We start from the raw sequence: 66,036 nt of genomic DNA on the forward strand, positions 1-66,036 counted from the left end.
AAGACTCTATACATGGACATTGGCAGACGGTCAACACTGAAATCAGATTGATTATATTCTTTGCAGCCAAAGATGGAGAAGCTCTATACAGTCAGCAAAAACAAGACTGGGAGCTGACTGTGGCTCAGATCATGAACTCCTTATTGCCAAATTCAGACTTAAATTGAAGAAAGTGGAGAAAACCATTAGACCATTCAGGTATGACCTAAATCAAATCCGTTATGATTATACAGTGGAAGTGAGAAATAGATTTAAGGGACTAGATCTGATTGATAGATAGAGTGCCTGATGAACTATGGATGGAGGTTCGTGACATTGTACAGGAGACAGGGATCAAGACCATCCCCAAGAAAAAGAAATGCAAAAAAGCAAAATGGCTGTCTGAGGAGGCCTTACAAATAGCTGTGAAAAGAAGAGAAGCAAAAAGCAAGCAGAAAAGGAAAGATATACCCATTTGAATGCAGAGTTCCAAAGAATAGCAAGGAGAGATCAGAAAGACTTCCTCAGCGATCAATGCAAAGAAATAGAGGAAAACAATAGAATGGGAAAGACTAGAGATCTCCTCAAGAAAATTAGAGATACCAAGGGAACATTTTATTCAAAGATGGGCTCAATAAAGGAAAGAAATGGTATGGACCTAACAGAACCAGAAGATATTAAGAAGAGGTGGCAAGAATACATAGAAGAACTGTACAAAAAAGATCTTCATGACCCAGATTATCACGATGATGTGATCACTCATCTAGAGCCAGACATCCTGGAATGTGAAGTCAAGTGGGCCTTAGAAAGCATCACTATGAACAAAGCTAGTGGAGGTGATGGAATTCCACTTGAGCTGTTTCAAATCCTGAAAGATGATGCTGTGAAAGTGCTGCACTCAGTAGGCCAGCAAATTTAGAAAACTCAGCAGTGGCCACAGGACTGGAAAAGGTCAGTTTTCCTTCCATTCTCAAAGAAAGGCAATGCCAAAGAATGCTCAAACTACCGCACAATTGCACTCATCTCACATGCTAGTAAAGTAATGCTTAAAATTCTCCAAGCCAGGCTTCAGCAACACGTGAACCGTGAACTTCCAGATGTTCAAGATGGTTTTAGAAAAGGCAGAGGAACCAGAGATCAAATTGCCAACATCCACTGGATCATGGAAAAAGCAAGAGAGTTCCAGAAAAAACATCTACTTCTGTTTTATTGACTATGCCAAAGCCTTTGACTGTGTGGATCACAATAACCTGTGGAAAATTCTGAAAGAGATGGGAATAGCAGACCACCTGACCTGCCTCTTGAGAAATCTGTATGCAGGTCAGGAAGCAACAGTTAGAACTGGACATGGAACAACAGACTGGTTCCAAATAGGAAAAGGAGTACATCAAGGCTGTATACTGTCACCTTACTTATTTAACTTATATGCAGAGTACATCATGAGAAATGCTGGACTGAAAGAAGCACAAGCTGGAATCAAGATTTCCGGGAGAAATATCAATAACCTCAGATAGGCAGATGACTTTGGCAGAAAGTGAAGAACTAAAGAGTCTCTTGATGAAAGTGAAAGAGGAGAGTGAAAAAGTTGGCTTAAAGCTCAATATTCAGAAAACGAAGATCATGGCATCTGGTCCCATCACTTCATGGCAAATAGATGGGGAAACAGTGGAAACAGTGGCTGACTTTATTTCTCTGGGCTCCAAAATCACTGCAGATGATGATTGCAGCCATGAAATTAAAAGATGCTTACTTCTTGAAAGGAAAGTTATGATCAACCTAGACAGCATATTAAAAAGCAGAGACATTACTTTGCCAACAAAGGTCTGTGTAGTCAAGGCTATGGTTTTTCCAGTGGTCATGTATGGATGTGAGAATTGTACTATAAAGAAAGCTGAGCACCAAAGAATTGATGCTTTTGAACTGTGGTGTTGGAGAAGACTCTTGAGAGTCCCTTGGACTGCAAGGAGATCCAACCAGTCCATCCTAAAGGAAATCAGTCCTGGGTGTTGATTGGAAGGACTGATGTTTAAGCTGAAACTCCAATATTTTGTCCACCTGATGCAAAGAGCTGACTCATTTGAAAAGACCCTGATTTTGGGAAAGATTAAAGGCAGGAGGAGAAGGGGACAACAGAGGATGAGATGGTTAGATGATATCACCAACTTAATGGACATGGGTTTGTGTGAACTCCGGCAGTTGGTAATGGACAGGGAGGCCTGGCATGCTGAGGTTCATGGGGTCGTAAAGAGTCATACATGACTGAGTGACTGAACTGAACTGAACTGAACTGATGGGCCCAGATACCATGATCTTCATGTTTTGAATGTTGAGTTTTAAGCCAGGTTTTTTACTCTCCTCTTTCACTTTCATCAAGAGGCTCTTTAGTTCCTTTTTGCTTTCTGTCATAAGAGTGGTATTATCTGCATATCTGAGGTTATTGATATTTCTCCTGGCAATCTTGATTCCAGCCTGTGCTTCATCCAGCCCGGCCAATCGTGTGATGTACTCTGCATATAAATTAAAAGATGCTTACTCCTTGGAAGGAAAGTCATGACCAACCTAGACAGCATAAAAAGCAGAGACATTACTTTGTCAACAAAGGTCTTTGTCAACTCCGGGAGTTGGTGATGGACAGGGAGGCCTGGCGTGCTGCATTTTATGGGGTTGCAAAGAGTTGGACACAACTGAGCGCCTGAACTGAAGTCTGCATATGAGTTAAATAAGCAGGGTGACAATATACAGCCTTGACATACTCCTTTCCCAATTTGGAACCAGTGTGTTGTTCCATGTCCGGTTCTAACTGTTGCTTCCTGATCTGCATACAGGTTTCACAGGAGGCAGGTAAGGTGGTCTAGTATTCCTACCTCTTTAAGAGTTTTCCACAGTTTATTGTGATCCACACAGTCAAAGGCTTTAGCATATCAATGAAGCAGAAGTAGATGTTCTTCTGGAATTCTCTTGCTTTTTTCTATGATCCAGTCGATGTTGGCAATTTGATCTTTGGTTCCTCTGCTTTTTCTAAATCCAGCTTCAGTTCAGTTCAGTCGTTCAGTCATGTCCGACTCTTTGCGACCCCATGGAGTGCAGCACGCCAGGCCTCCCTGTCCATCACCAACTCCCAGAGCTTTCTCTAAGTCATGTCCATTGAGTCGGTGATGCCATCCAAACATCTCATCCTCTGTTGGCCCCTTCTCCTCCTGCCTTAAATTGTTCCTAGCATCAGGGTCTTTTACAATGTGTCAGTTCTTCACAACAGGTGGCCAAAGTATTGGAGCTTCAGCATCAGTCCTTCCCATGAATATTCAGGACTCATTTCCTTTAGGATTGACTGGTTTGATCTCCTTGCAGTCCAAGGGACTCTCTAGAGGCTTCTCTAACACCACAATTCTAAAGCATCAATTCTTTGGTGCTTAGCTTTCTTTATAGTCCAACTGTCGAACATCTGGAAATTCTTGGTTCACGTACTATTAAGTGTAGCTTGGGGAATTTTGAACATTACTTTGCTGGCATGTCAAATGAGTGCAGTTGTGCGGTAGTTTGAACACTTTTTGGCATTGCCCTTCTTTGGGATTGGAATTAAAAGTGATCTTTTCCAGTCCTGTGGCCACTGCTTAGTTTTCCAAATTTTCTGGTATATTGAGTGCAGCACTTTCACAGCATCATCTTTTAGGATTTGAAATGGCTCAGCTGGAATTCCATCACCTCCACTCGCTTTGTTAGTAGTGATGTTTCCTAAGGTCCCCTTGACTTCACTCTCCAAGCTGTCTGGCTGTAGGTGAGTGTTCACATCATCGTGGTTATTGGATAATGCAGATTTTTCGTATAGTTCTCCTGTGTATTCTTGACACCTCTTCCTAATATCTTCTGCTTCTGTTAGGTCCATACCATTTCTGTCCTCTATTCTGCCCAATAATATTAACTATTTTTATTAAGCATTTTGGGGTCCCTGGTCACTCAGATGGTAAAGAATCTGCCTCCAGTGTGGGAGACCTGGGTTCAATCCCTGGGTCAGGGAAGATGCCCTGGAGAAGGGAATGGCTACCTACTCTAATATTCTTGCTTGCAGAATTCCATAAAGAGAGGAGCCTGGCAGGCTATAGTTCATGGGGTCACAAAGAGTTGGACATGACTGAGCAAGTAACTAACACACAGTAAGTATTTCAGTAAAAACTCAAGCATTTTCTGATTGCGTGCATAGAAAAATCCATTCTATACTCATCAAACTTGGCTTATGTGCTACAATATCCATTCTACCATATTTTCTCAACCTTACAACTTTGACAAAGTTTCTGACAGAGATTTCTCATATTTGTAAATTTTGTATAGGATAAGTATAAAAGTTACACTATTTAATCAGCAAATAGAAAATGACCATTAGAGGTAAAATAAAGCCTGGACAAATAGAGGGACATGAATCTTAAATCTCTTCATCTGGGTTTTTTAAATAATGACACGAAAAAATGTTAAATATTGACAAGAAATTCTAAAGTTCATTTAGAAGAATAAATGATTGATTTTATTTATTTATTCATTCAGGTAAGAAGTGGATTTATTGAGAGAGAAACACATTCCACAGACAAAGTGTGGACCATCTCAAAAGGAGAAGCGATAAATGAGTCATTTTAGCTAAGAAAGTTTTGGAGAGAAAAAGGAAATCTGTGTATAAGGGGAGTAGTTACACTAAAAATATTAAAACGTTTTGTCATAAAAATACAAACATAAAATTGAATTTGGGGAGGGGTGGTGTGATCTCTCTAAATATAAGGCAGAAACCATAGAAGCCTTTTACTTTAAAAGGAGTGCCCCCCACCCCCAAACAAAGTGAAATAAAACCAATTTCCCAACTGTTTTTTTTTTTTTTGAGGTATTGATTTACAATATCATATTAGTTTCAGGTATACAGCATGGTGATTCAAAATTTTTATAATTTATACTCTATTTATAGTTATTGTAAAATATTTGCTATATTCCCTGTGATCTTATAGGAAATAAAAGAAATAAATAAAAGGATACAATTTATCCTTGTAGCTTATTTATATCTCTGTAGTATACCTACCCTTATCTTGCTCCTCCCTCCTTCCCTCTCCTTATTGGTAGCCACAAGTTTGTTCTCTGTATGTGTGAGTCAGTTTCTTTTTTGTTATATTCAGTAGGTTGTTTTTTCTTATGTTTTAGATTTAACTTATAAGTGATAACATAACAGTATTTGGTTTTCTCTGTTTGATTTATTTCACTAAGCATAATATCCTCCATGTCCATCCACATTGTGGCAAAGGGTAACATTTCATTCTTTTAAGGCTGAGTAGTATTCCATTGTTTATGTACACCACAACTTCTTTATCTTTTTTGTCTGTTGGAGAACACAGGATGCTTCCCTATCGTAGCTATTGTAAATAATGCTGCTATCAACATTGAGATGCATGTATCTTTTTGAATTATCTTCAGACATATACCCAGGAGTCAATTTCCCAACTTTTTAAAATGAACAAACAGAAAAGTGGGCAAAGGGACATAAGCAAATTCACAAAAGAGAAAATACAGTTAATATATAACTACATGAAAAACAAGCCAGTTAACTAGTAATTTAAGAAGCAACATTCAAAACAATGAGAAAGAACAACTTTAAATTTGAAAAAACAGCCTGTATTTTCAAGGATATGGAAAAGGGGGGATTTCTCATAATGAAACCAATAAATTTTTCTCAAAGATAGTTTAGAAAACGTTTGGAAAATATACTTTGCCTTTGACCTGCCAGTTCCCCACTTCTAGAATTTTTAAATCAGCCATCTGCAATAAAATATGAATCCATGATACAGAAAAGTAGAAAATGTATGTGCAGTTATGTTGCAATTAAGAATCTTGTTATAAAAGAATATTTAATAGGATGGAAGAAAATTCACAACATTGTTAAGCGAGAAAGGCAGAATACATCTTTGTAAGGCATCACCCCAACCTCAAACAGCATAGATAAGCCTAGAAAAAATGCCTGATGATACGTTATGTTGTTGTTCAGTCGCTAAGTCCTGTCCTACTCTTGCATGCCAGGCTTCTCTGTCTTCCACTATTTCCTGGAGTTTGCTCAAATTCATATCCAAAAGGATTCCTGATGGTGATACATACCAAGGCATTAAATGTAACTGACATTTTACATTACATTTAATGTAAATGTATGAGGTAAGTATGAGAAATCTGCATATTTTATTTCCTGTTAATGCAACAGACTTTGTGTTTTAAACAATAATTGTACAGGAGAACGGATACATGTATGCGTACGGCTCTTTGCTGTCCACCTGAAACTGTCACACCTTGTTAATCAGCTACACTCCCCAATACAAAATAAAGTTTTTTAAAAAATGTACAATTATAAAGTTGCCTGTGTTGAAAAGCATAAGAATACGTGAGACTGTCCAAGTCTAGAAAACCCATTAAGTGTTTCGTTGGGAAAGCCAAGGCCACCTGCTAGACGGTGAGTCAGGGACGCAGACTCGCACCTGCCTCCGCACTCGCCTTTGGGATGCGGTGCGTTTCCAAGCGCAGCGCCCTAGGTGCCAGGACCGCCCGCGCCCCGGGGTCCCCCAGGCACGCAAGCCGGGGCGCCTGCGCTCGGCTGATTTCTGGAAGCGAGGGCAGCCCGTTTTCAAAGTTCACCCCATCGGGCCTTTCCTTTTCTCCAGCTCTGAACTACCCAGAAGCCGACTTTCTCGGGTCAGCCGTGCTCCCAGCCCGGGCTCAGCCGCTGCGCTATTCACGTTCTGCGGCGCGGCCAAAGGTCCAGGTGGCCGGAGAAGCGGAGGGGGACGGCCGGGTGGGTGGGGGTCGAGGAGCGCCCTCGCCAAGGCTCGGGCCAGCGAGGTCGGGTCTCGCCGAGTGACCGCGGTCCGGCCATGCGGTCGCCCAGGGACCTGCGCTCGCCGGGAGGGACAAAGGGTCGGGGAAACCTGAGCCGGGCCAGTCCGGGAAAAATCCGGCCGGTGGTAGCCATAGCAACGGAGTCGGGCCCCCGCGCGGCCCGCGAGGGGGCGCTGGGGGCGGGAGAGGGGCCCCGCGCGGCCGGCCCCGCGGCCCGCCCCGCCCTCCGGCCTCGGCCGCCGGCCCGAGCCCGCGACTGACCCTCGGCAGCTCCTGTAGTCACGTGGCGCTGGGAACCGGCGGGGCGGGCGGGGGTGGGGGGGCTGGGCACGGGCCTGGCGGTGGTGAACCCGAACCTGCTGCTGTCGCCGCGGCGGGGTGGCGAGCGCGGCCGGCGCCGGCTCTCGGGCCTCATGGACGCGCGACGCGCCTCCGCGTTCCCCGGTGGAGAGGTTCGTCCCGGGCAGGGCGCGGGGTTCCACGCGGGCCCGTGGTGGTGGTGGTGGTGGTTCGAGGGGGGGGGGCCCTACCTGCGGGGCGCGTGACCGGGTGCGCGCTGTGTTGGGGGGGTGCACTGCTGGACCGAGTCGGGGGGCGAGTCCGCGCACCTGCGCGCAGGATCCGCGAGCCGCGCTCTGCGTGGGGACCGGAGAGGGGGGGCCCCTTCGGGGAGCGCGGAACCGTGTGTCCGCGAACGTGGACGGGGGGGGAGGGGGGCAAAGCACACGCTCGAATACAAAAAGGGGGGGTGTGGGGGTCTGCACGGCCCTCTGCCACCTGGGACGCGGCAGGGGACTCTGCCCGAGTCCTCGTCACAGGAGCGCGCCTGGCAGCCCCCCTGGGAACCCGGCCTGGAATTCCTGTCGGGAGGAGGGTGGGGGAAGGGGAGCCAGCGGGGATTTCAGAGTTCCTGCCCTCGGCCCGGGGGCCTTTGGCCATCAGCATGGACAGTTCGTGCTGTGACCTTACCAGGGGAGGAAGTGAGCCTCCAACGCAGCCCCGGGCTTCCTTGGTGTAGGGGGGACGTTCAGTTATTAATCCGATGGCCACTGAGGTCACTCTGCCCCGCGGGGTGCTGGGGTGGGGGAGGGGGCCGTGGCTGCCGAGGACACAAAGATGACTTCCCTCGGGGAGCGCTGAGCCTCACGCACGCGTCTTCTCCCCTCCCCGCAGGTAAGGCTGGCCTCTCTGCTACCGGAGGTCTGAGCTCTGCCATGGGGGTAGGGGTGTCTTTACTGCTGCAGTTTTCGCTGACATCCGGGGGCTACCCGAGTGTGAGCCGAAGCAGGCGCTCCAGCCGCAGAAGTATCCCCGGGAACAGCCCCAGGAGGAGCTGGGCCAAGCCTCATCTCCAGCTCCACAGCCTCCAGGGTAGAGTGTGGCCTTCTTTGTTGGATTCTTGCACCATTTCGTGGCCCCAGTGCCCCACTACGGCGGGGGTGGGGGGGTGGGCTGGAGGGAGGAGGGGGGAAGTTTCACGTTCATCACATCCTGGGAGTCTTCCCAGGGCTCAGTCTGGCCGCTGGGAATGAGTCATGTCTGTGCTCCTGGAGAGGACTACAGGTTTGGGGGAACTTCGGGGGAACTTGTGAGCAGGCAGTGAAGGTCCCTTAGGAGTCTCATCACCACCCCATCTGGCAGTGGGTGTAGGAGACTCCCCTGCAGGAGTCTGGGTTCTCCCCTCTCTGGAAGAGCTGCCCATGGGGCAGCCCCTGGCGGGGCTGGGGCAGGCCGGGACAAGGGACAGAGATTACAATCTCCTTCCCTTTCCTTGCCCCAGTAATCCCACTCCCCCGAGGGAAGACAGCGAGGCAGGCTCACAACCGAGGGCAGCAAGCTGTGGGCGTTCTTTGGATTCAAGAGCGCTCTCCTTCCTGCAATGTCCTGATCACGTGCGGGGGCGGAGGAGGGCAGGCGGGCAGAATGCGGGCACAGTCTGGGCAGGCAGTGGCCTGGCATCGCGCTGGGCTGGCAGTAGCATCCGGAGCTCTCTCCTGCTCCCGAGAAGGGGCCGTTCTCACTGGCTTTCCTGGCCGTGGGAGGCTGAGGCTCGGGAGGTCAAAGTGCCTTCCCTAAGACGGGGTTAGATTGGAGCCCTCGTCCGGGTTCTGCTGTAGGTTTACTCTGTGGCCCCTGGGGCAAGTCCCGTCACCCTGTCGTTCCTGACAGTGGCTTCATCCATCAGACCGGGAGTTCGTATCTCTTGCCCAGCCTCACTGAGTTGCTGCGGAGCTCGGATGTGACAAGAGCAAATAGAAACAAGGAGAGGGAAGCACTCGGGAAAGCATATAAAGCGCTGAAGGGGGAGGTGACTGCGTGTTTTGGTGAGTCCCAAGGCAGCAATCTTTGTGCAGCCAGCCCTGGCGTGTTTACTCCATGCCGGAGGGGGATTCCAAGAAGGGTCAGGGTTCTTCCTTCTAGTCGTTTCCAGGGCCAATAAAGACTTAACAGATCCAAATGCTTTCTAGAAACCCAAGATGGAAATAAGGTAATAGGAGGAAGCAGAAGAGTAGTCTAGTGGTCCTAATTCCAGGGCTGGAGGAGTGGAGGGGGCAGGTTCCTCTTGGGTCCGCTGGGAGGGGCTGAGGGGGGGTGCAGGTTGCGTGGTTCTCCAGCGTGATTGTGCCTTTCCACCCTTAGCAGAGGAAGAACCGATGCTGGAACGTCGCTGCAGGGGCCCCGTGGCCATGGGCCCGGTCCAGCCCCGACTCCTTTCCGGGCCCTCCCAGGAGTCGCCCCAGACCCTGGAGAAGGAGCCCCAAGGGCTGAGGTCGCGAAGCACCGCCGTGGCCCAGTCGGGCGGCCAGCCCCTAGGTCGGGCTCATCGCTGTGCCCACTGTCGGAGGCACTTCCCCGGCTGGGTGGCCCTCTGGCTTCATGCCCGGCGCTGCCAGGCCCGCCTGCCCCGGCCCTGTCCCGAGTGCGGCCGCCGCTTCCGCCACGCCCCTTTCTTGGCATTGCACTGCCAGGTCCATGCCGCCGCCACCCCAGACCTGGGCTTTGCCTGCCACCTGTGCGGGCACAGCTTCCGAGGCTGGGTGGCCCTGGTTCTGCACCTGCGGGCCCACTCGGCGGCGAAGCGGCCCATCGCCTGTCCCGCCTGTGAGAGACGCTTCTGGCGGAGAAAGCAGCTGCGGGCCCATTTGCGGCGCTGCCACCCCCCGGCCCCCGAGGCCCGGCCCTTCATCTGCGGCAACTGTGGCCGCAGCTTCGCCCAGTGGGACCAGCTGGTGACGCACAAGCGGGTCCACGTGGCCGAGGCGCTGGAGGAGACGGCGGCCAAGGCCCTGGGGCCGCGGCCCCGGGGGCGCCCGGCAGTGACCGCGCCCCGGCCGGGCGGGGACGCCGTCGACCGCCCGTTCCAGTGTGCCTGCTGCGGCAAGCGCTTCCGCCACAAGCCCAACCTGATCGCCCACCGCCGCGTGCACACGGGCGAGCGCCCGCACCAGTGCCCCGAGTGCGGGAAGCGCTTCACCAATAAGCCCTACCTGACCTCGCACCGGCGCATCCACACGGGCGAGAAGCCGTACCCGTGCACCGAGTGTGGCCGCCGCTTCCGCCACAAGCCCAACCTGCTGTCGCACAGCAAGATCCACAAGCGCTCCGAGGGGTCCGCGCAGGGCGGGCCCCAGCCGCCCGCCAGCGCCCCGGAGCGCGCCCCGGAGCCCCCTCCGGAGCCGGCCCAAGAGCCCGCCGAGGTCCCGGCTGGGCCCGGGCTGCCAGGCGCCGCGGCAGAGGCCCCGCCCTCCCTCCACACCTGTGCCGACTGTGGGCGGGGCTTCCGGCTGGAGCGCTTCCTGCGCGCGCACCAGCGGCAGCACGGCGGCGAGCGCCCTTTCGCATGCGCCGAGTGCGGCAAGCACTTCGGCAAGAAGACGCACCTAGTGGCCCACTCCCGGGTGCACTCGGGCGAGCGGCCCTTCGCGTGCGAGGAGTGCGGGCGCCGCTTCTCCCAGGGGAGCCACCTGGCCGCCCACCGGCGCGACCACGCGCCGGAGAGGCCCTTCGTGTGCCCGGACTGCGGAAAGGCCTTCCGCCACAAGCCCTATCTGGCCGCGCACCGGCGCATCCACACCGGCGAGAAGCCGTACGTCTGCCCCGAGTGCGGCAAGGCGTTCAGCCAGAAGTCCAACCTGGTGTCCCACCGGCGCATCCACACGGGCGAGCGCCCCTACGCCTGCCCCGACTGCGACCGCAGCTTTAGCCAGAAGTCCAACCTCATCACCCACCGCAAGAGCCACATCCGGGACGGCGCCTTCTGCTGCGCCATCTGTGGCCAGACCTTTGACGACGAGGGGAAGCTCCTGGCCCACCAGAAGAAGCACGACGTCTGAGCGGGCCGGGGCGGCAGAGGCCGAGGGAGGGCGGGCCGGGGCGTCGTTCACACTGTGCCCTCTGCTGCTGCTGTCGGCGCAGGGGGTGGCGAGGTGGGGTGAGCCGGCCCCGTTAGGGAGGGAGGTCCCCCGCAGTAATCAGGGAGTCCACTTGCAGAGCAGGGACCCCGGCCTCCCGCTCGTGTTTGCTAAGGTTCGTCCGACTATCCTCTGCCCTGGAAAAGTAGCAATAGCAGCTCCACCCACCCCTTAGAGCCCTCCGGCCGGAGGGGCCACCAGTGGACAGGAGGACCCCTCTCCTCTGGTGTTAACGCCTTAACGTCCCGTCTCTTAATTATGAGTTCCTTCGGCTCGGTTTTTTTTTTTTCTTTTTTTTTGGCAAGTAGGTGTGGTTCAGCCTTTAGTGAATGAATGCCCGGGAAGATCAGTGGACCAGCTGGGCACACCTGGGAGAACCTGCCGGCCTTGTTGGGCAGCACCTGGGCCTTTTCCAGTCCTGGGAGGCAAAGCCGAGCTCCTCCATCCTGCCCCAGCCCGGCCCCTCGCTCCTGCCCCTGCACAGGCACCCAGATTTGGAGAGACCCGTCTACTGTTAGTGCCCTGGCTCCCCTTCCTCTACCGAAAGATCAGTTCCGCCCCCCCCCCCCGCCCCCCCAAGAGCATCTTCCCACGCTGCGACTGCCTTCATCCAACCACCTTCCCAGCACTTAGAGCAATCCCATGGCTGTCCACCGCCCTGTGTCAGGGCTTTTGTCCGAACACCCCAGCCTGCCTTCACTCCCTTCAGAGCTCAGCATATTGTGGGGAGGACTGCTCCATTGCTAACAGAAGGCCAGCTGATGGGAAGTGGGAGTGAGTTTCCCTTCCAGCATTCTAGCGTGTGGATCCCCAACCTCTGCTTGAACACTTCGGTGACAGGGAATCTCCTGAGGCCCTGGTTCTGTTGTAGAATAATTCTAATTGTTAGAAATTCTTCCTTATAATGAATGAAGTCTGCTTCCCTGTAATTTCTACTGTTGGGCCTTGTTCTCTGGAACTAAACACAACCACTTAACCCTCCTTTTCCAACTAGAGAATAAAGATCTGGTTTTAGAGCTGGTGGCTGTAAGTGTTCCTTTGTCCTGGGGAGGGAGGGGTGGCTGTTCCACACCACTGGGGGCTGGGAAGGGTGAAGGCTGGATTCAAGCTTCTCTACTACCCCTGGCTGTAACCCCCGCCCCAATTTAGGGTCAGGCAAGCAAGTGAGGTTTCTTCTCTAGGGGTCCAGTCTTGTGTGGGGTCAGGTCAGCCCCGTTCAGTGTCAGTCATTTGGGAGAGAAGGTCTGACTTGCTGCTGTCCTGCTGGGCCTCCCTGGCTCGCCTGCTGCAGTGCTCATGTCTGTTACAGTGTATGCTTTGCTGCACTGATTGTTTCACATGCATTTGAGTGCCTGTTTTTGACAGGCTCTTCTGACTGTCTTACTAGTTTCTATATAGATTTCCAGCACCTCACACAGGGTCTGGTGCAACCACCATTTGTCTATATGACTGGCACCTTGCAAAGAAGTTTACCTAAATGATCTAACAACTTAGGAGTTCAATAGGTACTTGTTTTGTCTTTTTTTTTTTTTTTCTTTCCAGATGAAAACATTTGCTCAAGGTCATATAACCGTTAATCACCAGAAGCAGTTCAAACCCGGGTCTGTTCAACCCGAAAACCATGCTGTTGACCACCACTGCATGTTTATTAGACAAATGCAGCACTGCTGCTTTTGGTGTAGACAAGTGTTAAATGTCTATGGTGTGCTTGATGCAGTGGAAACTGGGAGTTTACAAAAATAAGACCCAATCTTACCCCCTAAGAGGCCTAAGTCTGGGAGGACCTATTCCTATCCCCAGATTGTGAATAGAGAGAGATGGATGTGGGGTGGGGTGGGTTCTAAATGTGTAGGATGGAAGCAGACAGCTTCAAAGTTTTTTAGAGGTTTATGGGGTGATGGGGCCACTTCAAAACCTGTGTCATTGAGGGCAAATGATCTCTCGGAGCCTAGGAACATGGTCTCAAGAAAGCCCCACCTAAATATGTCTTTTTAAGGGAGGTCAGGGCTTCCTAGGGGGTACCAGAGGTAAAGAATCTACCTGCCAATGCAGAAGGTGCAAGAGATGCACATTCCATCCCCGAGTCAGGAAGATCCCCTGGAGAAGGAAATGGCAACCCACTCCAGTATTTCTTCCCTGGAGAATTCCATGGACAGAGGAGCCTGGTGGGCTACAGTCCCTGGGGTTTCAAAGAGCTGGGCTCGGCGGAGTGCTCTCGTGACTGAACAGGCACATGACTGAGAATGCACATGCCATGCCAGGGCAGTGCAGAGTTTCTAGGGAAGGGAGCTTTTTTTCAAGTGATCAGGAGAGTAGTTAGATGTCTGAGGATGATGGCAGGAAACAGTCTTCAGGCATCAAGGATTGGGAGGGGGTGACTGGGGAAAAGGATGAAGGAGAGGGAATGTGATCAGGGTTCCTGACTTCCTGAGAAGTCATTACTTGTATAGGAAATGCCTGGTGGTGGGTCCCCTAGAAACATGCCTGCCCACTGCTTTGGGGCAGAGGGTGAGCAGAGGACCAAAGTTCAGGGAAAGCCACGGAAGTGACCTTACGGGGGCAAGGACAGAGTGAACTTGCCCATGGCTCCTTCCTGAGTCCCTCAGGGGGCCTGGTGGGAGCTGAGTCCTTGCTCAGCAGGGCATGTGAGGGATGGCCCCACTGGAGGGGTCAACATGCTAAGAGGACCTCCCCTTCTAAAGAGTCCAGTTTTTTTTTTTTCCCCTCCTTCTACAATTACAAAGTATTAAATTATCAAATTTAACAATGAAGAGATATTTAGGTTTTTTAAGGTGAAAGTTATCCTTTACTTTCCCCCACTCCAGCCCCCCTCCCCTTTCCCCCCACTTTGTGGCTTTTCTCTCTGCATCCAGTAAAGAGTGTGGGGGTGGCCTTCCTGACATTTTCTCTGTGCCTTCACAAACACGCATGTGCAGCCTCCCTCTTGTTTTCCATCAAGGGAAATAGGATCCCAGATGTGCTTCATTGTTTTCCACCCTTGAAGCAGCCTTGGTCATGAAATGTCCATCTGGAGGAAGTCTTTCACTCTGTTGAAAGAGGGAGCAGGCCAGAGAGTAGAGATGACTTTCCCACTCACAGCCAGTGGAAGAGCAGAACTATAACCCAGGAATTCCATAAGTCTTAGTTGAACATCCCCCTAGGTACTCTAGAAAATAAGATGACGGAGACTCTTTAAAGGATTGATAACCTAGTGACGGATAGGGAGGCCTGGCATGCTGCAGTCCATGGGTTCTCAAAGAGTTGGTCATGACTGAGCGACTGAACTGAACTGAACCTAGGGATATCTGGCCACTGGGTAGGGTTTTACACTTTACAAATGCTTCTGTAGACCGTAGAACCAATTAGGGTCCTGCAAAAACCCAGGGTCTCTCAGGATCCTCAGGGGATTATTTCCAGGACTCCTCTGGATAGCAAAATCTTTGGATGCTGGAGTCCCTTCTTTAAATGGCATTGCATTTTCATATAACCTTACGCACTCATGTCCTCTTGTATACTTTAAATTATCTCTAGATTATTTATAATACTTAATGTAAATGCTATATACAGTTAGTTGCCTGCGCCCGGGAAAATTCAAATTTTGCTTTTTTTGGAACTTTTATTTCCGTCGCATATTTTTATTGGGCTATTGGTTGAATTCATGGATGTGGAATTGGCAGATGTGGAAAGCTGACTGTAACTAGGAAATTATTAACTCTTACAGATGAATAAGTCAAAGTCCAGGGACAGAAAATATCTTTTGTTAAAACAAAACAGAACAAAACTGCACTCTAAGACTGTGGCAAAAGATAGAATCTTGGGCTTCCGGTTCCTCTTGTGATATGAGGCTAAACAACAGCTGAGCCCCGGGGCAAACGCTTAGTAGACTGTTGCTGACTGATTAGAGTTAAGATCCAACGGCTTAACAGTAAGGTTTGTAGGAAGTCTCAGAGTGAGGCCGGTTTTTCTCCGTATCAACCTCATGTCCCAGAGGCAGTTTCTAAGCAGTTCCGGAGAGAGTGTGCCCGTGGGAGTTGCCTTAGGTGGCCGGCCCGCTTTGAGCTGGCAGTGAGGAATTTTATTGACTTTATGAAGGAGCATTGCCTTCCGATCAGGGTGGGTAGATGAGAAAATCCTCTCTTCTGAAGGACTAAGACCCTGCTTGGCCATCTGAACGCTCCCTCTAAATCAGCAGTCGCACTCCACCCAGGAACGTTAAGTCAGTGTTTCCTCAACTGCAGGGCGAGGGGTTGGATTTAATGAAGTCTAAGTCTCTCCTGGAAACCCCGGGGCCATTTATCACGCGCCTACGACGTGTCTAGGGCCGCGCGGGTGCGGAGGGCGATATCTCTCTGGTCACACGAGACGCGAACATCTCACTCTAACACCTGGTGTGCTGTCGTGCAAAGTGCCACCACCATGATACATGGACACTCGAGTGTGAGCGTCGGAGCAGGCTCCGTGTGTCTTTTTTTTTCCCTCCAGATCCCGGCACCTAGGGCGGTGCGGGAGCGCAGCTGGCGTCGGACCGAGAGTGGCCCAGCGACTGGATCGGTTTCAGAGCGCGCGTCTGCGGGGCAAGGACCTGGAGGGGAGAGCTCGGCGGATGGGAGGAGCGGGTGCTGCGACACCGTCAGGTCACCAGTCTCCCGGCGTCGCCCCCACCCCTCCTCCCCCACCGGGAGACCAGAGCCCCGCGCCCGCCCGGAGTCCCGCGCTTTAAAGTCCGGCTGGGCCGGAGCTGGTTTCACTGGAGGCGGGGTCAGCCGGCCCGCCCCAGCCATTGGCTCTGGAGAACAAAGGGGCCGCCCCGCAGGCTGCTCCGATAGGGCTAAACTGGTCATCTGAGAGGCTCAGCCAATCAGATGGCGGAGCAGTCCCGGAGAAGACCGGGCCCGCCAGCCAATCAGGGGCGCGGGCCCGCCCCACCCGCCCCGGGACTGGCGGGGCCCGGGGAGCGCAGTGCCCAAGTCGCCCCGGGGTGGCAGTTCCCGTTAACCTTAGCCACAAAGTCAAAGGTATTTATTCCCGTCCCCTCCCTCCGAGTCCCTCTGAATCCGGGCGGGGAGGGGCGTGCGGAGGGACGGGCCGTGTCGCGAGCCAGCGCCCGGCTCCCCCCGCGCCGTTTCCACTCAGCCTCGGGCTGGGGGCGGCCTCCGGAGTCCCCCGAGCCCCCCGCCCCTCGCGCTCTCAGTCCCTAACTTTCCCCACACCCACACAGCTCCCCGGGAAAAAGGGGCTCGGGTCGTGCGTGGGGAGGGGCTGCAGGCCGGGGCAGAGCTGGAAGGGGGAGCGTGAGAGCTGGAGAGGCGGGGAGGTGAGCTTGGGGTAGGGGGAACTGCCCCTCGGCCTCGCCCGCCCGGCTCTGGGCGCCCTCTGCCAGAGGGGCCCCGATGTTTGGGAGTGATGCCAGCCTCCCCCAGAGACCGAGTTCCTGCAGGGGCGGGAACCCCAGTGCTCGCCGCAGAGTGACACATAGTAGGTGCTTAATAAATGATTAAATGAGTGGGCCTGAGCTTGGGGGAGAGAACAATGAGAGGGAAGCACCACGGAAATCGAAGAGGTGTGTGTGTGTGTAGGGGTCTCCCCGAAACCTCCATTCCAGGAAGATGGGCACAAGAAGCCAAGATCTTAGGAGGGATGGGGGTCGGCGCTGGGGGTTTCTTCCCTCCTGAAGGTGGAGTATATGGAGATGCGGTCCCGCTCCAGCCCTTTGGGAGGATGGAGCCTGGTGCGTGCTTGGTCCTCCCGACCTGGGATGGGGTGTGGCCAAAGCCCCGAGGCCAGACTCCACTATTAGGTGTCCATTTTGGGTCCCAGGGTTCATCTGTAAAATGAAGAGGTGAGAGGGTATTAGTCTCCTTTCGGCTCTAAGGTTCCCTGATTCTGTGCTTCTAATCTGTTTTGGCCTTACGTTTCTTTTATTTAAATATTCCTTTGTTAACATTTTTATTAATGGTTTACAGCATGCTGGATCTTGTACTGGGTGTTGGGGAGAGAAAGGCTCCCTGTGTTAAGATGTTTACAGTCATGCTGTTGAGACAGATTATATTATTGTACTGTGTGGATGGTACTGGGTTGGGTGGGTGCACAGGTTAAATGGAGAAGGTCCTTGCTCTGAGCCTGGTGAATCCACACGGATATCCTGGTGAAAGTGATCCCTGGTTTGGTCTGGGCAGAGAAGAGTTGGGCAGGGGTATTCCAAGACTGATGACAGGTGTTCCAGACACAGCAAGGTCAGGGAGCTCCTTTTGGGGACAATGGGGTAGGTTGATGGTGCAGTGAGAGGTGCTCAGAGGCCAGATTTTAAATGGTCTTGCCAAAAAATTTGTAGAATAACCTGAAAGTACTGGGGACTCCCTGAAGTTTTTAAGCAAAGGAGTATCATGTTTAAATTGTAATTTTAGGAAATTTGCTATGAGTCTGGATGGCGGATGGATTGGAGAGCAAGGTGAGCTGTAATATGGGTGCTGCTTCCAGGTGAGCTGAAGCTTGTAGCCACTGCAGGTGTTGGAGGTATTAAAACAGCACTAGTACGATTTAGTGGCCTGTGAACTGTGAGGGCTGCACTCTGCAGTATTGAAAGGGGGTGAGAGTTTTGAGAGGCCTGCAGAGTCCCCACTGGAGGGGCAAGGGATGCCTAGAGCAAAGTGTAGAGCTGGTCTATGCACCCCTTGGTGCAAGCTTACCCGTTGGTGAGGGGTAAGCTGTGGAATCTCAGGTTTCCTGGGATGGGGGTGGCCTGCAGGGAAGTAGCAGACAAGCTGTGCAGAAGGAGACCTGAGCTCTAACTCATCCAAAAAGGGGGAAACTCTCCTTATCCTTGTCATGCTCCTGTAAATACAGTGAGGGATGGAAAAGTGTTTATGAATTAAAATGTGATAACTGTTCAGAGTGCTGTTAGCAGCTGGTTTTATCCCTTGTCTTCGGTCAGGTAACTGGGGTCCCCAAACCCTGGCAGGTGCTTGAGTCTTGGACTGGGGGCAGAAGAATATGGTGCTGCTCTGTCTTCTGAAGGGAGATGGGTGAGCAAAGACTGGCGATGTGGATGCCATGGGTGGGGGCAGGCCTGGGGCGGGGAGGCGGGGGGTGGGACAGTCCCAGCAAAGGTGTGCATGTTGGGCAGGGCCGGGGGGGCAGGAGTCCCGGAAGGTGGTCCCTTGGGGACTCGTGTGGGACCCGGGACCTCTGGGAAGTGGGCGGGCGTAATGGGATAGGGGAGCTGCCCTGGCCGGCCGTGGACCTGGTTCCCAGGGAATGTTGAGACTGAAGTCCCTAAATTGGACTGTTCCTGTCAGGGCAGCCATGGGGTACCATTCTGAGGTCCAGCTGAGGAGCAGGGAGGGGGTGATGGCCTTGCAGCGACTTGAAAAGAACTCCTCTTGCACCTCGTGAACCTTTCCAAGAGTCCTTTCACAATGTTTGCGGGCACTGCTTGGTGGAACCATTCTCCACAGAGGACCAAGCCTGATTTCCATTTGCAGGTGGAGACAGTGAGGCCCAGGGAAGGAGACTGGCTGGTCCAGGGCCACCTGGCTAAACAGAAGCAAGCCGGGTCCCCAGGTCTCAGGCCTCCCGGTCCTGGGCTCCTCCTTCCTACCGCCTGGTCTCTCTGGGGGGTGCTGGCCTGCCCCGCCCCCTTGCTGCCCACCTCCGTCCCCTCTCCTGGGACTGAGGACCACGGTGTCTGGGAGCCCGAGGCCTGAAGATGCTGGGGTAGGAGGAGGGGAAGGGGCGGCACTTAGAAGCCATAACAGTAGGCGTGCAGGGGGACACCTGATCCAGTGGTGAATAGACCCCAGGAACGAGGGTGGGACAGGGAGGGCGATGAGACAGAAAGATGGGGTGGGGGCCCTGGAGGGGCTTGGGAGGTGCTGTGGGACTGGTAGAAAGATGCTGGCACGTGGGATGGAGGCGGGCCTGCATGTCGGGGCGGAGGTGATGCTCACGTGGGCTGGCCTAGGACCTCGGCCTGCCTGTCTGTCCTCAGCACCGGGCCCTAGAAAGTGGGAACGGCAGTTGCCCTGCCTTTTAGATATCATTTAAAAGCCACTTGTTGGGGATTGGTTTGCGTGTTCTCCTTGGTCATAAACTCTGGAGGAGAGGGAGGTGTGAGGTCTGGTGGGTCCTGGGATGGCTGTTCAGAAAGGGTGCTGATTATCCAGGGGCTAGCCAGAGCCCACGCCCTGGGACCAGGCCTCCTGTGTGAGTGGCCTGCCTGGGATCGGCTTTGGAAGAGAGCCTGGGGGCTCTCTCCTGGGAGACAGAGGCTGGACAAGCCCCTTTCCCCCCAGTAAAATCGGGGTGTGAGGTCCTGGGGCTCGCCTGAGCTGAGCCGGCAGAGCGTCCAGGGCTCTTTAGTCCAGCCCCGTGGCTGGCGCTCAGGCCCTGCCCCAGTCAGGTGGGAGGAGACCATCCTCCGGCTCAGCCTCCATCTCCTGAGAGAGACGGGACCTGGAGCTGCTCTGTGGAGCCTGGCTCTGCAAGCAGTCTACGTTCTGCTCCCCTGGGAGGCCAGCTCCCGTTGCTGAGCAGAGCGTGGGGTTCCCGTGTGGGCTCCGGGGGCCTCTGGAGACTCCGAAGCCGCTTAAAGAGGGCCAGTTTAGAGTGAGCCGGTAGGGAGGGTGTCTGGGGAGAGGGCTCAGAACCTTTGGGCGTGGGTTGTTCTCAGGCCCCAGTGATGGGAGAGAAAAGATGGTTACAGGCTTTTAGGAAGTCGAATGTTTCCCTACCTGATGTTGGCAGCAAACCCCCAGAGCAGGCGTTTTCCGTCACCTTCACCACTGAGAACCCAGGCTGAGAGGAGCAGTCATTTGCCCAGGGCAGCGGGGCTAGAACTCAGGGCCCCTGATTCTGGGTCCCAGCGTGCGTGGGCCTGAGTAGGGGGCAGCTCTGGGAGCGGACTGCAAGCGGCAGAGTCGGAGGTTCAGCTTCCCAGGGGAGGGGGGCGCGGCCTGCTGTCGCCTCCTGGCCGGACCCCTCCAGCCTGGTCTTGAGTCTCGGGCTGCCCTGGCCTGCTGGGCACAGCCTCATCTTCTTTCTAGAGCTTTCTGCGCCCTTCCAGCTTCTCCCCGTGCTGACTCATGCCGCCCCTGCCCTCAGCTCACCCCACAGGTGATCCAGCAGGTGACTGTTGCCTATTGCTTCCCAGCTCCCTGTGGCCTCGGTGCCCCCCTAGTTCCGTTCCTTGGAGCAGTGGACCTGGAGGGCTGGTCGTAGGTCCCAAGGACACTTGTGTCAGCCGGGAGTCACATTGCTGGAAGGGCAGTGACTAGTGCTCATGTGGTTCACAGTGGCACACTTGTATCTCTGTGGATTTGTAGGGGTGTCCATGGGTTTCTTCCTATTTCAGTTTCTCTGTACTTTGCATGTGCAGTTTTGCAAGCGTTCTTGTACGTCTGAGTATCTTTGCATTTCTGTATCTTTAAACTTGTGTGCACTCAGCTGTGTTGGATGTGAGATAGTATTATGTCTGAATGTGTTTGTGTGCATTGAGTGTTCAGATCAGTTTCTTCTCATATGCCTGTGATTGTATTTTATCAATATCTTTTAAATTGAAGTATAGTTGACTCACAATGATGTAATTTCTGCTGGACAGCAAAGTGATTCAGTTATACATATATAAACATAATAAAGAAGAATGTATATATACATGCATATATATACATTCTTTTTTTTACTATTTCCCACTGTGGTTTATCACAGGTTATTGAATATAGTTTCCGGTGCTCTGTAGGAGGACCCTGTTGTTTATCCATCCTCTATATAATAGTTTGCCTCTGCTAATCCAAAACTCCCAATCCATCCCTCCCCCGATGCCCTCCCCCTTGGCAACCACCTGTGACTGTAAACCTTAAATGAAACATCCATTGATGTGAACTGAACTCCGTCTTCCAGGCAGAGGAGATTGTTAGCTCATCCTGAGGTGTCTGTCGTTTGTGATGAAGCCCTGGGGGCAGGGGACCCCCCTCGTCAGTCCTTCCATTTCATGCCCTCATTCAGTATAAACTGAGCGCCTTGTCCATCTCAGGCCCAGGCAGGCGGGACCCCCCCACCCCCACTCCCCGGAGCTTTATATCTCGAGCAGAACTTTATGAACTTGGAAATCTTTTCTTCCGCTGGATGTTATGGTAGCTCTAGCCACATGTGGGCGTTGAGCACTTGAAACATGGCCAGCATGATTGAGAAACTGAGTTTTTAACTTAATTTATAGACACTTAACCACATGTGAGTACAGGGGCCAGACTCCTGAACGAGGTCCTGGTAGCTTAAAGCTTGGTGCATCCCTCACCTTCTCTTAGAGACAGCGTGGTCCAGGAGAAGGCGCTCTGGCTGGGGGCCCACCCACCTGACCCGTCCCAGCTCGTTCAGTTCTGGCTGCAGCCTTCCTAGCTGTGTAACCTTGAGCAAATTGCTCAATGTCTCAGAGCTGGAGCTGTGTATCCTTAGGATGAAGCGGCCGATGCTTGCTGAGTGCTTGGTACACAGTCCGTCTTCCGCTCCCTGATGAGTCTTGGCTGGCCACCCCCTCTTCCTCCCAGAGCCAGCTCAGTACCGAGGTGTCCACTGAAGCACCCCCTGCCTGCCCCCCCCCACCCCCCCCACCAGTGAATGAGGTAAGGACAGACAGGTCTGTGTGTCCCCAGAGGACTCTGAGAGCACACTGTCAGGGTGGAGGCTGGCTGGAGCCCACGGGCCTTTGCCCATCCCCTGCTAAACGCTGGCCTGTGCTCCTCCCTGGGGGTCTTGACTGCTAGTGTGAGGGCAGAGGGGCAGTCAGCTTGATGGGGAGGGTACCTTGAGAAGACTGCCCCCTGTCCACAGTTTCCCATGGGGAGGGGTCTGGGCAAAGCCAGCAGTGGCTGAGGACGAAGACCTGGATGTGGCCCTGGAGAGGAGCCGGCCTGGGAGCTGGACTTTGGCTGGAGTTTGGGTTTGTGCCACCCTGGAAGCCTCAGTTCCCGGTGGAGGGCACGTGGCCAGTCCTGCTCCACTGATGACAAAGGTCACACGAGGTGCCATCTGCTTCTTCCTCACCTGGGGCCTGAGTCTGTGAGGAGAGCTGTCCTGGGCTGGTGGGAAAGATCCAGGGCCCTGAGATCAGGAGGGCGTGGCGGGGTGGCCTGGACGTGTCCCTGCACTGCCCCTTCCGGCCCATGGGCTTTGTCCAACCCCGGACACTGAGCACCTCCCCCTCCTCAAATTCCCACTGAGCCCAAAACTCCTCTGTTACCTCCCCTGCCCCCTCAGACTGCAGCCCCTGCCGTGGACCACAGTCCTGCATCATGTGGCCTGGGGGTTGTCATGGCAGCTGCCCGAGAGGCCTTCCCGTCCCGGGGCTCTCGTCCCCACGGGGGCCTGACCCGGAGCCAGGGCCGGGAAGGGGGAGGCGACAGGGCCCTGAACCTAGACCTGGCCCTGGTGGGTGTCCTGCCCCCCACGGGACCTGCCGGGCAGGGAGTCGAGTGGTAATCAGAGGCCAGAGTCGGGGTGCTGGTGGATGGGGACTGGTGCCCCCATGGCTGGGGTGTTCAGCTCGCTGGGTCCCTGGGCGTGTCTCCCTCCAGCCAGCGGAGCGATGTGGCTCGTGGGTGAGAAGGGGCAGCCAGTGCCATGTGGCAGGGCGGGCTGTGCCATTGCCTGGCCATCCTGGAAAGATACCGCTGCACACTGGGTCCTTCCGAGGTCTGGCCATCTCAAGGGTTTGCCTGTGGGACTCCTGTCGGCCTGGGTTCCAGACAAATCCCCCCAAGCACACAGGCGGAGGTGGGCCCCTAAGACACAGCCCCTGTCCCCGCTCCTGTCCCCTGTGCCTCTCCTCCTGTGCCCTGCCCTGTCCTTTCTCCCTTTCTCCCCTCGGCCAATGAGGGTCCCTTCCTTCCATTTCCACTTCTGGTCTTTGTTGGACCATGAGCCGCTTGGTGACTCCCCATGAACTGGTCACCAAGAATCGAAGCCCTTCTGCCATCTGAGACGATTTTGAGTTCCTGGATATCTCCTAAGACAGAACGGATCAACCAGGACAGATTTGATTTGGCTGGAGAGGCCTCAGTTATGTTGTGTAGGGGTTTCATGAATGAAGCCAAGACCCACCCACTGTCCTTGTCCTGAATTGTGGCCTGAGCCTCCACCCTCCATCTGAGATTCCCTGCGTTGAGGTGACCTCCCTGTTCACCAGCCCTCTGAGTCTCCTTGGGCAGACGTTGAATCTCCAGTTGGTGAGAAGCTGCTGTGGGATGTAGAGTAACCTGGAGGGAAGAGGTGATGCTAAGGCAGGTGCACCAGCATCCGTCAGGGGCCCTGAGGCCCTCTTTCTTCTGCACCTCAGGCAGGTTTCAGCATCTCTGAGAACCCACAGCAGGAGTACATAACAGACCCATGTGCGAGAAATAGAATTAAAAACAAAATCTCCTTCCTACCCTGGAAAGCTCTGCACCAAGATAGAAGAGAAAGAAATAGTCTTATTACTGGATAGGCATTAAGCCAGCAACATGCACATCACAGGCGACACACTAAAAGACTGCAAAGACAGAGAGAAATGTCATGATACCTTATAGCCCAGCAGATGCGACCCCACTACGCATGTGCTCTCGAGGGAAAGCATAACCGGTTCTGGGTGAAGGGACCTGATAGCACCATTTGTCACACAGAGTTCGCCCTACATTCACCTGGAGTTGGCGGCCACCCAGGAGAGCTAACTGCCTTCATGCAAAGGAAGGATCTCTGTGACGATGGGAGGAGGTTTGCATCTTGGAGCCAGGCCCTGCTGAGTTAGGCTCTCACCTTCCACGGGAGGGGACACTGGCTGCTGATCCCTTGATATTTGCGCTTCGAAGAGATGGCTCCCGAGTCCTTGAGAAAGGGTCCTGGCAAGAGACTGAGTGAACTTTTCAAAAGATTTACATTTACATTGAAGGGGGAGAGAAAGGGCTTCCAGTTAGAAGATTTCTAAAGAAAAGGAAAGAAAGGGGAGGGAGTCTCTTTCCGTTTTCTCAGCAGGGAGACAGACTTTTCTATCAGATTTGTATTTCCCTGACACCCTTGACCCCCCACTCAGATTCCCAGCCTGGGTCCCTGCCCCAGAGTGGCTGCTGAGAGGGGAGGGGACTTGGGAGAGGGAAGTGGGGAGGCTGTCTGGGGCCTGAGGTGCAGAGCAAGGCGGGGCTGGGCCCCTGTGCCTGAGTGGTGGGGGAGCCCAGGTATATGGGGCAGAGGCTGGGGCCCATTGGGAATGCAGGGGGACCAAGGGGGGTACTTGCATGGAAAACGAGATCCGTGTCCTCAGGAGGGGCTGCCCACAGCACCACGGGGCAGCTGCTGCACCTCTGAGTGCTCGCAGCTGGCAGCCTGTTGGTGCCACACACGACTCTCTGGTGCCAGCCCCCAGCATGGACATGTCGGGGATAAGCAGACAAGGAGACCCTGCTGGATGGCCGAAGTGTCAGGGAGGAATGGGAGGTGGAGTCAGGGTTGTGATTGTACACAGGGTCTCCAGGGAAGACCACTCAGAGCAGGTGACCTTCAGGCCTGGAAGGGGCAGTGGCCACACAGGGACCTGGGAAGGGGGCACCCCAGGCAGAGGTGACAGAGCAGCAGGACCCCTTCCTGATTGTGTTCCAGGCACCAGATGAGCCAGGTGGGAGATGCTCCAAAGACCCAAGCTTAATGCTCACTATGAACCCAGAGTGGCGGGTGAAGGACCAGGCCACTGGGACCCAGGTTGGCCATGTGTGTGTTCCCTTGCTGGTGGGGGAGATGGCAGGAAGGCCCCAGAAGGGTTTTTCACTGGGACATGGATGGGGGCTTTGAAGGACAGGGGGCTGGTGATTTTGGGGGGGACAGTTCTGCCCCCCTGCCAGGGTGTCCTCATGCCCACGAAGGGGGGTTCTCTAGACTTATTTGAGTTTCCTGGTTCTCACATGTGGCCTCCTGCATACCTCACCCTGCAGGTATTGAGTGTGGGCATCAGAAGCCCCAGGACTCTGCCCAGCTGTGCCATCCAGCCACCTCCGTGACTGGGCGGATGTTGGGGGGCTCAGTTTTTTCTTTAGAAAGTGGGAATTGTACACATTTTACCTGCTGAGTAGGTATATATGCGCTCTGAAAATTCTTGCACATTTCATCGGAAGCCATAGGTAGAGAGACGTGAAAGAGAGGGACTGAGGACTTCCCTGGTGGTCCAGTGGCTAAGGCTCCATGCTTCCACTGCAGGGAGCACAGGTTCCATCCCTGGTTGGGGAATTAAGATCCCACATGCTGTGCGATGTGGCCAAATTAAAAAAATAAGTGGGACCGCCCTGTGTGAGGTCCATCTGTCCATTTGTCTCAGGCCAACCCTCTTCTGCTTCCACCCCATCCACAGACGGCCAGGTGGGGAGCCAGGCTGATGCAGACGGGCCTCCGGGGATGGAGAAGGGCCTGGCTGGCAGCACAGGTAAGAGCAGGTGGGCAGGTGGGAGCCCCCCGCTGCCTCCTCCCCAGCCCCATCCCTCTGCAGCTGAGCAGGGCTTGCTGATGGCCAGTAGACCCACAGTCTGGGGAAGGATGGAGCAAACACAGAATAGGGGCTAAGAGCTGGACAAGCCCAGCCCCTGCTTGTCAGGCAGGGGCGCACACACACACCCACACACACACCCCCCACATACACATCCCCCCCCACATACACACACACCCCACATACACACACCCCCCATATACACACACACCCCACATACACCCCCCCACATACACACACCCCAAATACACACCCCCCACATACACACACCCCCCAATACACATCCCCCCACATACACCCCCAATACACACACCCCCCACATACACACACCCCACATACACCCCCCCAAATACACCCCCCCACATACACACACCCCACATACACACACCCCCCACATACACACACACCCCACATACACACCCCCCACATACACCCCACATACATCCCCCCACATACACACACCCCACATACACACCCCCCCACATACACACACCCCCAATACACACCCCCCCCACGTACACACATACCCCACATACACACACCCCACATACACACACCCTGCCCCCCACACACACCCCACATACACACACACCCCACATATACACACCCCCCCACATACACACCCCACATATACACACCCCCCACATACACACACACCCACACACACACCCCGTTAGTGCTAGATCAGGGAGTACACCGTGTTCTTGCTGGTCATGTACTGAAAGCCAGAGCTCTGGGGAGGACACGTGGTTGGAACAAGCAAGCCTGCTGTCTGTCCATCAGGAGAGCATCTCTAGTTCGGTCCATGAAAGCTTCCTGGGTCTGTCTCAGCTGATGCACTTAGAGCCGGTGGTGGTGGGGGGGAAACACAGCAGTTAGTCCTGGTGTCTCCCGGGCAGGGGGCGGGCGCCACTGAACGTGGGAAGTGCCCTCTGGAGGCCCCTCTCCAGCTGCCCGCTTCCTGCTTCCAGGATGGAGAAGCCCCAGGTCTGAGACCCGCTCTCCCAGCCTCTGCAGCAGCCCTGCAGAAGGTGCGGCCGGGCCGATGGGAGCTCTGAGCCTGAGGGGGCATGGGACCTGGGCGCTCTGCCCCTTGTGGGCACAGTGACCAGGTTTCTTTACCTCCTGTTCCCTCCAGGGGAGTTGCCCCGAAGGCCCCAGAGCACCCCCCGCCCCCAGGACCGTTACTACGGTGGACCTAAGGTGAGACAAAAATCAGGCAACAGAGTAAGAAGGAAAGAAAACACTGGCTCAGAGGGCCAGTGTGCTCTGTGACACTTCTGTTCTGTGACTGAGTCCTGATGCCTGGCAGTGAGCTGAGCCGCCCACTTCCCAGTCTCCCCACCCGCCCAGGCTGTCACTTTGAATGCTGAGAGCACTTGGGTGGGGTGTGTGTGAGTGTGTGTGTGTGTGTGTGTGTGTGTGTGTGTGTGTGTGTGTGTGATGCTGACATTATAGTAGTTATAGGAAAACCTAGGGCAGATGGTTCCAAACGTTTTAGCTGAAGGGCTCTCATTTTTCCCCAAAATTTTAATTTTTTAACACCAAAAACATTTTGCATTGGGGTATAGCCAATTAACAATGTTGTGATAGGTTCAGGTGAACAGTGAAGAGACTCAGCCATACAGATACATGTATCCATTCTCCCCCAAACCTCCCTCCCATCCAGGCTGGCAAACATGGAGCAGAGTTCCATGTGCTGTCCATGTTGGTTAGCTGTTTTAAACATAGCAGTGTGTCCATGACCTTCCCCAAAGTCCCTAACTGTCCTTGCAGGGCCCTTTTGCCCACATAAACTCATAAGGGGGGTCCTAATTCAGACACGAGCAGTGAGCTCCACCAGGCTTTCTCTGTCCATAAGGCAGCTCCTCCACCAGGAAGAGGTGGGAAAACCCTGGGGCCTGGGGACCCCTCAGGCCGCAGCCTTCCAGGCTCCCATGCCTGCTGGCTGGGCTGAAGGAATGACTTCTGGATGGCCGAAGGTTTGCACATAATTGAGACTTTACCTCTTTTAAGTACCCTTTACTTTTTTATTTGTATTTGAATGTATTTTTAAAACTGTAGTGAAACATACAAAACAGGAAATCTACCACTTTGCCCACTTTGAAGGGTACAGTTCAGTGGCATGAAGCACATTCACATAGAGGCGCAGCATCATCACTGTCTGTTTCCTGAAGTGTCCCGTAATGTCAGAGCCTGTACCTGTGAAGCAACAGCCCTCTGTTCCTCTCTGCTTCTCATGAACCATGAAGACGTTTAAAAAATGATGCTTCTTTATGCTGACTTGAGGAGCAGTATCCTTGGAACCGGCAGGCGGAGGCCTGTTTCCCTCTGTATCAGTGTCTGATCACTAGGGGAAGGTGCCCGCGATGACTGAAGTCCCAGAGCATGAAGGTCAAGGGTCCATACCCGCCATTGCGGGCTTCAGGGCCTCCCCATACAGCTCAGCCATGTATACCCTCCGGGGCCCTGGAGCAGTGGATGCAGGTATTCTCTGGGCTTTCAGGCTCCACTATATGTCTGGCTGGGAGGGTGAGCCTTCCGAGGCATCAGCCAGCGTGATAGATGTTAGGTCAGGTTTAATTAGGGAAAGGCAGTGGCTTTTGTGGGGTTCTGGGGGCATTCATGGGCTTCCCTGGCAATGTGGTGTGGTAAAGAATCCACCTGCCAAACAGGAGATGGGGGTTCGATCCCTGGGTCAGGAAGATCCCCTGGAGAAGGAAATGGCAACCCACTCCAGTATTCTTGCCCGGGAAATCCGATGGACAGAGGAGCCTGGTGGGCTATAGTCCTCAGGGTTGCAAAGAGCTGGACACGACTTAGCGGCTGAGCATGCACACGTGGGGTCATTCATGGATGCCTCGTCACTTGGGGACAGCGGTGCCCCTCTGACCTGATTGTATTTTGGATTCACTACCCAACCAGCATCTGGACAGCCGGGCCTGTCAAAGACATCCACCGGCCAACAAGTCAGTGCCTCCAAGGGAATGTTTTTATAATTGATGAAACTCATTACACATGCGTTTTTGATTGCTGCCAGTACACAATTTAGATCACCGCTTTCATTTTCAAATTACTACTCCTGATAAAATGATTTCTCACAACCAGCACCTGGGGAGGAGCCATGGCATTGCTTTGCCAGGAGGAGAGCTGGCCCCTTGCGGGTGCTTTCTGTAAGGGAACCCCCACTTCCCTCCCCCGCCCCACCCCCAGGTCACCACATTGGTTTCTGTGCTCTCGTGGGGCCAGTGAGGCTGTCGAGTGGAGCAGAGCTCTTTGGCCTCAGAACTAAAGGCCACTGGATTAAAGGGAAGGTTTTCTCTTTGTTTCCTAAGATAGTTAGAAGATTTGCAAACTAAAATGTTTGAATTTTTATGAGAATATTTGGATAACACATACAACATGCAAGTCCCCTTTGCCTGTCCATCTAGTCCTGCTGCGGTCCATACCGCCTGCCAGGTGACCACAATCTTGGGTTTGGTGTAAACTGGCTCGGATTGAGCATGTGAATATACACAGAGAGGCATGGCTTTGTTTTCCATAGATTGGAGCAGACTTCTCTCTGAACATCTTTTGGAAATCTTCTCACATTGGCACGTGTAGCTCTTTTCAGTCTCTGCACAGTTCCCCCACATTATGAAGGGAGTGAACATTGGATTAGATTATTATTGATAGGTAATCTGGTTGTTATCCTCCCTTTTGCTTATTACAAATAGCATTTCAGTGAATATGCTTGGACATTCCTCTTTGGACTCACATGTATTTCTTAGGATAAATACCTAGAGTGAAACTGCTGGGCAGAAGAGGTGAAGGCTTGTTGTTCAGTCACTCGGTCAGTGTATCACTCAGTCATGTCTGACTCTTTGCGACCCCATGGACCGCAGCACACCAGGCTTCCCTGTCTTTCACCATCTCCTGGAGTTTGTTCACATTCACGTCCATTTAGTCAGTGATGCCATCCAACCATCTCATCTTCTGTCATCCCCTTCTCCTGCCCTCGATTTTTCCCAGCATCAGGGTCTTTTCCAATGAGTCGGCTCTTGGCATCAGGTGGCCAAAGTATTGGAGCTTCAGCACCAGTCCTTCCAATGAAAATTCAGGGTTGATTTTCTTTAGTATTGACGGGTTGGATCTCCTTGCAGTCCAAGGGCTCTCAAGAGTCTTCTCCAACACCACAGTTCAAAAGCATCAATTCTTTAGTGCTCAGCTTTCTTTATGGTCCAACTCTCACATCCTTACATGACAGAAAGATAGAACACATTTATAATTTTAATAAGCACTGTCAAGTTATCCTCAAAGAGTCTGAATTCATTTATGCTCCCAGCATATCCATGTTGTGCTTATCCTCCTGTGTAGTTTCCATGTGTATCATGAAGTCAGGATATTATCAATTTCTTCAGTATTTGCTGGTGTGATGGGTGAAGAGATGCTACACTGTTATTTGGCACTTTGCTAATTACTAGTGATGGTGAGCCTCTTTTCATCTGTCTATAGAGGTCCTTTATATAAGTGAAAGTCGCTCAGTTGTGTCCAACACTTTGCGACCCCATGGACTATACAGTCTATGGAATTTTTCAGGCCAGAATACTAGAGTGGGTAGCCTAGCCCTTCTCCAGGGGATCTTCCCAAGCCAGTAATCAAACTGGGGTCTCTTGCGTTGCAGGCAGATTCTTTACCAACTGAGCTATCAGGGAAACCCCTTTGGTCTATTAATATTAACCCTTGGTCTATTATATATCTATATATGTGTTCTCCTAGACGTGCACTATCCAGTAGGTGGCCAATAGCCACATGTGGTTATTTAAATTTAAGTAATTTAAATGAAAGAAAATAAGTTCAGGTCCTGGGTTGTACTCACAACATTTCAAGTGCTCTGGAACCATGCATGGCTAGAGGCCACATGTGGTGGACAGCTTGGATGCAACAAAACATTTTCACTCTTGTGGAAAGCTCTGTTAGGAAAGGCCACCCCAAACAATCATTTCTACTTTACTCATATGTGGGACTTTTGTTATACAGGTGTTTTAAATTTAGTTTTTATGGTTTGCATCCTATTTAAGAAGATTTTCAATTACTTCTGGATTCTAAACAAATTCTCCTAATTCTTCTACTACTTATATTTGCCTCTTTTAAACCAGCACTTAAATCCATCTGGAACTGATTTTTATAAACTGTATGAACTAGAAATCTAACTTGAATATTTCCCCCAAATAATTAGTTAGTCCTAAACTGATGGATAGGCCAGCCTTTCACTGTTGACTTGGAATGCTACCGTGTATAATGCTACCATGTATCACTTATCAAATATTTCTGTTCTCTTGATCTATCTGCTGGTTATGTGTATTCAACACTTATAATTGTTTTTAGCTTTTTTTTTTGGTGGGAAAGACCCTCACTCACAGCCTCACCTTACCTGGCTCACTATGGAGCAACCATGTCAATAACAACTGCATCTGTCAAGACTTAAAAAATGGACTTTATTTTTTAGAGTAGTGTTATGTTTATAGGAAAAAATGCAGAAAGTTCAAGGAGTGCCCTATGCCCCCTCTCTCCAGTTTCTCCTATTAAAACAATTTTTAAGATTTTTTTTAATGTGGGCCATATTTCAAGTCTTTATTGAATTTGTTACAGTATTGCTTCTGTTTTCTGTTTTGGTGTTTTGGCTGTGAGGCATATGGGATCATAGCTCCCTAGGAATCAAACTTGCACCCCTTGCATTGGAAGGTGAAGTCCTAACCCCTGGACTGCCAGGGAAGTCCCCACTTCCTCCCACTATCAACATTTTGCATTAGGATGGTGCATTCGTTACAACTGATGAACCTTTATTAATACATTTTTATTACATAAAGTCCATACTTTACCTTAGGGTTCACTCTTTACATTGTGCATTCTGTGGACAAACGCTTAACGTCCTATACCCACCACTATAGTATCATACAGAGCAGTTTCACTGCCCTAAAAATCCTCTGTGCTCTGCCTCCTTCATCCCTTCCCCCTGACCCTTCAACCCCTGGCAACCACTGATCTTCTTTTTGCTGTCTTCATAGTTTTGCCCCTTCCGGAATGTCATACAGTTGGAATCACCCAGTGTACCTTTTCAGATCGGCTTCTTTCACTTAGTAATATGCATTTACATTTCCTCCGTGTCTTTCCATGGCTGGAGAGCTCATTTCTTTCTATCGCTGAATAATACCCCATTGTATGGTATACCACTGTTTATCCATCCCCCCACTGAAGGACATCTCTCGGATGCTTCTGAGTTTTGACTGCTACAAATAAAACTGCTGTAAACATCTGTGGGCAGGTTTTTTTGTGTGGACATAAGTTTTCAACTCCTTTGGGTAAATATATAGGAGAATGATTTGCTGGATTGTATTGTAAGGGTATATTTAGGTTTGTAAGAAACTGACAATACTGTCTTCCATAGTGGCTGTACCATTTTGCATTCCTATGAGCAATGAATTAGAGTTCCTGTTGCTTCACAACCTTGTTAGCATTTGGCGTTGTTGGTGTTTTGGATTTTAGCCATTCTAACAGGTGTGTGGTGATAGTATTTTACCTTTTAGTGTTGTATAAGTCAAATTCTTCCTTGATCATTTTTAGAATTTGTGGGTGATTTACTACACAGTAAATTTTATAAATTACTTAATTAAGATTATAGTGAATTTGTCGGTTTGGATTGAAGAGCTTATCTAGAAATATGATGTCCCTGTTCTTTTATTTACATTTTTAATTCACTCAATAAATAATAGTTTTATGTTTTGCTTATATATTAGGTATACTTACAGTTATTTTACTGCCATTTTAAAAAGTTATGAATTTTAATTTTTTTAAGCTGGTAGTTTTGTTGAAACTTTTAATTTCTAATACAAACTTCATCAGTGGATTCTCATGCAAATGATAGTTATAGATTAATAATAATTAGCAAATGACAGTTTTCTCTTAATCTCCAATATTTATATATATCTTTCTTTTTTCTCCTTGTTCCTAACTGGAATAGGCTTCTAATTTTTTGCCTTTGGTTATTACATTTGCTACAGTTTCTAGTGCAGCTCCTTTGTCAACTTCAGGAAATTTCCTGAAGTTCCTAGCTTGCTAAGAGCCTTCTTCCTTTCTTTTTTCTTTTTCCCCCTCTCCCTTCCTCCTCCTAACTTCCTCTCCTCCTCCTTTTCCTCCAGAAATGATGTTGAATTTTATTGTGCACCTTTTCCACCTCTATTGAAATGGTTCAGTTCAGTTCAGTCGCTCAGTCATGTCCGACTCTTTGCGACCCCATGAAATGCAGCACGCCAGGCCTCCCTGTCCATCACCAACTCCCGAAGTTCACCCAAACTCTTGTCCATCGAGTCGGTGATGCCATCCAGCCATCTCATCCTCGGTCGTCCCCTGTTCCTCCTGCCCCCAATCCCTCCCAGCATCAGGGTCTTTTCCAATGAGTCAACTATTCGCATGAGGTGGCCAAAATATTGGAGTTTCAGCTTTAGTATCAGTCCTGCCAATAAACACCCAGGACTGATCTCCTTTAGGATGGACTGGTTGGATCTCCATGCAGTCCAAGGGACTCTCAAGAGTCTTCTCCAATACCACAGTTCAAAAGCATCAATTCTTTGGCACTCAGCTTTCTTCACAGTCCAACTCTCATATCCATACATGACCACTGGAAAGACCATAGCCTTGACTAGATGGACCTTTGTTGGCAAAGTAATGTCTCTGCTTTTTAATATGCTATCTAAGTTGGTCATAACTTTCCTTCCAAGGAGTAAGCGTCTTTTAATTTCATGGCTGCAATCACCATTTGTGGTGACTTTGGGGCCCCAAAATATAAAATCTGACATGGTTCCCACTATTTCCCCATCTATTTGCCATGAAGTGAATGGGACCAGATGCCATGAACTTAGTTTTCTGAATGTTGAGCTTTAAGCCAACTTTTTCACTCTTTCACTTTCATCAAGAGGCTTTTTAGTTCCTCTTCACTTTCTGCCATAAGGGTGGTGCCATCTGCATATCTGAGGTTATTGATATTTCTCCTGGCAGTCTTGATTCCAGCCTGTGCTTCCTCCAGCCCCGCGTTTCTCATGATGTACTCTGCATATGCGTTTAATATTTGAAAAGTCAGTGTCATGAACTGTGTTGAGTCATCTTTGTTTTCCTGGGGAAGATCCAGCAAAGTCATGATAGTTTGTTCTCTTAACATTGCCAAACTTGTTTTGGCAGTATTTTCGCTTGTTTGTTTTTTTTACATCTACTTTCAAAGAATGATAAGCCTATAATTTCCTGCCTACCGCACCCTTGCTTTCTTTGGGGTCGTGTATCATGTGAGCTTCCCCAGCACATTCCCCACCCCACCCCACTGCCCTGCCTGCCTACTTATGGTCATGGTCTGTGTAAGCTGGGAACAGTCCTTCCCCTGAAGTTTTAGCAGAACTTTTGCACAGTTAAGTGACCTGTTACCCACTTTTGAGGTCTAACTTTAGCTTTCTTTTCAGTCTCTTCTATGTTTATGCAGACATGGTTTCTACCTCGTCTTGAGTCAGTTTTGTTAATTTATTTTCTCACAAAATCATTCATTTTACAAATTGGTTTTCAATTAATATGTCTATTGGTTTTCAATTGATAGGTCTTTCAAATTGATATGTCTAAAAAAACTTGATATGTCTATACATAGGTTTTGGGGATTCATCAGAATCCTTTCTATATCTTTATGTTCCCTTTATCCTGTAATCTCTGCTTTTGTCTGTATTAATTCTTTCCTCTTACTTCCTCTGGGTTTGCATCACTGTCTTTTTAATATGGGCACCTGTTGTTTAGGGTTTCTTTCCTTTGTTCACAGTTATTTTTTTTTCAACTTTTTTTTTTTTTTTTGGCTGCACAGCATGTGGAGTCTTAGTTCACTGCCTGGGGATCAAACCCACATCAGCTGCTTTAGCAGCATGGAGTCCTAACTACTGGACTGCCTGGGCAGTCCCTGTTTCATCTATTTTTATAGGCCATAAACTTTTTATTGACATATAACACACAGAAAAGTGCACAGGTTTTGGGCTCTATAAATTCTCAAAGTGAACATGCCTATGTAACCAGCATCCAGATCCACAAGGAGAACATATATATATACACAGAAAACACAATATATATGTATATACATATATATGGATATATATATATATATATATCTATATATCCACCCCAGAAGTGCCCCAGGCCGCCTTCCAACCACAGCATCCTCTGTCAGGGGCATTACTCTTAACTCTAACTCATCCTTTAGTTGCCAGCTTTTGACCTCTGTATAAATGGAATTCAGATAGCCTGTATATGTGGTGTCTGTAGCAGACCTTTTCCATCATGGCTTATGTCCAGGAGCCTGGAAGCAAAGTTCCCAGCAAACCTGAGTCTAGTCTAAAGGGTGGGTTAGCAACAGTGTGCCGCTGGTGTGCAGGCTTCCTTTAGTACAGGACAAGGCAACACTTAACCTGTTCTGGGTGCTGAGAGCTTTCTGGCTGGCTTTCTTGTTCTTGGTTTTGTTGAAGGAAGAATTTGCCAAGTGGGTGAGGTGATCATGCACCACAGCTGCTGCCCGGGAGCCGCCTGGCATTGATGCCGGGCTTGGTTGCCCAACCTCTGGGGGACTGGGCATGTACTCACCCAGCAAGCGCCCAGCACGTCCATCCTCTTAGGACGAGAACCAGATGTTTTGAAACTTGGCCACTTTCTGCTTGCTCCCTGAGTCGGAAGACTCCCCTGGATTGGCTTATCTTCTTTGCCTCTCCTGGGCCTCAGGGTAGAGGAGGCGGGCAGCGATGTGCTTGGCACCTGCGACACTCACCGTTTCTTTCTTCTCTGCCCTCCTGCACACTCCAGCTCCTCTGACTTTATTGTCCTTCCCATCCTCCCTGCTCTCTCCTTTCCCCCATTTCCTCTTCTCCCTCTACTCTATTCCGTCCGCATCCTTTCCTCCTGTGCCATTTTCTACCCTGCCCTACCCTCCTGATGCTCCCTGCCACCCACCCGCCCTTTCCCTCCACCTTAGGAGCACAGCACCCACCGAATGACTCTCCCTGACCTCTCTCCCTTTGCCTCCGGCAGGAGATGGGCTGGTGATGAAGATCAAGCAGGAGAAGCCCGAGTGGCTGCTGCAGACGCAGGCCGCGCTTTCGCAGAAGGATAAGGAGAACATTTTCCGGCCCCGTCGGGTCCCCCCACCATGCCAGACGGCGGTGGGGAAGTCTCGAGCCTGGGGGCGCCCGGATGAGACTGGGGGTCCAAAGTGGGCCCCTCCCTCTGAGCAGGACGTGGGGTCGGCAGACCGGGCTCCAAGGGCGGCCCCCGGCCCCCTGAGCCCGGCTGTTCCTGCTGGCGAGGGTCACTTCGTGTGCCCGGACTGCGGGAAGAGGTTCAGCTGGTGGTCGTCGCTGAAGATCCACCAGCGCACGCACACGGGCGAGAAGCCGTACCCGTGCGGCAAGTGCGGCAAGAGCTTCAGCCAGAAGCCCAACCTGGCGCGCCACCAGAGGCACCACACGGGCGAGCGGCCTTTCTGCTGCCCCGAGTGCGCCCGGTGCTTCAGCCAGAAGCAGCACCTGCTCAAGCACCAGAAGACCCACTCCCGGCCCGCCACCCACCCGTGCCCCGAGTGCGCGCGCTGCTTCCGCCACCAGGTGGGCCTGCGCATTCACCAGCGCGCGCACGCGCGGGACGGCCAGGGCCCCCGCGCCGGGTTGCAGGCGCTGCGGCGGGACACCGCAGCCCCCCGGGGCGGGCGCCCGCGGCCGGGGCCCCAGCGGGGGCGCCCTGAGTGGGCTTGGCTGGGGCTCGGCCAGGGCTGGTGGCGCCCGCCCGGGGCCCGGCCCGCCGCCCCCGGAGAGCCACGCCAGTTCATCTGCAACGAGTGCGGCAAGAGCTTCACGTGGTGGTCGTCGCTGAACATCCACCAGCGCATCCACACGGGCGAGCGGCCCTACCCCTGCCCCGAGTGCGGCCGCCGCTTCAGCCAGAAGCCCAACCTGACGCGCCACCTGCGCAACCACACGGGCGAGCGACCGCACCCCTGCGCGCACTGCGGCCGCCGCTTCCGCCAGAAGCAGCACCTGCTGAAGCACCAGCGCACGCACCAGCCCGGCGCCCGGGCCGCGCCCCGCCCCGGCCGCGCCGCGCTGCGGGCCCACCCTCGCGCGCGCCCCGCCGCCCCCGCCCAGCCGCCCGCCCAAGCCGTCTCTGGCCTGTCGCCGCCGCCCCGGGGCCCCTCGCCCGCTCGGGGACCCGGGGACCTGCCGTGGGGCCGGGCGCGGGCCGGGGCGCCGGGTGAGCCACGCCAGTTCATCTGCAACGAGTGCGGCAAGAGCTTCTCATGGTGGTCGGCGCTCACCATCCACCAGCGCATCCACACGGGCGAGCGGCCCTACCCCTGTCCTGAGTGCGGCCGCCGCTTCAGCCAGAAGCCCAACCTGACGCGCCACCGGCGCAACCACACGGGCGAGCGGCCCTACCTGTGCGCTTCCTGCGGCCGCGGCTTCAGCCAGAAGCAGCACCTGCTCAAGCACCAGCGCGTTCACCTGGGGGCTCTGGCGCCCACCCTCAGCGCCAAGGGAGACGCGCTCTAGTGAGGCTGGACCAACGCAGGCCCGTGGGCGGGGTGGGAGGAGGCTTGCCTCGTGCTTGTGGGCGAGTGACCAGGAATGGTGACGCTTAGAACTGTAGGGGCTGAGACCCTCTCCAAAGGTGCCTTCCTCAAGGCTCCGAGACCTGACAACAAATTCCTGGAGCATCCCCAAAAGGGGATCGGGAAAAGTCCTGGGAAGGGCCGAAGGCAGAAGTAAGATCACATCCTGCACTGTGGAGCCTGGATGTGTCCTTCCTGGGAGGTGGGACCCCAGCTCTCAGGCATTGAATGAGGGGGCTGTTGGAGGCCCTGGGTGAGGTGGCCCAAGGCTGGACTCGTCAGCTGTGGCCGTCCAGGGTCCATCCCTGGGGAGGAGTCTCAACAGACTGAGCGATACCCAGATGGGAGCTAGAAGCTGCAGCTGGGGAGGGGCAAGCATGTCCCCAGTGCGAAGCCAGCGCCCAGCACTTAATGGCCACTCAATACATGTGCTAGGAAGGCGTGAATGGCTTGGTGGCCCTCAACCCTGAGTACCCACTGCCCTGGGTGCTATTGTGGGCGGCCTGAGCCTAGGACTGGATTGTGTGTGTGTGTGATGGTCACGGCTGGAACTCGGAGGGTGGTCTCACTGGGGTTTGGTTCCTTGGGGAGGGCCCTGCAGAGGGAGAGCACCCAATGTGCTGCTCCTGCTCGGGGGTGCTACCTGGGACCCTTACTGATGCCGATGTCGCAGAAGAGAGAAATGAAGGGCTGCCTGCCTCACATGGTCTCCTTGTCCTCTCTAAGCTGCCCTCCTGAACTCCGGGTCCCTGTGTGCTCGGAGGGATCCATTTGTCCCCCACCCCGGCCGGGGGCAGCCAGTCCCAGTGGCCAGTTCTTGCTGGGGGTGGAGGGCAGGATTCTCTTCCCCCTTTCCCTCTCTCAGACAATTTGATCGCTTCCCACATAACCCCCTCAACCTCTAGGCCCCTTGAGGTCACCACTCACACCCTTCCACAAGCAGAGTCATCTGGGGCCCTAATGCTAACAGAGAACCCAGGGCTCCAGCCCAACTGCGGCCTTGGACCACATATTCCCACGTGGGAGAGGAAGGAATTGCAGAGGGGGTGGGTATGGGGGTACCAGGGTTGGGTAGCTGGAAAGTGGGAGGGAAAAGGGGGACCCCAGGATGATTCTGTAGTAGGAGCTCTTCCTTCCTGCCTCCCAGGGGCCCGCCGGGTTCTCCCTTGAACTAAGACAAGTGTGACCTTCTCTGGGATCTGTGCGGTCACCCTGGCTTCCGGCCACCCCTCTTTTCAGGTTTTATTTAATCCCTTTCATCTGGCAGGAGCATCACAAAAAGACATGGAGGTGATCCAGCTTCCCTGGGTAACGATGCTGGGGATGGTTAATGTGCAGCCAGGGCTGCTGACTCGTGGTCCCGGCCTTTGATCGCAAACCATGCTGTGTGAAACCTCATGAATGGGTGAGGTGTGTCCATCCGGAGTTCAGCTCTGAGGACCAGCTGGAGGCCAAGTCAGAAGGGTTTTCCTGGGCAGGCTCTCTGGCCCTCCCCAGCCCCAGGGGCTCTGCTGTGTCCCTGTGATGTCCTGCTCTTCTTCAGTGCCTCCCCCAGCCTGCCCTGCTCAGGGAAATTGGGCGCCTGGGATCGCATCAAAACCCACTTTAATGATGGGGAACTCGCCCTCCTCCTCCAGGAAGTATCCCAGAGGTACCATGTCTGTGATACTGAAGAGATCAGCTGGGCAGGAGTTTCTGTACAGTGAATGTGTTACCATTCACAAATGTCCTGTGTTTGATGATCAGATCAATCAGCTGTATTGGTAGGATTTGGGGTTAGTGAGGTCTGGTTGCAGCACCCCATCCACTGCCTCCTCTCCCCACCCCTGGCCACCAAAGTCATGAGAATGAAAGCCTGTTCACTGACCCCAGGTGACCACCCCCTCACAAATGGGTGCTCTGGGTCACAGTGGGGACAGGACCAAGTCCATCAGACCAAGAGTAACTGAGGTGCAGGTCCCATTGACCAGGTCACTGATTTCTTAAACAAGCCTCCAGTGTGCCAGGTACTGTACCAGACCTCAGGGACGCTGTGATGAAGAGCCACTGTCTTTGTCAGCTCGGGTTGGCAGAACAGCACCACAGGCTAGGTGTTTCAATGATGGACATGCGCTTCTCATAGTCTGGGGGGCTGGAAGTCCAAGATGAAGGAGATGGCAGGTTCTTTTCCTGGTGAGGGCCTGCTTCCTGGCTTGCAGACAACCACCTTTTCTTGGTGTCCTCACGTGGTGGGATGGAGGGGGAGAGGGAAAAGTAAAGAGAGGGAGAACCTGGTCTCTCCCTTCCTCTTCTTAGACACTCATCTCACCAGGTGGACCTCACTCGCACTATTTGTTGATGTTCAGTCGCTCAGTCGTGTCCCACTCTTTGCAACTCCATGGACTGCAGCACGCCAGGCTTCCCTGTCCTTCACCATCTCCCGGAGCTTGCTCAAATTCATGTCCATTGAGTCAGTGATGCCATCCAACCATTTCATCCTCTGTCGTCCCCTTTTCCTCCTGCCCTCAATCTTTCCCAGCATCAGGGTCTTTTCTAATGAGTCGGCTCTTCGCATCAGGTTGCCTAAGTATTGGAGCAACTTTGTCTAAACCTAATTCCTATTGCCTCCCAAAGGCTCCATCTCCAGTTGCCATCATACTGGGGGTCAGGAATTCAATATACAAATTTGGGGAACACAGTTCAGTCTACAGCAGTCACAGTCCCTGCTCTCGAGTTCATTTTGATACATAGCTTGGAACAATCTATATACAGTTAATCAACAACTAATTCCCAGCCCTGGCTCTCCCAACAAGGTTTTCTTATTCGCCATCTCACTGTGAGCTGTGAACTGGGCAGGACAGAGATATGGGGAGGGGGTGGGGATGGTCGGACTAGTTCACCAAGTCCCCTTGCCAGTGGATGGTAGGTTCTAGACTTCCTGTTAGCCTCCACCTCTTCCACCTTCACAAGGCTCAGGCTTCTCCAAGGGAGGTCTGGCATCATCAGCTTCAATTTTTAATTCCCTTTCATTTAAAAATAAACTAGGTCAGAGAAAATTTAGGAAGAGGCACGCCATAAAATCAAAGACAAGAAGGTCAGACCTGGCCTCGTGTTTTACAGTTCAAAATGTTCCAGAGCATGCTGAGATTAAAGGCTTGCGTGGGGGAACAGAAAACAACCATGAGTAAATAAATCAGGATCTTCAAAGACTTATTTATAGCCTAACCACAGCCAGGTAAGTGCAAGTCTGCAGTGGGGTTACCCTGGGCCAAGCTTCCAACACACCAGATGAGCTTGGTGGGGTGGGGTTCCAGTAACTGCCTACAGCATCCTTGTGTCCTTTGTTAGGAGCAGGCTGGGAGTTACGACAAATGGTACTGGGCAAATGCTTGTCCTTGGCAAGCAGCATGAGCTTCGACTCAGCCGGCCAGATGGCAGCCTTCTTGGGAGAGTGTGGTTCCCCACTGCCCAGCCCCAGAGAGCAGTCCCGGGACCAGAGGAGAAAAGAGAACCAGCAGGGACTTGGCAGGGAGTGCATGGCAGGAGCGGAGCCTCTGCTGAGCTTTTTACTTTTCCTTTTTAAAGTAGTCTGGGTTTGCTAAAGAAATAGCCTTGACCTTTTGGCAAGAGGAGTCCTTGGGGCTGAAAACAGTAGGCTTTTACATGATCCCAGCAGACAGAGGGAAATGAATGATCCCAGCATAGGTTGATCTTTGGGTTAAAAAGAGACCAGAGTCTCCCAGATCTGGAGGGAGAGGGGCCCTAGACCAGTGACGTTCAGAAGACGTTTCTGTGATGATGAAATGTTGTACATCATTTGTACAACAATGTTGTGCCACTCAATGCCATGGCTACCAGCCATGTGTGGTTGTGGAGCACTTAGCTGTAGCTGGTGGGGTGGAGGACCTCAGAAAACATGAATTTTCCATTTTATTTGATTTTAGTTAATTTCAATGTAAAAAGCCACATGTGGCTATTGGACAGTACAGCCCTAGGAATAATGCTCCTATTGAGAAGAAGTAGAAATGTTTTCTCTTGCCCCCATCTCTCACCCCAGTCTAAAAAGAGCTTTCTTGTGTTGTTAGGAATAGTGGATAGATTCTGTTCTGGGGCTAAATTCTGGCCTTAACCATGTAAGCTGGGGGACCTTGGGCAAGTCACCTAGGTAGAGTATGTAGTGTGGGTTCCTGGTACACAGCACTCAGTCAATAAATGATTGCTGTTGTCACTTAAAAAATGAACCTCCATGTCTGGCTACTTGCATGGCATTTGTAGAAATGGAAGTCGTACCATGGAAAGAGAAGAAAACATTTTCCCCAAACAGAGCTCAGTTGCCATAGAAATTAGCTGTTATCAAGCAGGCTGCAAGCTTAGGGGTCGAATGGATGTCCTAGGTCACATCTTGGGTTTTAATTTCAAGGAAAGAGAACATGGGAGCAGATTAGAACTTGAGCCCAGAGCCCCACCGCACCATCGTCTCACAGTGCCTCCTGGCCTTTGGAGCCGTGGCTGGGGCTGTAACTTGCCTGCAGTCCCTCACCCCTTACACATCACATCAGCACACCTGCTGGCCATGGGCCACCCGCTCCCCCAGGTGAAATTGGCAGACATGCATTCATTCATTCAGCAGACACTGACTGAAGGTCTATGATATGCTGGGCTCTTGGAATACAGAAATGTTGAGAACACAGTCCCTGCCTTTTGAAGCTCGTGAGCTGGTGGGAAAACCAAAGTGAGCTAAGTCCCCTTGGAGAGGGAGGTTAGGGATCACCGTCCAGTCTGGGGAGATGGGATGAGCTGATGGAGACCGGTGGCATGGTCACCGAACTGAGTGCAGAAGCGCTGGGGCTGCAGCCCAGAGCTGGGGGAGCCACAGAATGACCAGGCTGACCTCTGCGAGGGAGCACACGTGTCCAGGGGAGTCATGGGGATCTCTGGTCCAGCCAGTGTGCCCTGGAGGTGGGGGAGGGAGGGAATACAGGGCCCTGGGCAGGACTCAGCTGAGCTGGACATGCCTCACCCAGAGGGGGCTCACGGGCCAGCTGTTCTTGGCTGTGAGCAGCCCGGGCCTTTTTTTAAGGATCCAGAGTCCAGCTGTCACCTGAGCCTCGTGGAGTGGTGGGGATCTCCATGCCAGCCCCTGGCCCTGCCTGGACGGAGAAGCCGTGACTGTGTTTGCAGAATACTTCCTCGCTGTCATTCTATTGTGCTCACGACAGCACGTGCCAACGGCAGCGGGAGATGTGTGCGGGGGCGAATGTGTATGAAACCAGAGAAGTGAAGTGAGTCAGCAGAAATCACACACACAGGCAGGGCCGAGGAAGAAGGCTTGTCGGAGCCCTGGGCATTTCACTGAGAGCAACGAGTTTTAGGTGGTGGTGTCTGGCGCCCCCAACCCCCGCGGCTGTGTTCCTTCCCTTTCTGTGTTGGTGTAGCTTACCCGGAAATATGGCACAGATGCTAAAAATAAGGGTGACGTCCTCAGGTATATTATTTTGCTTTTGAGAAATCTGGTCATTTCCTAAGTGTTCCCATTTCTCCTGTAGCCTGTGGGAGAGATGAAAGCTGGTCGCTCTGGCAGGTGATGTTTGCAACCAAAGAGAGCTGGGTGGCGTGGCTGTTCACAAACCAAGCTCCACGGGCCAGGTGGGGTGTGGGTGTGGGTTATCGTCAGTGGTTAGAGGGTCCTCTTGTCAGTACCATGGGAGATCTACACTTGGCCCTGGAGTAAACATCTGCCCTGGTGGCTTCATGTCTTCGGCTTTCCCAGAATTCCTCCCCCACCCCGCCACTGACTGTATTTGAAATAGCAGTCTCCTTGGGATGTCTCCTCTGGGGAGCTCCACAACCTCAGTGAGGGGCTACTGGAGCAGCATGGATGGGGTGGGTCCTTCAGAGGCTGAGAGTGACCCAAGGGGGGACCTGCTGGGATGAACTGGTCCGCGGGGTAAGCTGTGAAAGCTGGTGTCGGGAATGAGGGATTGGTTTTACTCCCAGATGGACCCCCACCTGGAATTCATTTCCCAGGCCCTGGAAGGGACCTTGGGTGCCTGCAGGGCTGCGGGGGCCACCTCCTGAGGCTGGGGGGCTCGTGCCTCCCAGGAGCCTTCATCAGGGATGTTGCCACCCCAACAGCCATATCCACGGTCTGCTGTAAGGAGCCCTGCCTGGACCTTCCAGAATCCTAGCAGTTTTATCCACCCGGCAGCTACAGAGGGCCAGGGTGGAAAGGGCCAACTGATACTCCTCTGCGTGTGTGCATGCATGCATGCTAAGTCGCTTCAGTCTTGTCTGACTCTTTGTGTCCCCCCCCCCCCCGCACCCCCCAACCCCCCAGCCAGGCTCCTCTGTCCATGGGATTCTCCAGGCAAGAATATACTGGAGTGAGTTGCCTTGTCTTCCTTCAGGGGATCTCCCTGACCCAGGGATTAAACCTGAGTCTTATGTCTCCTGCATTGGCAGATGGGGTTCTTTACCACTAGTGCCACCTGGGAAGCCCAGAATGTTCCTCTAGCACTTTTAATTTAAAAAATAATTTTCCTTCTCCAGCCTCAGTTACTTCATCTGTAAAATGTAAATTTGGAGGATTTTCCCCTTTGGGATGAGATTATTCCTTCTGATCCTGGTCAGCACGCTGCTTCTGTTTCTCCACTGAGGGACCAGGGTGATGCCAAGGAGAGGGAGCTGGGCCTGCCTTTCCACCTGGACTCTGCCATGTGGAGCAGTGGGGAAGGGGGGATGGGGAGAGGCAGGGGTGGGGTGTCGGCAGAGCCTCTCTGTGTTTCAATTTTATTTTATTTTCCCATCTATGAAATGGGATAATAACACGTGTATAGGTCAGCTGGCACTGGTTATTGGAAGGCTCTTGCAAGATAATACATGGGAAAGGGCTTTGTAATGAGAGAACTAATGTTTAGGTAAGGTGTATTATTAAGTGACATTTGGAAGCTGGAATTCAGCCCAGCTCTGTCCACACCAGCTGCCTCCTGGGGTGTTACAAGTGACTCTTGCATGGATGGTCTTTAGCTTGACTGTAATGGCCTCCTTTGTGGGAAAGATGGGATAGTAGGGGAATAAGTGTCTCTTCTATTCCACCCAGGCATCCAGTCATCCAGTCATCCTGATGGCACAACCTGATGGTAGACTGGGCTCTGTCTCCCACCCATGAAGCCCTTGCTCAGAAAGGTTCCCCGGGGGTGGGGGTGGGGGTGGGGCAGCTTCCTGAGTACACACCTTTCTCTCTCTTGCAAGGAAAGGCTTTGTCCCTCCAGCGCCCCCAGACCCGGCTTCCCCGGCGCTGGGGCCAGTCTGCGGGCCTGACTAGGGTAGCTCGGCTTCCCTGGTGGCTCAGAGTAGAGAATCCACCTGCACTGCGGGAGACCCTGGTTCAATCCCTGAGTGGGGGAAGACCCCCTGGAGAAGGGAATGGCAACCCAGTCCAGTATTCTTGCCTGGAGAAGCTGCATGGACCGAGGAGCCTGGCGGGCTACAGTCCATGGATGGGGTAGCAAAGAGTCGGACACGACTGAGCGACCGAGCACACAGCCGTAGGATGAAGGAGGCGAGGCTGCGGCTCTAACTGCTGAATCGGGGGGCCTCGGGGAATCCTGAACCGGGAATGGCTGGGACAAGGGGACCCGGGGCTATCCGCCCGCCTGGGCGTCCTGACAGCCCCCACCCTGGCCCCCAGCCTGGTTCCTTGTCTTGCCCCTGGCGGGAGCCACGCTCGCAGCCCTCCTCGGTGCTCCAGCCAGGCTGTGGGCGAGTTAGACCTCCCAGCCTCACGGGGCTGCTGTGCGGCTGCGGCGACGTTGGCGGCTGCGGCGCTGCGAAGGAGCGGCGGGCGGCGGGGAGGCGGCGCCTCGGGAGTCCCGGGCCGGGGCCGGGGCGGAGGCCGTGGAGGGAGATTACCGTATTTACCCAGGCCGGTGCCGGACCCTTGGGGGCGGGTCACTGCGGGCGCACTACCGTATTTGCCGGGAGCCGCGCAGACCCTTTCCGGGAGTGGAGAGCGCCGCGACTTACGTATTTATCTGGGGTGGCGTGGTTCCCCCCCCCGCCCCCCCCGCCTTACCCCCGGCGTTGCGGGAGCGGGGTGGGTTGCACGAATCCCCTAAGGGAGCCAGGGCTTGCAGCGGAATGGGGTGGGTTGCTGCAGCAGAGTGGGAGGCCTACATATTTTCGTGGGGGTGGGGTTGCGACGCAGAGTTTACCATATTTCTCCAGGATCTCGCTCGGGCCCGAGGAGCTGGCAAGGTTGTGTGCGGGGGTTCGGGTGGGTGGGGTCAGCTCTTCCGATTCACGCCGCGATCTGATAAGAAGAGCGGTGCTGGAGGCTGGCCGTCTTTCTGGGGGTGAGGGAGAAGGGGCCCCCGGAGGCGTTGCGGAGAGTTACCGTATTTGCTTTGAGCAGCGCAGACTCGAGGAAAGAGCCACTGCCGGAGGCCGAAGGACCTGGGGCGCCGCCTGGGCTGTGAGTGCGGGATGGGATGGAGCAACTTGCCGCCGGAAAGACTGGGGACCGTGGCCTGAGACCCTCTCGGCGGGCGGGGCCCTCGACCAGGGGTATAGCTGGGGGAGTGGGGAGGCGGCTCAGAGACAAGGCCAGGCTGAGATTGGCCCAAGGGGACAGAGATGATCTGTCTTTGCAAACATCCGTGCAGCTGCCTGGGGAGAGTTGGGGGTGGGGTCTGTTGCAAGTAGTCCTTGTCCCCTTCCCCGGGGTGAGTGGTGTTCCACTGGGGGCCTGAGGGTAGGGGGAGACAGAGGGGGTGCCTCTGAGACCCCACTCTGCTGGTAGGTCCACTGAGGCGGTGGTAGCAGGGAGATCTGCAAGTGTGGAGAAGGCCTGCATGGAGGTCCAGGTGAAGGGCCAGGAGGCTTCCCTGATAGGGGCGGGGAATAGCATGGGGGGAGGTCAGTTCGACCCCTTGAAGCAAGCCTCAGTGCTCTGCAGGAGCTGGAGCCCAGGGTTGGGGGAGGCGTGAGGGTGTTGGCCGCAGACAGCGCCCCACAGAAGCAGCGGTCCTTTGGGTCCTGATGACCTGTGGGGGCCAGGAGAGTGGTGGTCTTCTGTGTGTGTGTTTTGAGGGGCACTTAGCTGGTGAGCAGCTAGTACCTTGAGAAGAACTTTTGACAATGAGGAAATTTACGGCCTAGTCCCGGTTCACCTTGCTGGGCGACCTTGGGCAAGTAAGTCGACCTCACTGAGCCTCAGTTTCCCCATCTATAAATTGGGGTTCAATAAGCCTGCCCCTTCCTCAGGGCTGTTGTGGGCAACAATTTAAGAGGGACACAGTACCCTGGGAAAGAGGATCCTTAGGAGAAGCAGTGTGAGGTGGAACTGAACTTGGGGGTGTTTGTTGAGCTGAGAGTGTTCCTCAGCCTTGGGCCAGGCTTTCCTGGGGGGCTGCCAAGAGGAATCAAGCTGAGACCCGCCCCCTGCGAGCTCACACTGTGGTTCAGTGACTTGCAAACCTTTTACAGGCATGCCTCATTTTGATAAACAAAGAGCTGCTGCCTTTAATGTTTAACTGAGGTTACTTTCAAGTTTACAGGGCTTTTGTTTTGTTTCTTCTTTTAAGCTCTGCAAAAATATCTTTAAACCACTGTCGACCGCACCCTTCCCTCCAGATTGGGGATGTCTGTCCCTCCCCTCCTCCTTGAGACTTTGGTTGGAGGGATAAGGCGCACCCGGGTTCAGGACAACTTATAAGACTGGAAGCCCCTGAGTATTACTCATCAGCATTTATTCCATGCCTTGTGTGGCAGGCACAGCGTTTGATGTGGGTCATAAAAGGAAGCAGGTCTGTCCTTAAGATGCTCACAGATTAGGGAGACAGAGGTGGCATGACCACCCCGTGTGCTGTGTGATGCATGAGGGTCACAGGGTTGGGCCACGTGGCTCAAAAGAAGCTGGAAGGGTCAAGGAAGGCTTCTAGCAGGAGGTGTCATCTGAGAAAGGCCTGAAGGAGGGGTAGGATGTGATTAAGGGGTAGAGAAGAAAGAAGGACATTCCAGCAGGGGGACACTGGCTCGAACAGGACTGGGGAGTGATGGGCACTGAGGCTGGGGGCTGGCCGACCCTCGGGTGCCCTCTGACTCCTCTCTCTGCTTCTGCCTCCTCAGGGGCTGGTGATTGCAGCCGGACGTGCCCATGACCGAGCTGGAATCCTCCGGGGGCGGGTCCCCTGCGGGGGACGGGGAGGAGGGCCTGGGGGACGATCGAGGCCTGGTCATCCACCACCCGGCGGAGGAGCAGCCGCACCGCTGCCCGCTGTGTGGCCAGACCTTCGCTCAGCAGCCCAGCCTGGTGCGGCACCAGAAGGCGCACGCTGGGGCGGGCCGCGCAGCCGCCTTCGTGTGCCCGGAGTGCGGCAAGGCCTTCAGCGTCAAGCACAACCTGGAGGTGCATCAGCGCACCCACACGGGCGAGCGGCCCTTCCCCTGCCCCGAGTGCGGGCGCTGCTTCAGCCTCAAGCAGAACCTGCTCACGCACCAGCGCATCCACAGCGGCGAGAAGCCGCACCAGTGCGCGCAATGCGGCCGCTGCTTCCGCGAGCCGCGCTTCCTGCTCAACCACCAGCGCACCCACGCGCGCATGCCCGCGCCACACCCGCGCCGCCCCGGCGTCTTCGGGGAGCGCAGGCCCTACTTTTGCGCACGCTGTGGCAAAAGCTTTGCGCGCGAGGGCTCGCTCAAGACCCACCAGCGCAGCCACGGCCACGGGCCCGAGGGCCAGGCGGCCCATTTAGGCCGCGTGCTCTGATGCGCGCAGAACCTGCCGCCGCCGCCGACTGTTTCCCGCCCCAGAGCCGCATCTATGACTCCTGGAGATGCCGCTGGGCTGGGGCCCCCTCTCTGGACGGGATCCTGCGAGACCATGAGGGCTGGCTTGGGGGGCGTCTCAAAAGGAGTGGGCCGCTGCCTAGCTTGGGCCGCCTCCTTCCACTCATCCTCCAGGACCCTCCGGGTGGCTGCACCCGGCTGCTTTGGGCCCCAGTGTTGGTTTCCTCCACAGGCACACGCAGCTTAGAGCAGGTGAGACTTAGCACTGGCCAGAGCCCTCTCGGTCTTGTTGGGGGTCACGTGGAGAAGGTGGGGCACACAGGGCTTCTAGGCGTAGGACTGTCTTCTTACTAGATCCTCATTCCCTGAATGCCAGAATTGAAAGCCACCTGGAAGAGGATACTGTCCACAGTCCTCAGGCTTCCCCCAGCCCCAAGGTCTCCTGGCACAAGTGCTTCTTATTTAGTACCTTTGAGAAGTCATTTCACTTCACGACACAGTTTGCTTATCTATAAGTAGGGGCTAAAGATGAGGAGGGCCTCCTCCTCCCGGGGATGTTCTGAGGACGGTTAAGTTTAGCAGATAAGAGGGGGTGACATCATTAATTGAGTGCCCCAGTGTGCCAAGCCGTCTGCTGAGTGGGGTCCTTGGGAGGAGCACAGCCCTGTCCCTGGGGTGCTCATACAGGGTGATGCCGGCTACCGTAGGGGACAGACTGAAAGTGTTCTGGGGGGTGGGGAGGTGACTGGTGACACCCAAGACAATCTGATGGTTTGAGCTGGGTCCTGGGGACTCATAGGGAACATAGAGCCTTCCATAGAGTATGGAAGGTTTCTAAGGTGGGCATCTGAACTTGGAGGCTTATATTTGCTCTACAAAGGATTTGTGGCAGGGAGAGGGGACACCAAAATGTTTAATGGAAAGAGCCCAGTGAGCGCGAGTGTAGTTCAAGGACAACTGGAGGCATGGAAGAGAGACGGAAGTAGGGCCGGGGTCCTGGGGTCGTCCGGGCAAGAGAACTGAGGTTCCCTGAGTGGACTGGCCAAAGTCATGCAGTGAGAAAGGGGTGAGCCATGACCTGTCCCCCAGGCCTCAGATTCCAGGCTGATGCTTGGGCTTCTCCGCCATGTGGTCGACAAGGAAAGTGAGGCTCCCCCAGGCTGGCCCTGAGTCACACACAGGAGTTAGTGGTGCAGCAGTGCAAGCCTGGACCTCATTTTGGATTCGGGACCCCAAGACCCTGTATCTCTCCTGTACCATCATTAAGAGATGCTCCTACAGGTGGGAAAAATGGGGCTTTGAGGAAGCGGGACCGTGTAGTAGGAGCATGGGCAGGGGCGTTGGTGGGAGATTCGGGTGTCTGCAGGGGACGTGGCCTCCTGCGTGGTGGGTTGGGAAGAAGGCAGCTGGGGGCTGGGAGAGGACCTGCCTCCACAGGGCCCTTGCTCCACACCCAGGCTGGTGCTCAGTGCTGGAGACCTGTCTCTGCCCTCCCCCCTTTCCTTAGAGCCGTGTGGCTTCTTGGGGATCAGTTGTCCTCTGCCTGCCGCCCGTAGGTGGCTGTTGCAATGTGGACTAGTGCTTAGTGGTGGAGATTAAGAGATTAAGTCGGGACCTGGGACATCTGGAACCAAGTCACCAAGTACCCTGAACCCACGATGTCTCATTGGTAAATGGGATTATAATCCTGGGGTGCTTGGTAGGGGCTAAGAGGATGCAAAACCCTGGACTGGGTGCAGGGGGCCCATGACTGCTCCCTCCTAGCCCTGGCTGAGCGGGGAGGCTGGGCGGGGCCATGTTCCACCCCAGACCTGACCCTGGTCTCTTTGTCTTTATGCACAGATGTGGAGTGGTCAGGAGCTCTGGGCAGTGTGCAGGGTGCCTCTGACACAGAGACTCGGAATGGGGCCTTGGGCCTGCGCCCCAGCATAAGGACATGTCCCCTAAGAAGACCTACCTCGGGAGGAGAAGGCAGAGGGTCCGATGGAGCCTGGAATTGGAAACAGACTTGGTGCCTTGGTGGAAAAACTCCCCGGGCCTGCTGGGAATTACAGCCAGAGGAGAGGTGGTCCTGGCTGCCCGGCCTCTCCTGTGGTAGCAACGATGGTGCATGTGTGGGGAACCCACTTCTGTGCTCCCGCCTGGCCCACCAGAGACAGGAAGTGAGCTTCTGGGGAGGACACAGCAAATGGAAGCAGACACCCGGCTCCAGAGGCAAGACCAGCCCCCCAGGGATGAGCACGCTTGCAGGCTTCCCTCTCCTTTCAGGGCAGTGGTTTCTTCACACTTTTGGGCTCACGAAGCCCTCTGGCAAGATGGCAAAGGTTATGAACCTTCTCCCCAGGAAGATGCACATACTCATGGGAATGCAGAGTCTACGAAGGATTCCAGGAGCTCCGGGACTCCAGGCTGAGATCCCTGGGCCCTGGCGCTAGCCCGCTGCTCCTTCCTGAGCTGACACAGAGTCTTGGGTCAGGGTCTTCATTCGAGTCACATTTCGTTTCCCCCATTCTGTGCCCATCGACCTTCGTTCCCTTTTCAGGAATAAAGAATTCTGAGGAGGGACCCCAAATAGTCATTCTGTCCTCGCACAGCCCACAGTCGGCGCATCAGGAGCCTCAGTTCACTTCCCCCGCCGTCGTCATCATCCGGAAGCTTGGGGGGCGCTGCTCTGCTCTCCTCTGGTTTGGGGTTGCTTGTTCTGGCTTCCTGAGTGCTGGCTCAGGATGATGCAGAGAGGGTGAGGAGGGAGGCTGGGGAGGAAGCGGCACCTCCCTGCTGGTGCCCGCCAGCTCCAGGCAGGGAGAGAGGCTGGCAGACAAGCTTCCGGGTGTCCACAGGGCACAGAGGAACAAGAGGAGGGCGAGGCTGGGGCCAGCCACAGGGCGAGGGCTCCTCCGGGCTTCACACCTGGCCTGGAGCTCCCTGGCCTCCCCAGCGTGGACCGCCCCTCAGAAAAAGGGGGACCGACTATGGCCCGGCTGGGGTTTCGGGGACAACCAGACTTTGTAAGGTGGGTTATGGAGAGTGAAACCCTCGGGCGTGGGAGAGGACTTCAGTTATGACGTGCAGGTCAAATCCCAGGGATGTGAGTGCCGGGGCGAGGGGGAATTGTGTTGAGGTGGGGGTGGGGGTTTCCCAGGGCTGAGCTGGGGTTCAGTCAGGGTTGCTGGGGGCCCCCATGGGTCTCTGGTGCAATTTGCACATGAGTTCTTACTGACCGCCTGCCATGCACCAGCTTCTGGGATAACAGGCCACTCTGCGGAGGTCAGAGAACAAGGCCCCACGCTTCTGGAACTCCCATCACTTGGGTCCTTGGCTCACCTGGGGGGACCCTCGCAGACACCCCTGCTCTGCTCATCTTCCACCTCCCCTGGTGCCGGTCTGACCTGTGCCCCTCCGCCCACCTCCGCTCCACCCTCCTAAGCCCTCTTCTCCACCAGGCCTGCCTTCTAGAACCACCTAGCACACACCCCTCCCTCCTTGGAACAGTCCCTGTTTTAACACACCATCTCGCCCATGAGAGGTATGTGCAGGCTTATACTCAAGTTTCCTCTGTGTGTGTGACGGGGGCGGTGGGGGGGCCTCCCTGAAGGCGGGGGTCGCGTCCTTCCTTCTTGAACTCTGGCAGGGTCTACAGCAGGGCTGGGCTCATACACCCAGGAATTAGTTGCCCACTGGCTGGTGGGTCCAGGGCAGGAGGCCACGGGGTGGGAGGTTGGGGGGGGAGGTGTGCCCACTGAGTGCATTTTACTGGGCTGTGGGCTGGTCTCCCAGACAATAATGGGAGGTCATGGGAGGCCTCTGGTTCTCCCCTCCTTGGGGCAGTGGGACAGGAGAGACCCCGTCCCCCCACCCCCGCCTGCCCCCGCCACCCCTCCCCAACCCTGTCTGGCTCCTCAGGAGTGTGTGGCATTGGACGTTCAGGCTGGATGTCTCCCTAGGTGACCGATGCCTGCCGGAGCTGACTAACAAGAATTGATGCTTTTGCGACACCAGCTCATGTGAGGAGTGGTCATTTGAGCTCAGCTGGGAGCAGGGAAGCCTCTACCTCGGCCTCCTTCATTTTCAGGGTTACGTTCAAGGTCACAGAGCTCCAAAGTCACAGCAGTGAGTCAGCTTGGGCTCCCCCCAGCTGGCTAATGACTGCTACTGGATTTGGGTAATAGATAGATATCAGGGCGCCTTGGAGTAAGCCCCCGCAGCTTGCCCAGCTTGAGGCTAGGCAGAACTGCAGAGAACCTTCGAGGTGGTTCCCTCTGCTGGTCGCTGAGCGCTGGGACACCTGGGCGCCAGCCCATCCCCACCAGGAGGCCCTGGCCGGTCCTGTCCCTCTCCTGACTCTGCTCCTCCCGCGTCACGGGTTCTGAGACTCGAACAAGTACCGCATGCACTGCAGAGACCACGCAGAGGGAGGGCCATATCCTGCTGCGTCTTCCACCAAAGGCAGGTCCGGCCGCTGACACGCTGCTTCAGCTTCACAGCCCGGGGTCTCCTGGCGCAGGAGGTGCTGGAGCCTGGCGTTGTGCTAGGCCCGCCGCCGGATTGCCAAGACATCGATGAGTGATTTCTCCTTCAGTCCCTGGTGAGGGCTGGGCCTGGTCATGGCCCATGGTTATGGGCTCATTCCCGAACCTTCCTTCCATGCCTCGCTCGCTCTTCGACTCACACCTGGGGCTGCGTCAATCGTGTCTATCAGCCGATGGGGGTCTTGAGTCGGGGTAACTTGCGGACAAGGGCCTGGGAGACCAGACTCAGGTCGGGGTGAGTCAAAGCAGGAACCTCATTCAACTCAGATCCACTGACACCTTAGGGGAACCACGGGATCTGTAACTGAGAAGGGTGGGGACTTGACCGTGGTGCCGGGACCCAGCCCATCTCCCTCTCTGCTGCCTCCCTGTCTTGCAGGGCACGAAGGAGCGGGCAGCAGCTCTGCCTTCTGCTTGCCCAGGCTCAGTTCCTTCCCTGAGAGTCAGAACCAGCTGCAGGGCTGACCGTCCTTGGCCGGAATCTGTTGATGCTTGTTGCCAGAGCAGTGGCTTCACCAAATCTGGGGAGCGCCACATGTTGGACGGCCTGGCCTGGGCACATGCCGCCCCGAGAGGCTCAGCTCCACCTGGAGGCCGTGGTGTGTGTGTTGGGCGGAGGGGTGGGGGGGGGGGTGGGGAGGGCGGGGCGGGGGGCGGGGAGGGGGAGGGACCAATCACCAGGGAAAACCAGAGTTGAGAGGGCGGGCGAGTGGACTCCAAGTGGCAGTCCAGCACCCCTGCTATGCCCAGCAACCTCATGGTTTGTTATAACTGCAAAATTGCAGCCCCCTCCCACCTCTAATAAGAAATGGCCCTTTAACAAGAGGTCCAGGCTGTCGTGTGTGCAGGCGGTCTGCCCTACCGCACTTTCCCACCTCTCTCGGGTGGGCCTTTTGACTCCGACATGCCATCAACTGTGCAAAGAGGCGGGAGACTAAAGCATGTCATTTGTCTTAAGCAGCTTGGGTGTAGGACAAGACGCTGTCTCCACCTTCTGGAACCTCCAGGGTCCAGGATCCCAGACACAATGCCCCTCCATCCCACGTCCCCAGGGGACAGAGCATTCATCAGCGGTGCCCAGCCTGGCCTGGCCAGCCTGGCTTTATGAGAATTTTCCATCAGCACAGAGCACAGCACAGGAGAGAAAGGTCCAGGAAAGGGCCGGTCCTGAGAAAGCAGAGCAGCTCCTCCACCCAGTCTGTGCACCCTCCCTGACTCCCCGCTCCACCCTCCTTCGAAGCATCACTAAGCCTCCCTCTCCTCACCCTAGTAATGCCCAGGTGAGAGGATGTCTACAGTGGAGGCTGCCAGGACCCTGTGGATTCCCTTTGCAAGCTGCTTCCAACGCTGACTGCTAAGCTTCACAGCTGCTTAGCCTGGGGGCTGCTCCCAGACCATCCCCGCCACTGCGAGTGAGCGCTGACCCAGCAGTCACTGTGTCTGGGTGTGGGGCCAGACCTGAGGGCAGGCTGTGCTGGGGATCAGGCTACACTGGGCTCCTGCTGAGATCACATCTCTGGCTCCTTCCCCAACCTGAGCCTGCGTCCCACTCCCCTGCTCCTGAGAGCCCCTCCCAACACTTCTCATTCCCCTTGAACAGAATCTTTGGCTCAGCCTCCACTTCTTAGGACCTCAATCGAAGACAGTGTCGCTGAGACGTACACGCTCAATTACACGATCAAAGCATCTCGCACAGATGAGATCGTGACTAGTATCGAGTTCTGCCTGCTGCTGTGGGCTTTCATCAAAGAGCGCTGGTGGACAGATTGGAGGTGGTTGTGTTCTTTGTGAGGTGGTGAAACCCACATAGAACAGATAACCATTGCTTTTCTTGTGCCAGCCTTAGACTTAGGTAGCATTTCAAACACAGATGCTTCAGACCAGCATATTAGCTTGTTGTGTTTGGGCATGCGTGCTAAGCTGCTTCAGTCGTGTCCGACTCTTTGTGACCCCATTGACTGTAGCCCGCCAGGCTCCTCTGTCCATGGGATTCTCCAGGCAAGAATACTGGAGTGGGTTGCCATGCCCAACTCCAGGGGATCTTCCCCACCCAGGGATGGAACCCACATCTCTCACCTCTCCTGCATTGGCAGGTGGGTTCTTTACCACTAGTGCCTCCTGGGAAGCCCTTTGTGTTTAATAAAAATCATTTTTAAAAGGCTGTTGTTAGGCAGAGCACCAGAGGACCAAGGTGGCTTGGAGATGTGGAAAGACCCTAGGGGCTGAGCTGGTCCTTCTCCGCCCCTGGAAACCTGCTAGCAGACAAGCAGCACCCTGGATCAGGGTTCAGGCGTGGGTTCTGGAGGCCTGAGTTGATAGGGGCAGCGTAAACTGTGTCCAGGTGTGGAGCCTGAGCGATTCGGGAGTGGGGTGGTGTGATGGTGCCTGTGGGTCCCTAGAGGTGGCAGAGACAGTGGCTGGAGGATAGAGGGGACAGGCAGCCTCCGGCGCACGTGAGCACCCCCAGAAATGACTAGGGGTGTGCGCTGTGGGCTCCTGGGGGAGGAATGGACCCCGCAGAGTCCTGGGGGCAGGGGAGCGCTTGGTCTGTATGTAACAGCCTGTTTCAGGCTGCTGGAGCAGGACACTGGTCACCGCTTTCCCACCTTGCCTCTGTGCTGGCTCAGGGGGCCTGTTACCGTGTTTTCTCTGCCAACACCCTCGACAGCCCGGCCACCTGCCCTGTGTGCCCCTCTTTATTCCCAGGGACAGGATTGATGTGACTAGTCACCGTCCCTTGGACAGAGCTCATTCTCCCTGCGCTTCCCATGTGACCTGTGAGCCTGGAGCTGGCATCCCAGGCGCAGGCCCAGTGGCCCCGCTGAAAGTTTCAGTCCCGGGAACTCGGAGATGCCTGAGCACGTGTTCCTGGAAGGGAGGGTCAGCTGACAGGCTCCTGGGGTCTGACTTGTCCAGCCTTGGATTCTGGTTTCTCCCTCACTTTTACGTGCAAATCTCTCTGCCCCCGCCCCCCGCCCCTCCCTGGGATAGGTGGAGGGCATGTTAGTTTTGATTGGATTCGAGCTCTGAGTAGGGTGCTGGAGTTGAAACAACAACAGAAAAATCCCCATTGGACCTTCTTTCTGTTCCCATGACCTCTGCCTGGCTGGTGTATGTTAGTATTTGGAGTCCCTTCTCCCTGATGCCTGGAGAGGGTTATATAAAGGGGGACTGTTCGCTTGGCCAGCACTCCGAGTATATTCAGGAGATCTTGCAATATGAGAACATCAAGGGACAGAGCCAGTGAATACAACAGTCCCACTTATGAAGTGAAGTGAAGTCGCTCAGTCGTGTCTGACTCTTTGTGACCCGATGGACTGTAGCCTACCAGGCTCCTCTGTCCATGGGATTTTCCAGGCAATAGTACTGGAGTGGTTTGCCATTTCCTTCTCCAGTCCCACTTATGGGACGATGTTAAAAAAAAAAAAGGTATCATTGAGAGGTTGTATTCTGTGAATACAATGAAATTAGAAATACAGGCACACCTGCGAGATATTGTGGGCTTGCTTTCAGACCGCTGCAATAAAGTGAATATTGTAATGAAGCGTCACGTGAATTCTTTGTCTCCTAGTGCATATAAGAATTCTGTTTACACTATAGTCTGTTTAGTGTGCAGTAGGATTATATCTCAAACAAAACAATGTATGCCAACTTAATTTAAAAATACTATATTACAAAAAAATTCTAACCATTATCTGAGTCTTCAGTAAGTCCCAGAGTAACATCAAAGATCACTGATCACCGATCACTGTAATGTAATATGTTAACATTATTTCATATCATGATAATGAAAATGTATGCAATATTGTGAGAAAAATGTGACACAGACATGATGTGAGCAGATGCTGTAGGAAAAATGACACAGGTAGACTTGTCCAACACAATATTGCCATAAACCTTCAGTTTGTAAAAAAACGCGTCATCTGTGAAGTGCAATAAAAAGATGTACGCCTATGATTAACAAAAAGATGACAAAATGAATGAATGACTGTGAAAACACCATCTTACAAACTTCGAGTCATGCAACCATAATTTAACCCTTAAATATATTCATCAGAAGAGAGGACTTCTTGATTTTGAAAATCAAGAAGTCAAGAGTTTAACTTAAAAAGTTAGGAAAAGAACAACAGAATATGCCCAAAGAAAGAAAAAAAATAATAAGAAAGGTAAAATTTAATTAAAATAGGAGCTCAGATTGCTTTATTTGGGAAGGCTTTCAACCTCTAATGATAATTCTTTGTATATAAACAGAGAATAGTGGGGAAAATATCCCCAAATGTTTTAATGAGGCTGGTATAACCTTGAAAATGAAACCAGACAAGGACAGGACAATGAAGGAAAATTTTCAGCCCGTCTCACATATGAGGATCTCCACAAAAATCCAAAATAAAATCTTGGCAAGTCAAATCCAGAAATATATTTAAAAATGTATCATGACCAAAAAGGGTTTATTAAAAAAATATAAAGAGGTTTCAACATAAGGAAAATCTATTAAAGAAATATACCACTGCAACAGATTAATGGAGACAGGGCATGGTCATCTCAGTATATTCAGAAAAAGCAGCCTTCCTCCTCCTTACCTCAGTATACCTTCCTCCTCTGCTATTTTTTTTAAAGTGAAAGTATAGTTGATATTAGCATTATGTTACTTTCAGATATATAACATGGAGATTTAAAGTGAAAGTATAGTTGATATTAGCATTATGTTACTTTCAGATATATAACATGGAGATTCAAATTGTTTATCGATTACACTCTAAAGTTATTATAATAAAACACTGGCTATATTCCCTGTGCTGTACAATGCCTCTTTGTAGCTTATTTATTTTATACCTCTAGTTTGTACCTGTGAGTGGCTCAGACGATAAACAATCTGCCTGCAGTACAGGAGACCTGGGTGTGATTTCTGGGTTAGAAAGATTCCCTGGAGAAGGGAATGGCAGCCCACTCCAATATTCTTGCCAGGAGAATTCCATGGACAGAAGAGCCTGGCGGGCTACTACCCCTATCTTGCCCCTCACTCCTTCCTGCTCCCCACTGGTAACGGTTAGTTTTGTTCTCAATATCTGTGAGCTTGTTCGCTTTGTTACATTTCTTCATTTGTTTTATAGTTTAGATTCCACGTATAAGTGATAACATACAGTGTTTGTCTTTCTCTCTCTGATTTATCTCACCAAGCATAATGCCCTTCAGGTCCATCCATCTTGCTGTAAATGGCAAAACTTCATTTTTTAATGGCTGCGTAGTATTCCATTGTATATATATACACCATATCTTCTTAATCCATTCATCTGTCAGTGGACACTTAGATTGCTTCCATATCTTGGCTACTGTAAGTAAAGCTCCTATAAACATTGTGTGTGTGCGCTCAGCCGCTCAGTTGTGTCCAATTCTTTGCGACCCCATGGACTGTAGCCCACCAGGCTCCTCCGTCCATGGAATTCTCCAGGCAAGAATACTGAAGCAGGTTGCCGTTTCCTTCTCCAGGGGATCTTCCCAACCCAGGGGTGGAACCCGCGAGTCTTGTGTCATCTGCGGAGGCAGGGGTTCTTGGCCACTGCACCACTGTATCGGGTGCATGTATCCTTTCAAATTAGGGTTTTCATTTTCTTCAGATACCTATCCAGGACTGGGACTACTACATCATACGGTAACTATATTTTTAGTTTTTTGAGGAATCTCCATACTGTTTTCCATATGATGGCACCAATTTGCATTCTCATCCACAGTGTAGGAGGGTTCCCTTTTCTCTACATCCTAATACTTGTTATTTGTGCTCTTCCTACTCTTCTTTATCTTTTAAAAACTCACACTCTCATGGGTAAGACTTTGCCCCTGTTCCCTCTTCCTGGAATATTCTGGAAAATTATGCTCCCAGACATTCCCAGTGTTCTCTTGTCAATGAGATATCTGTATAGCTGTCATCTCATGGAGACATTTTCTAAATGCTTGACTCAGCAGCTCCCTACGTGTGCTTTTCCCTATCAACCAGCTTTATTTCCTCTGCCACAGTGATCACAGACATGACCTTGTTTATTTACTTGTTGGTTTGTTCATTATCTCTCTCTTCAAATGTAAGTACCAAGGGTAGCGGGACTCTGTCCATCCACATCCCAGAACAATGCCTGGCACAGGTTAGGTGCTGTATAAATACTGGTTGTGTCAGCCGACTTGGGTTTCTTGGCCGTTACTGGGGCATACTCAGGAAATTTTACTGTATAGAGAATTAAACTTGTTAATTGTTTTAAGTATAAGGAAGTCTTTTTGAGTCTGCAGTTAACAGCAAAGTTGATATGTCACTCTCATTGACATTCAGTTGAAAGCTTATTGATTTCAATTTTTCAGTTTTCTTTAGGTACTCTGAAATGAAAATAGTCCTTAACATTTTTATAATTTTGTAAAACCTGTAAGCCCCAGGCATTCTACCTCTGATGTCTACTGGAAAATTGGACCTTTTGGGGGGAATTATGTAATTTATATATTTCTCTTTTTGTCCGTGAATCCAGTAAATGGAATTTACTTCGTTTTTAAGGTGCAAGTTGTGTGAGATGATCGGTTGACTGTGTCCTGAGGTGTACGCTGCACATAGAGTTAGCCACGCCGCTTGTCAGATGCCAACGGGAAAGACGCGCCCTCTAGCGCACATTTCGAGAACTGATGTGGCTTGAATTGGACTTTGTTCTCTGAGGCCTGCCTGGCCGCCTTTTTATTACAGTGTACAAATCAGGGACTATGCAGGCGGTTAGAAAATATTTGCTGGATGAATAAATAGAACCATGAGGCTTTCGAGTGCCCTATGGAAGTGAGTAAAAAAAAAATCAGAGCTGTAAACTGTCCCCTTAGAGATGAAGTGAAGGTTGATGATAACCCAAAGGCTGATGAGAAGAGAAACATGGAGGTAATGAATTTCAACATACATTTCTTGTCTGAGTTTCAAAAGGGGAGAAGAAGAAAACGTGGAGTAACTTTCCAAAGGGAATGAGCCAAAAATCTGGCGATGAAAGTTTGCTCATCAAAATTTATTTAAAGGGACTTTTTAAACGGGAATAGGCCCCAAATGGGGTGAGGCACAAACTCTATAGGCTGCCGAGTCGACCACAGGATGAGAGAAAAAGAAGAATGTAGTAAGAGTGGGGAAAACAAAGACCAGCTGAAAACGGTGGGTTGTTTTCACCTGTAAGCAAATCTTTAAAATATAGATGTTACACTTACATGTGGAATCCAAAATATGATGCAAATAAACCTGTGTATAGTGGGCTTCCCTGATAGCTCAGTTGGTAAAGAATCTGCCTGCAGTGCAGGAGACCTGGGCTCGATTCCTGGGTCGGGAAGATCTGCTGGAGAAGGGATAGGCTACCCACTCCAGGTGTTAGCTTCCCTTGTAGCTTAGCTGATAAAAAATCTGCCTGTAACGCAGGAGACCTGGGTTCGATCCCTGGGTTGGGAAGATCCTCTGGAGAAGGGAAAGGCTATCCACTCCAGTATTCTGGCCTGGAAAATTCCATGGAGTGTATAGTGCATGGGGTCACAAAGAGTCAGACATGACTGAGCGACTTGCACTTACACTTTCACTCTCATAGGTGGTGCTAGTGATAAAGAACCCACCTACCAAGGCAGGTTAGACATAAGAGACGCCAACTGGATCCCTGGGTCAGGAAGATCCCCCTGGAGGAGGGCATGGCAATCCACTCCAGTACTCTTGCCTGGAGAATCCCATGGACAGAGGAGCCTGGCAGACTACAGTCCATGGGGTCGCACAGAGTTGGACATGACTGAGCAGCTTAGCATGGCAAACCTATCTATGAAACAGAGACAGAATGGCGGATATAGAGAGCAGATTGGCGATAGGAGCAGACTCCTCCAAAGAGGAGGGGGTTGAGGAATGGGTGGAGTGGGAGGTTGGGGCTAGCAGATGTAAGCTTTTATATATAGCATGGATAAACAGCAAGGTCTTCCTATATAGTACAGAGAACTATATTCAGTATCCTGAGATAAACCATAATGGAAAAGAATACATTTAAAAAAATATGTATATACATATAACCGAAACACTGCTGTACAGCAGAAATTAACACAAAATTGTAAATCATCTATATGTCAGTAAAAATATTGATAATATATAGCTGTTATTAGGAAAATTTGAATACTTATTGGATATTTGATAATATGAAATTAGGAACTAGGTTATTGTGCTTGTACAATGAAAGGACCTTTAGTGTTCCTACGCAGGGAATGCAATGCTCTCTGAAATTTGCTTCAAGACCTTCTGGGGCATGGGTGTGAGAAGGTGCAGCTAGAGATGAGGCACTACTGACTGTGTGTTGATGATTTGAAGCTGGGTAATAGGGGACTGGGGGTCATTACAGCCTTCTGTCTACCACTGTCATGTATTAGAAGATTTCTGTAATAACAAGGTGAAGTATCTTTGAGCCCAATCCTTCAAGCCCTTAGAATGTTCCCTTCTTAATACTTCTGAAAAAGCAGAAGTGTTGGGGCGGGGAGGAAATGATTGAGGCTGATTTAAAGTCTTGGTTTTGAGCCCTTTCCTTTTGTCCAGAAGATGAGGATGGGGAGGAGTCCAGAGGATGCCCTCTTAAGGGGTGATGCCATATACGGGTCTCTTCAAGATGAGGAAAGATGATCTAATTATTAAATAGGTAATTGGGCCAAATTGCTTCGTGGTTGGATCGACTTAAGGATACATTAACTGGAAAATTTGAAAACTTTCCCAAATGCTACTGAGGAAATAAAATTGCCTTAAAGACAATCAGCTAGTTGAGTATGAATCAATTTTTGACCTCGAGAATGGCAGTTCTAAGCTGGAATGTCTTGAAGGTTTTTGTTGTTGTTGTTGAACTAAATGTGTTTAAAAGGAAAACTGACATAAAGCACTTCTGAGAGAATCCTAGGTCTTTGGCGTGATTATGATCACTGAGGAGTCTGATCCCTTGGGGTGGAGGTGCGGTGCAATGCCTCTGAAATATCAAGAGAGCCGGTGGGGGATGCTGAGCCCCTGCCTGGATTTCAGAGGTTGAGGCTCAGCTGTAACAGAGTTCTCTGAGTGAATGGCTGCTCTTTTGAATTTTTGGAAGTCATTTCGGTGTTTGCCTGACCTTAGAAAAATTCTAAGGAACGCTAGGAATGCCTAGGGAGTGTATTGAGAAAGGCAGCGTTAATTCAGCTTCCAGTAGAGACAGGTTCTCGGCTCCACACTCTGGGTCTTCTTTCTGGATGAGGTGGGTTGGGCGGTGGGATGCCATGGGACTGCTGTTTGCATTGCTGGTGCTTCCACTGACTTTTCAGTGACCACCACACAGAAATGGCTGAGGTTGGAAGAGCGTGAGTCTTGGTATTAAAACTGGGTTAGAATCCCAGCTCTGTCACTTCCAGCTGTGATCTTGGGTGAACTGGCTCCTAACAGGAATTTTCTGTTTCTCTGCCCGAAGAAAGGCATGAATGCCTGTTGGGGACTGTCTTCCTGATTTTTTTTTTTTTTTTGTTATTTCCTAACTTAAAAAAACAATTGAGGTATAACTGATTTTTAGTGTTCGTGTCAAGGGTGTAGCACAACAATTCAGTTATATATATATGTGTGTGTGTGTGTGTGTGTATGTGTGTGCATGTGCGTGCTAAGTCGATGAAGTCATGTCCAACTGTTTGTGACCTCACAGTCTGTAGCCTACCAGGCTCCTCTGTCCATGGGATTCCCCAGGTGAGAATACTGGAGTGGGTTGCCAAGTCCTCCCCTAGGGCATCTTCCCGACCCAGGGATTGAACCCAAGTCTCTTATGTCTCCTGCACTGGCAGGCGGATTCTTTATCACTAGTGCCACCTGGGAAGCTATATATATATTCCTTTTCAAATTCTTTTCCCTTATGGGTTATTACACAATATTGGGTTGAGTTCCCTGTGCTATACAGTAGGTCCTTGTTGGTTATCTATTTTTTACATAGTAGTGCGTATATGTTAATCCCCAACTCCTAATTTATCCCTCCCCCCATTACCCTTTGGTAACCATAAGCTTGTTTTCTATGCTGTGGGTCTGTGTCATTTCGCCAGGCTTCACCCCTAAACGATATCGGGTGGTATTTGCCTTTCCCTGTCTGACTTACTTCACTTAGTGTGAGGTGTCCCCTTCTTTCCAAAGCACTTCCTTCAGTGTCCATTTCAGGGCTGCACCCCTGAGTCCTCGTCCCAGTGCGGGACAGGCACCACGCCGCCTTGGCCACCTGCACCCCACCTGGCAGGCAGAAGAGATGCATGGAGGGGAGAGTTGGGGGGACCCTTGAGCAGGGAGGGCCATGGCTGGCTCTGGGGATCTGCACCTGAGCAGTGGTGTGGAAATGCAGTGATCAGCGGGTCGGGATTTCCAGGACTTCCAAAAGGCCCTTGGTAAACCCTCCAGAACTTCCACTTGGGCTGGAAGAATAAAACGAGCAGTTTCTGTTTCTCTAATTTGAGGGGTTTGAGAAATGGAAGCCAGACTTTCTTCATTTCCACCGTGAACAGGATGGAGGCGAGTTTTCCTTGCTTGAAACCTTTCTGCTAGTGCCCCCCTTGCATGGGGTGTGAGTGCTGAGTCTGAAGTGTCCTCGCCTCATCTTTCCCTTCGAGATGCTGCAGATCCGGTGAGGCCCGAACCCTCCTTTTCTGTGTGGAATTGCCCTGAGACCAGATGAAATCTGAGGAGGCCAGGAAGCTGTGGTGGGCACAGTGCCATCCAGAAACTGGGGAGCCGAGGGGGCCTAATTGGGCTGGAGAGACCCCACTTGGTGGGGGTCTCAGGCCTCACCTGGAACAGGCGCATCTCAGGAGAAGGCAACATACTAAACATTTGGGGGAGGTGATGGAGGTTCATGGCCCAAAAGTCAGACCATGTGCAGAGCTGCAGGAAGAGGCCAGACACCTGCACCTATGTTGCCACCTGGGACCCTGCAGGTTTTTCCTTTACCTCCCCAGGCAGGCTTCCACTTTCTAGAAGCAAGATAATAGAACCTGCTTCCTATTTGTACTGATGCAGAATGTGATTTCTAGGTGGGTTATTTCTAGAAGAGTCACCAACATCTTCTGATGAAAGACTAATTCCAGGTGCTCCGTGGGGCCCTGGAGAAGCCTCTGGAACACTGCATGCCTGGGCTCTCTTATAATTCATTAGGCTTCCGGGACGCATCTCATCAAGGACAGAAGACACTGTAACTGGGAGTCAGGGGACCTGAGTGTCATATCTTTGCAGTGAGCTTTATGTTTTTAAATAGAAGGGTGACTTTTTAGTTTTTAAGTTTTTCCTAGCTTTATTGAACTATTATTGACATATAATATATGTAAGTTTAAGGTGTATGATTGGGCTTTCCAGGTGACTCAGTGGTTAATCTTCCTGCCAGTGGAGGAGACGCAGTTCCGCTCCCTGGATCGGGAAGATTACCCTGGAGAAGCGAACAGAAACGCACTCCAGTATTCTTGCCTGGAAAATGCCAGGGACAGAGGAGCCTGTGAGCTACAGTCCACAGGGTCACAAAGAGTTGGGCACGACTGAGCGACTGAACACACAACAAAGGTGTACGTTGCGATGATTTGATCTTTGTATATACTGCAGCATGTTTGCCGCAGTGAGGCTTGTTAACACCTCTCCCCCTCACCTTTGTGTGTGTGTGGCAGTAACATTTGTGATCAAATCTCTTAACGACTCCCAAGTATATAATGCGATTAACCTCCTCTGCTTCTCAGAAAGTGCTGACTCAGTCCCGGGCACAAAAGAAGGTCTTGTGGGAATCTCAAGGCCGCCATCGGCAAGCTAGGTTTCTGGGGACATTTTTGTTTAGCTCAGAAGTTCTTAGGAGTGTTGAATTGTTCTTCATTATCTATCCATATTTATCTAAAATGCTGTGGAAGGTGGGCCATGGCTGGGCTGTGGTTTGTCTGAGCCTGGGACCTGGCCCTTAATCCCCCGAAGCCAGAACACCCGAGGCTGAGATGTAAGAAGCAAGTGGCCTCCGAGGTCCCTCCTGGTTTCTTACTCGTGTTCTGGCCTCACTATTGCTCTCGGTGCCCCCGTGTGGCCTTCATGCTTGTGGTTAGTCGCTCAGTCATGTCTGACTCTCTGACCCTGTGGACTGAAGCCCACCAGGTTCCTCTGTCCATGGGGATTCTCCAGGCAAGAACACTGGAGTGGGTTGCCGTTTCCTTCTTCAGGGGATCTTCCCAACCCAGGGATCAAACCCAGGTTTCCCTCATGGCAGGCAGATTCTTTACTGACTCAGGCACCAGGGGAGTCCAACAAGACTGGAGTGGATAGCCTATCCCTTCTCCAGGGAATCTTCCTGACCCAGGAATCGAACCGAGGTCTCCTGCACTGCAGGCGGATTCTTTACCAGCTGAGCGACCAGGGAAGCATGTGGCCTTAGAGCAGGATTTTTTATTAATTAATAATGTGGCCTTTATCTGCTTATTAAAAATCCTGCTCTTGCCTCCCTGCCAGCCAGCAGCCCGGGCAGCAGGGACAGACGTCCTTCTGATAAAATCCTTCGGGTGTGATGATAACACCTGTGGATGGAGCAGCTGCCTTCGGCATTCGTCATCCCATCTCCTTTCCAGCGAGGGGATTATAGCACCTTGAGACACCCAAGTCTAGACAACTACATCAGTAATACATGCCACAAGAAAGAAAGTGAAGTGAAGTCACTCTGTCGTATCTGACCCTTTGCGACCCCATGGAATGTAGCCCACCAGGCTCCTCTATCCATGGGATTTTCCAGGCAAGAGTACTGGAGTGGGTTGCCATTTCCTTCTCCAAATACATGCCGCAAGGGGGAGAGAAATTAGATGGTCTCTGGAGGAGAAAGTGGGTTGAGAAAATATTCTTTTTTTAAAGATGGGAGAGGAGAAGGTAGGAGGGGGTTGATGAGGGTGGGGGGAGTGAATGGACTATGACACAGAGAGATGATGCCCTCTTAGAGTCCGCTGAGAATGGTGATCTGACTGTAAAGACAGGGCAGGTTCTTGTCTCTCCGCTGGGGCCATTTGCGTTGCTTGATGGAGAGTTGGGAGACTCGGGCCACCTTTGGCCCAGTTTGTTCATGTTCTCCTCCCTCTGACGGCTTCAGACTCGTCTCTTCCTGACTCTTGACCTCCTTTTCCTTGGATCATTTATTTGAGAAAACTTGTAATTCCAAATTCTTTCTCTGCCTCTTTGAGATGTAACTCTTTTTAAAAGCCTCCTGCCAGTTTTACAACCCAGAACCGTCTTTCTCAAGGATGTGGGAGCTGTCTATCCCTTTGAAATGTAGCCACCTATCTCTCTTCTGCCCAGGAGGGTCAAGCCTGGCTTTGATGGGCTCCAGTGAGCAAACACACACAGCC

At 52.5% G+C, this 66,036-nt stretch overlaps 2 protein-coding genes across 4 annotated transcripts; both read left to right on the forward strand.

Annotated features, from left to right (window-relative positions):
• The first annotated feature begins 7,192 nt into the window (after positions 1–7,192).
• On the forward strand, positions 7,193–12,214 carry REPIN1 (replication initiator 1). Of its 3 annotated transcripts, none has more exons than XM_068972821.1 (3): positions 7,193–7,280; positions 8,002–8,199; positions 9,469–12,214. In XM_068972821.1, exons 2-3 carry the CDS (start codon positions 8,043–8,045, stop codon positions 11,160–11,162), a joined length of 1,851 nt encoding a protein of 616 aa, XP_068828922.1. In that variant the 5' UTR covers positions 7,193–7,280; positions 8,002–8,042; the 3' UTR covers positions 11,163–12,214. The 3 variants fall into 3 exon arrangements, with proteins under 3 accessions (XP_068828922.1, XP_068828924.1, XP_068828925.1); XM_068972823.1 differs by having other exon boundaries at positions 9,472–12,214; XM_068972824.1 differs by lacking the exons at positions 7,193–7,280; positions 8,002–8,199 and adding an exon at positions 9,131–9,152.
• Positions 12,215–16,233: 4,019 nt separating this feature from the next.
• Positions 16,234–50,654, forward strand: ZNF775 (zinc finger protein 775). The gene is made up of 9 exons (XM_068972691.1): positions 16,234–16,255; positions 17,645–17,717; positions 18,172–18,262; positions 25,600–25,671; positions 35,812–37,271; positions 47,691–48,403; positions 49,241–49,432; positions 49,659–49,820; positions 49,994–50,654. Exons 3-6 carry the CDS (start codon positions 18,259–18,261, stop codon positions 48,129–48,131), a joined length of 1,977 nt encoding a protein of 658 aa, XP_068828792.1. The 5' UTR covers positions 16,234–16,255; positions 17,645–17,717; positions 18,172–18,258; the 3' UTR covers positions 48,132–48,403; positions 49,241–49,432; positions 49,659–49,820; positions 49,994–50,654.
• The last annotated feature ends 15,382 nt before the right edge of the window (positions 50,655–66,036 follow it).

This window comes from Capricornis sumatraensis, chromosome 5 (genome assembly GCF_032405125.1).
Source record: "Capricornis sumatraensis isolate serow.1 chromosome 5, serow.2, whole genome shotgun sequence".
NCBI classification, from domain to species: Eukaryota; Metazoa; Chordata; class Mammalia; order Artiodactyla; family Bovidae; genus Capricornis; species Capricornis sumatraensis.

What these genes read in the sequence shown, in the direction of transcription:
- REPIN1 (XM_068972821.1), top strand. Translation starts at nt 8,043, where the DNA reads ATGGGGGTAGGGGTGTCTTTACTGCTGCAGTTTTCGCTGACATCCGGG. An exon ending in CCAGCTCCACAGCCTCCAGG is followed by an intron (nt 8,200 to 9,468) that starts GTAGAGTGTGGC and finishes TTCCACCCTTAG; the next exon opens with CAGAGGAAGAACCGATGCTG.
- ZNF775 (XM_068972691.1), top strand. An exon ending in GGGCCTGGCTGGCAGCACAG is followed by an intron (nt 25,672 to 35,811) that starts GTAAGAGCAGGT and finishes TGCCTCCGGCAG; the next exon opens with GAGATGGGCTGGTGATGAAG. An exon ending in ACCTGCTCAAGCACCAGCGC is followed by an intron (nt 37,272 to 47,690) that starts GTTCACCTGGGG and finishes CGGCACCAGAAG; the next exon opens with GCGCACGCTGGGGCGGGCCG.